We start from the raw sequence: 72089 nt of genomic DNA, 5'->3' as shown, positions 1-72089 counted from the left end.
TAGGCTCAGAGCAGGGAGTTCTGCTCTATATAAGCAATTCTGGAGAGTGATCACAGATCTCTGTGGGTACAACCCCAATTAACTTCATTGGGAGCAGGCAAATCGTGAATTCTGGTGTGGACTCCATACACAAGTGATTCTAGCTGGACAGGTTCTTCCAAATATTGGGCAGCCTCCTGACATCCACTTCTCTCAACTCAGTTTTGGCTGTTATTGGAGAAATGTGTTAATGGGTGTGCTCATAATGTTGCCAACATGTCCAGCTCAAGTTGCCAGGATAAAGTGAGGCAGAAATTTTATATAGAACCTCCTGCTATATTGATCCTCCCACCATGGAGGGGCCACATGAGGGTAGCAGAGACATTTAATATATATAATAAAATATATAGTCTGGGAGTGCAATCCAGCTTCATCAGAAGTTTCTGGTTTAAAGCAGCTGTTAGATAGGGCTGCTGCCCTGTGTTGACCTGAATTTGATCAGTTAGTTGTTATGGCTCACCACTGATTGCATCTGACCAGAAGATTTATAGGTTCTTATCCAATTCAGACTGCAAGAACTCAGAGTTCTATATCGGGAGAGGATTCTCGGGATGATTGGCAAGAACACATACACTGAGGACAATACCAAATTGATAAAATCTTTATTGAAATTAACATAAAAATAAGAAATGCAATGAAACTTTTAACTGCAAAACAGTACAAGAATTCCAAAACTCGTGATGGTACCATTTCTATTATAAGTACCTTAACCTAACATACTCACACTCTTTCTTGAGGACCTGGTAATAGGAGAGGAAGGACCAGCCTCACTCCTGGCATGCCTGATTACATGATGGTATTGGCTTTCCCAATGGTTAGGAATGTTGAGTAGTCATACTATACTGCACAAGCTGAGCTGATAGCGTGATAGAAGATGGTCTCTAGAGACCAGGAGAACTGGAAAAAACACTCCAAGAAACCGAAGCTTCCGGAGTTTGAAGAGCTTAGAACTTAGCAGAGCTTAGAAGAGCTCTCTTACAAGATATTTTATAGGATCCTGACCTATGTAATTCAGGCCCAACCTACTATCCCCAAATCTTATTTCTGTACCCTAAGAAATGTATGGGTACCCTTCTCCTATAGGTTAGTGGATTATGGCACTTTCTAAATATATTAATATGGATTATCTCATTCCAAAACTGCCAACCTAGGCTCTCTTGATGACCTCCAAGTTGTGGTGTACCCTGCAGTTACCGACTGGTTGTAGATGCCGGATAAACCTGTGATGTGAATAGTTCCTCCCTTTGGTTCTGCAAAGTTCAGGGACCATTCTTATCTGTGCCAAAGGTTGCCAACTTTTATGCTGACATATTTATAACTAATTATACTTTTTGCTACATAGCAGATCTTACAGGCTGGTAGGCTTCTTGCATTTCAGCAAAAATTATTATTAGGAAACACATGTCTCTACACATCCTAAATTCCAGGGAATTAATACTGATAAAATAGAAGAATAAAATGGATTAATTTCAGAAAAAGAAACATATTAATTGATGCTGGCTGGATTAGTAGGATCTAATAGCTAGCAAAATAATCCTATGGGCTACACCTGCCTTAATTCTAAATAGCTGTAAATAAAAAAGTTGAAGAGGAGCTGAGGTTTAAAGTTCATGGGCATCCCCCCCACCCCCAAATGACCCATTTTGTACAAAAATGTGATGCCATTTAGAAAACCCCAAACTTTAGAAAGTCTAGAGATAACAGTTTAGGGATTTAGGCTGTGTCATCTTGGCCACAAAATGTGTGGTTTTTTGCAATGCAAGGGGTCTCTGAAGTTAGTTGTCTTACTGTAAATTCCTAGTGGGGAGAAGGCACTGGTAGTTTTTACTTCAGTATGAGGACAATACTCAAGCACTCCTCCATGCCACCAACTGGGGTTGACCTTGACTAGCGAGTAGCTACATCAAGGTAAATATAACAAGCCCTGATCCTCAGAGGTATATGGGCATTTAACTCCCATTGAAACTTATGGGAGTTAACTAAGGGTATGTCTACACTACGAAATTAGGTCGAATTTATAGAAGTCGGTTTTTTAGAAATCGTTTTTATATATTCGAGTGTGTGTGTGTCCCCACAGAAAATGCTTTAAGTGCATTAACTCGGCAGAGTGCTTCCACAGTACCGAGGCAAGCGTCGACTTCCGGAGCGTTGCACTGTGGGTGGCTATCCCACAGTTCCCACAGTCTCCGCTGCCCATTGGAATTCTGGGTTGAGATCCCAATGCCTGATGGGGCTAAAACATTGTCACGGGTGGTTCTGAGTACATATCGTCAGGCCCCCGTTCCCTCCCTCCCTCCATGAAAGCAGCAGCAGACAATCGTTTCGCGCCTTTTTTCTTGAGTTACCTGTGCAGACGCCATACCATGGCAAGCATGGAGCCTGTCACCGTATGTCTCCTGGATGCTGGCAGACGTGGTACTGCATTGCTACACAGCAGCAGCAACCCCTTGCTTTGTGGCAGCAGACGGTGCAGTACGACCGGTAGCCGTCATTGTCATGTCCAAGGTGCTCCTGGCCACATCGGCCAGGAGCGCCTGGGCAGACATAGGTGCAGGGACTACATTAGAAGTGACTTGACCAGGTCATTCTCTTTCGTCCTGCAGTCAGTCCTATTGAACCATCTTATGGTGAGCAGGCAGGTGATACGGATTGCTAGCAGTCCTATTGTACCATCTTCTGCCGAGCAGCTATGAGATGTGGATGGCTTGCAGTCCTTCTGCACCGTCTGCTGCCAGCCAAAGATGTAAAAGATAGATGGAGTGGATCACAACAAGAAATAGACCAGATTTGTTTTGTACTCATTTGCTTTCCCCCCCACGGCGTCTAGGGGACTCATTCCTCTAGGTCACACTGCAGTCACTCACAGAGAAGGTGCAGTGAGATAAATCTAGCCATGTATCAATCAGAGGCCAGACCAACCTGCTTGTTCCAATGAGAACAATTACTTAGGTGCACCATTTCTTATTGGAACCCTCTGTGAAGTCCTGCCTGAAATACTCCTTGATGTAAAGCCACCCCCTTTGTTGATTTTAATTCCCTGTAAGCCAACCCTGTAAGCCATGTCATCAGTCACCCCTCCCTCCATCAGAGCAACGGCAGTCAATCGTTCCGCACCTTTTTTCTGTGCGGACGCCATACCAAGACAAGCATGGAGGCCGCTCAGCTCACTTTGGCAATTAGGAGCATATTAAACACCACACGCATTATCCAGAAGTATATGCAGCACCAGAACCTGGCAGAGTGATACCGGGCGAGGAGGCGATGTCAGCACGGTCACTTGAGTGATCAGGACATGGACACAGATTTCCCTGAAAGCATGGGCCCTGCCAATGCATGCATCATGGTGCTAATGGGGCAGGTTCATGCGGTGGAACGCCGATTCTGGGCTCAGGAAACAAGCACAGACTGGTGGGACCGCATAGTGTTGCAGGTCTGGGACGATTCCCAGTGGCTGCGAAACTTTCGCATGCGTAAGGGCACTTTCATGGAACTTTGACTTGCTTTCCCCTGCCCTGAGGCGCATGAATACCAAGGTGAGAGCAGCCCTCACAGTTGAGAAGCAAGTGGCGATAGCCCTGTGGAAGCTTGCAACGCCAGACAGCAACCAGTCAGTTGGGAATCAATTTGGAGTGGGCAAATCTACTGTGGGGGCTGCTGTGATGCAAGTAGCCCATGCAATCAAAGATCTGCTGATATCAAGGGTAGTGACCCTAGGAAATGTGCAGGTCATAGTGGATGGCTTTGCTGCAATGGGATTCCCTAACTGTGGTGGGGCCATAGTTGGAACCCATATCCCTATCTTGGCACCGGAGCACCAAGCCAGCGAGTACATAAACCACAAGGGGTACTTTTCAATAGTGCTGCAAGCTCTGGTGGATCACAAGGGACGTTTCATCAACATGGGATGGCCGGGAAAGGTACATGACGCTCACATCTTCAGGAACTCTGGTCTGTTTCAAAAGCTGCAGGAAGGGACTGTATTCCCAGACCAGAAAATAGCTGTGGGGGATGTTGAAATGCCTATAACTATCCTTGGGGACCCAGCCTACCCCTTAATGCCATGGCTCATGAAGCTGTACACAGGCAGCCTGGACAGTAGTCAAGAGCTGTTCAACTCCAGGCTGAGCAAGTGCAGAATGGTGGTAGAATGTGCATTTGGACATTTAAAGGCGCGCTGGCGCAGTTTACTGACTCACTTAGACCTCAGCAAAACCAATATTCCCACTGTTATTACTGCTTGCTGTGTGCTCCACACTATCTGTGAGAGTAAGGGGGAGACGTTTATGGCGGGGTGGGAGGTTGAGGCAAATTGCCTGGCTGCTGGTTACACGCAGCCAAACACCAGGGCGGTTAGAAGAGCACAGGAGGGCACGGTCCGCATCAGAGAAGCTTTGAAAACCAGTTTCATGACTGGCCAGGCTACGCTGTGAAAGTTCTCTTTGTTTCTCCTTGATGAAACCCCCCCCACTCCTTGGTTCACTCTACTTCCTTGTAAGCTAACCACCCTCCTCTCCTCCCTTCAATCACCGCTTGCAGAGGCAACAAAGTCATTGTTGCTTCACATTCATGCATTCTTTATTCATTCATACAAATAGGGGGATGACTACCAAGGTAGCCGAGGAGGGAAGAAAAATGCCACACAGCACTTTAAAAGTTTACAACTTTAAAATTTATTGAATGCCAGCCTTCTGTTTTTTGGGCAATCCTCTGTGGTGGAGTGGCTAGTTGGCCGGAGGCCCCCCCCCCACCGTGTTCTTGGGTGTCTGGGGGAGGAGGCTATGGAACTTGGGGAGGGGGAGGAGAGTGGTTGGTTACACAGGGGCTGTAGTGGCAGTCTGTGCTCCAGCTCCCTTTGCTGCAGCTCAGCCATACATTGGAGCATATTGGTTTGATCCTCCAGCAGCCTCAGCATTAACTCCTTCCTCCTCTCATCATGCTGCCGCCACATTTGAGCTTCAGCCCTCTCTTCAGCCCGCCACTTACTCTCTTCAGCCCACCACCTCTCCTGCCAGTCATTTTGTGCTTTCCTGCACTCTGACATTATTTGCCTCCACGCATTCATCTGTGCTCTGTCAGTGTGGGAGGACAGCATGAGCTCAGAACATTTCATCACAAGTGCGGTTTTTTTTTTTCCTAATCTTCACTAGCCTCTGGGAAGGAGAAGATCCTGTGATCATTGAAACACATGCAGCTGGTGGAAAAAAACAAAGGGACAGCAGTATTTAAAGACACATTTTATAAAACAACGGCTACACTCTTTCACAGTAAACATTGTTGCTAACATTACATACATAGCACATGCTTTCGTTACAAGGTCGCATTTTGCCTCCCCCCACCGCATGGCTACCCCTTCAACCCTCCCTGTGGCTAAACAGCGGGGAACATTTCTGTTCAGCCACAGGCAAACAGCCCAGCAGGAATGGGCTCCTCTGAGTGTCCCCTGAAGAAAAGCACCCTATTTCAACCAGGTGACCATCAATGATATCTCACTCTCCTGAGGATAACACAGAGAGATACAGAACGGATGTTGTTTGAACGCCAGCAAACATACACTGCAATGCTTTGTTCTACAATGATTCCTGAGTACGTGCTACTGGCCTGGAGTGGTAAAGTGTCCTACCACGGAGGACACAATAAGGCTGCCCTCCCCAGAAACCTTTTGCAAAGGCTTTGGGAGTACATCCAGGAGAGCTGCGAATGCCAGGGCAAAGTAATCCTTTCACATGCTTGCTTTTAAACCATGTATAGTATTTTAAAAGGTACACTCACCGGAGGTCCCTTCTCCGCCTGCCAGGTACAGGAGGCAGCCTTGGGTGGGTTCGGGGGTGTCAAGGTTCCTCCCCCACTCTGAACTCTAGGGTACAGATGTGGGGACCTGCATGAAAAACCTCCTAAGCTTATCTTTACCAGCTTAGGTCAAAACTTCCCCAAGGTACAAAATATTCCACCTGTTGTCCTTGGACTGGCTGCTACCACCACCAAACTAATACTGGTTACTGGGAAAGAGCTGTTTGGACGCGTCTTTCCCCCCAAAATACTTCCCAAAACCTTGCACCCCACTTCCTGGACAAGGTTTGGTAAAAAGCCTCACCAATTTGCCTAGGTGACTACAGACCCAGACCCTTGGATCTTAAGAACAATGAACAATCCTCCCAACACTTGCACCCCCCCCCCTTTCCTGGGAAATGTTGGATAAAAAGCCTCACCAATTTGCATAGGTGACCACAGACCCAAACCCTTGGATCTGAGAACAATGAAAAAGCATTCAGTTTTTTACAAGAAGACTTTTAATAAAAAATAGAAGTCAACAGAAATAAAGAAATCCCCCCTGTAAAATCAGGATGGTAGATATCTTACAGGGTAATTAGATTCAAAAACATAGAGAACCCCTCTAGGCAAAACCTTAAGTTACAAAAAAGATACACAGACAGAAATAGCTATTCTATTCAGCACAATTCTTTTCTCAGCCATTTAAAGAAATCATAATCTAACACATACCTAGCTAGATTACTTACTAAAAGTTCTAAGACTCCATTCCTGGTCTATCCCCGGTAAAGACCAGCATATAGACAGACACATAGACCCTTTGTTTCTCTCCCTCCTCCCAGCTTTTGAAAGTATCTTGTCTCCTCATTGGTCATTTTGGTCAGGTGCCAGCGAGGTTACCTTTAGCTTCTTAACCCTTTACAGGTGAGAGGAGCTTTCCCCTGGCCAGGAGGGATTTCAAAGGGGTTTACCCTTCCCTTTATATTTATGACAGGGGGGTACTGGGTCCAGGGTGAGAAACAGTTCCTGGCTGTTCGGAAAACCGGTTTCTCCGCTTGCTTGCTGTGAGCTATCTTCTTTGTCCCCAAAACCTGCTTCCGTGTTGCCTCCATCTCCATTGAAGGAGTCAAACAACACGGCTGGGGTAGTGGTGGCTGAATCCCCTAAAATGGCATGCAGCTCATCATAGAAGCAGCATGTTTGGGGCTCTGACCTGGAACGGCCATTCGCCTCTTTGGTTTTCTGGTAGGCTTGCCTCAGCTCCTTAAGCTCCTCAGCTCCACGGCACTGCTTCATGTCCCTGTTATGGCCTCTGTCCTTCATGCCCTGGGAGATTTTGACAAAGGTTTTGGCATTTCGAAAACTGAAACGGAGTTCTAATAGCACTGATTCTTCTCCCCATACAGCTATAAGATCCCATACCTCCCATTCAGTCCATGCTGGAGCTCTTTTGCGATTCTGGGACTCCATCATGGTCACCTCTGCTGATGAGCTCTGCATGGTTACCTGCAGCTTACCATGCTGGCCAAACAGGAAATGAGATTCAAAAGTTCACGGTTCTTTACCTGTCTACCTGGCCAGTGCATCTGAGTTGAGAGCGCTGTCCAGAGCGGTTACAATGGAGCACTCTGGGATAGCTCCCAGAGGCCAGTACCGTCGAATTGTGTCCACAGTACCCCAAATTCAACCCGGCAAGGCCGATTTAAGCGCTAATCCACTTCTCAGGGGTGGAGTAAGGAAATCGATTTTTAAGAGCCCTTTAAGTTGAAAAAATGGCTTCATCTTGTGGATGGGTGCAGGTTTACATCGAGTTAATGCTGTTAAATTAAAGTCCTAAAGTCCTAGTGTAGACCAGGGCTAAATACCTGGGCCTAGAGTACCTCATCTCCAGTAGGCTCTTTCATAATTAGCTATCTCACCATAAAAACAGATCCTTTTTGGGCATTGCCTCTCTGCCATATAACTCTGACTCACCCTCCCCACCCCCTTTACAATGCCCACACCAATTTAGTTTGTTCTCAGAACAATATTTGCATAAGCAAAAGTGCAAATAACAAATGAGTAGGAAATGGTTGAACGTTGACCCCTGGAATAAGACCTGGGATTTTTATAATCTAGTCATCTGCTATATTGACTTGCAAATTTTACCCAAAGTCAGTGTTAAATCTGAGTGGGCAATGGGGTGGAAGTGAGGAGCTGGAGTTCACCTGCTCTAGTATGTTGTAGCAATGCGACGACTCACCGGTGCAGCACCGGCTGGTCGTCCTGGGAATTAGCTCTTCCAGCCTCCAGGACCCCAGTGCTCCTTACCTTGGGGTTCTGCCCTCAGCAGTAACCCACAATCTGGGTCTCCCCTCCCAGGGGAACCCCCAATCCTCTAAACCCATCTTGCCTCAGTGGCTACTGCCAGTCATCATCCAGCCCCCTTTCCCTTGAGCCGATTGCAGTCAGTAATGGCCACTCATCACCTGCAAGGGGGTAGGACCACCTGACTCTGCCTAATCCCAGGCTGCACCTCTGCAACCCCAGTACCTGTGTAGGCCTTCATCAAGGCCTACAGCCTGGGGGTTTACCAGGCAGGAGCTCCCTAGCTCCCCTTTACCCTTCCCCAGCACTGCTCCACATAAGGTACCAAGCTCTCAGACAGCTAGCCATTCCCACTCCACGGCTAGAGTTAGACACCTTCAGCTCCTTGACCCCAGGCCTCTTATAAGGGCCAGCTGGGCCCTGATTGAGCTGGTCACACCTGTGGTCAGCTACTCACTCAGCTTTTCCCAGCCACAGCCCTCTCCAGAGCTGCCTTTAACCCCTTCAGGGCTGGAGCGGGGTGGTCACCCCACTACACATGTCTACATGGCAATTTAAAACCTGCTGCTGGCCTGGGCCAGCTGACTTGGGGACTTAGGGCTCAGGCTAAGGGGCTGTTTAATTGTGGCATAGATGTTTGTACTTGGGCTGAATCCCAGGCTCTAGGACCCTGCGAGGTGGGAGGGTCCCAGAGCTTGGGCTGGAGCTGCAGGCCAAACATCTACATGGCAATTAAACAGCCCCTGAGCCCTAAGAGCCCAAGTCAGCTGGTATGGGCCAGCCACAGGTGTCTAATTGCAATGTAGACATACCCATAGTTTCAGTTAAACTCAGATGAATCAGCCTTAATAAAACCAGGATTTACTTTGCTAACTTGCCTCTGGACTCTTGCTTCAGCCCAAGAGAGCTCTTGGCAGTGGTTCCAATGACCACTGCGAATCCCAGGCTGTGAGATCATTGGCACAGCGTTGTTTCCTCCACAGTTTAAACAGCAGAATTGGTATTCTACCCAAGGTGGCGCATTTCAGGTTACATCCTGCTGGATGGCGTTTTGAGAATTCTGCTGCTGAATTATGTTCATTTTTGTATGTTCATAATGTGAATTATATCACGGGGGAAGCCCCTACGCTGTCTGCAAAGGCCTCACTTGATACTTCCTGCTGTGAGGAGGGGTGTGTGTGTGTGTGTGTCATAAATATAAAGGGAAGGGTAAACCCCTTTGAAATCCTTCCTGGCCAGGGGAAAGCTCCTCTCACCTGTAAAGGGTTAAGAAGCTAAAGGTAACCTCGCTGGCACCTGACCAAAATGACCAATGAGGAGACAAGATACTTTCAAAAGCTGGGAGGAGGGAGAGAAACAAAGGGTCTATGTGTCTGTCTATATGCTGGTCTTTACCGGGGATAGACCAGGAATGGAGTCTTAGAACTTTTAGTAAGTAATCTAGCTAGGTATGTGTTAGATTATGATTTCTTTAAATGGCTGAGAAAAGAATTGTGCTGAATAGAATAGCTATTTCTGTCTGTGTATCTTTTTTGTAACTTAAGGTTTTGCCTAGAGGGGTTCTCTATGTTTTTGAATCTAATTACCCTGTAAGATATCTACCATCCTGATTTTACAGGGGGGATTTCTTTATTTCTGTTGACTTCTATTTTTTATTAAAAGTCTTCTTGTAAAAAACTGAATGCTTTTTCATTGTTCTCAGATCCAAGGGTTTGGGTCTGTGGTCACCTATGCAAATTGGTGAGGCTTTTTATCCAACATTTCCCAGGAAAGGGGGGGGGGTGCAAGTGTTGGGAGGATTGTTCATTGTTCTTAAGATCCAAGGGTCTGGGTCTGTAGTCACCTAGGCAAATTGGTGAGGCTTTTTACCAAACCTTGTCCAGGAAGTGGGGTGCAAGGTTTTGGGAAGTATTTTGGGGGGAAAGACGCGTCCAAACAGCTCTTCCCCAGTAACCAGTATTAGTTTGGTGGTGGTAGCAGCCAGTCCAAGGACAACGGGTGGAATATTTTGTACCTTGGGGAAGTTTTGACCTAAGCTGGTAAAGATAAGCTTAGGAGGTTTTTCATGCAGGTCCCCACATCTGTACCCTAGAGTTCAGAGTGGGGGAGGAACCTTGACAGCGTGTGTGTGTGTGTGTTTGTATGTAGAGTGATGGGGAAGGGTAGGAGACTTGGCTGCACATTCTCTAATCACCAGCTGGAGTAGATAGCCTGGTACACACAGGGCAGGGTAAGATGCTCTGTGGAAAAGGATGACTCAGCTCAGTCCTCACCCAGCAGGAGCAGGCCAAGAACTGTGAGTCTCCAAGCCTCAATTTGTACTCCAACCTGCTCCTTTGGCAGTCAGCTATAGGCTGCCCCTCACTTGGGGCAGATATATAAAGTTATATCTAGCCCTTAGAATTATTCAGGCAATTCTCTTCCTCCTCCTCCCGTACACTCTCTTCCTTGCTCTCATGGAAGGTTAATGCTTTCCGTGATTGTTTAGACAAATTCTTGTAAGGATGCCAGTAACTCTCTTCTTGTCTCTTGTAATTACTGTCCTATCGTTATCCTTGAGAAAGACCATCTGTTCCTGTTCCATCACCAGTCATCTTCCCATCTTCTTGCTGTATCAGTTTCCCTGGAGAACAACTCTAATCGTGCTGATGGTGTATTTCCTAAGGTCTCCTGGAAGTTGTCTCTCATTCTTGCATAGTTCGTTATGTTCAATCACATCAAAGTGGGTGGATGGTCAGGTGGCTAACGAACTAGCCTGCGACTCAGGAAATCTCTGTTCAGTTCTTGGATTTGCCCCATGCTTTCTGTGTGACCTTGGGCAAGAAGCTTTGGCTGGCATTTTCACAGAAATCTAAGGGAGTTAGGTGCGTGCTGCTGAAAGTCAATTGGTGTCGGGTGTCAAATGCCCTTAGGCAGCTTTGAAAATCTCAGCCCTCATCTCTTTGTGCCTCAATTTCCATCTCTAGAATGGGAATAACAATATTTCTTTGTCTTTGTGGCAGGGACTGCTTCTTACCTTGTATGTATACGGGCTTTGCACAATGATACCTCTAGGCACCACTGCAGTACAATAACCAGAATCTCACTGGTGTTGCCTTCTTCCTCTTATGTTATTTCCTTCAGTTTCTCCAAACATAGGTGATTTAACCAGAAACAAAATTAGGTATGGAGAGAGGTCAGAGGCAAAGTGGGTTACAGTGTTTCTCTTTAATTTCTGAAGACCACGTTTCAAATCATGCCAGATCACTAGTAGAACTGAGCGAGAAAGTTTAATCTGCACATCTGCTGACTGCACAGTCACATTATCGCAAAATCACCACACAATCTGGCAGAGAGAAAGTCTGCTCAGGAGAGGCACTGGCTGAGAATAGCAGACCTGGATGCTGTAGCAAAGGATTGAGGTGCACCAGCATTAGAGAGGTGTTTCCAGGCATGGGGTGTTGTGGGTCAAGATTGTGCTGTGTAGGTGGTTTGGAAGAGCAGAAAATGCTGCCGAGTGGCATTCTGAGGTGCATTGGCAGAGTTCTGTGAAGGGGTATAGCTAGAATCGGTGCATTGTGTATCTGGATTAAGGAGGCTGAATTGCGTGGTGAGGGTGAGAACTGAAACGGGAGGCTTTGCGAGCGAGGTGGATTAACAGAGCCATGGGGGTCCTAGGGACTGCAATAGCTGCGCTTTTGCAAGTCAATGCATTGACAAAGCTGCATGTGGGAAGCTTCTACAATGCTTGCCCACACAACACTATGCTTAGCGCTATTAGTCTCTTGCTTTTAATCAACAGCAAATTAATCCCTGGGGTTCTGTTCTCTTGCCGCAGGATACAAGTAACTTTCACTTAAAGTCAATAGAAGTTACTTATACCCTGCAGCAGAAGAATTAGGCCCCAGAAACTTGAGAGACAGAGAAATGAGATTTATCCTCCATGTTGCAGATTTAACTGCAGCTAGGGCCTGTCACTCAATATAATTCAAAAATAAGTGTACGTTTATATAAAAAAATCACATTTTATTAGAGGGGAAAATGCAATACATTTTCTGTCAAAGCTTCCAGCAGCCAAAGATGAAAAGGATCATCATGAAAATCATTGGTATGGAGATAGATTTTCATCTTGCACTAGCAGGAGGCTCATTCATATTTTTAAGGAATCACATAACATTTAAATGATCTGTAAAGGGTAAACATCAAAACTCATTTTTCAGTGTCGATCGTGCCAACATCAAGGGCCAATCTTCAATGCACTACTAAGCAGAGGAGGTGCACGCCGCACAATGCTGAGAACAAACAATGCTGGTTCAGACTCATTCTGCTTCTTAGAGCTCATTTCCATACCAACTTTACATCCATGCAAAGAGCATTTATTGTTTGTTCATATCAGAGATCGTTCTGCTTAGAACTCCTGTAAAACTCTTTTTCTGTCCTTTTATCAAAATTGTCTATAAAATATATCCTTATCCCTTTTCAATAATTTATCATGAGCCTTTATATGTATATTTGCCCTTTTTCAGATGAGTCAAGGACACAAAGCAACTGCACACTGGCAATGTGACCTCCCTTGTCAGACTCAGGTCTGTTTTTAATTGGCCCACTCTAGCTTTGCTTATTGGGGATTGTGTGTTGATTCACAACAGAACTCTTTGTGGTCTAGAAAAGAGATGTGCTGAGGTGGCAGTGTTTGTGTTTGGATGTGGTCTGGATTAGTTTTTGCTCAGGGCTCAAGCTTTGAGGCTATCTTGTGGTTTGGGTTTAGATTCAAAATGGCGGACATCTCACAAGCTCAGCCAATGGGAAATCTCATGAGATTTTATGGAGATATCACTGGGTGTGAGGATACAAGATCTCGTGGCCATGGACAGCACAAAGACAGCCCCACTAATCATACTGGGCCTCCAACACAATCTGCTGCAAGAAACTGGCAGCCCGTTTGTGGAACTGAGCAGGAATTGAGAGGACTGCTCTCATTCCTCCCAGGCAGATCTCAAAAGCTGTGAGGGGCAACTGCTGCTCTGCCCTGAGAGCACCTGCCTCATGGGAACCAACATCCTTCCTGCTGGTTCCATTCCCCAAGAGAGCCAGAACTGAGGTTTCCGCAGATTTTTGGTAGATTCCAGTCAGTAAACTGACAAAAATATCCGACAAATGTCAGATAAAAATGATACTTTGCCCTTCTATAGCACTTTGTGAGGATGCCAAAGTATTTTGCAGACATTGATACAGCCTCTCAACAACCTGGGAGCAATACTATCCTTAGTGTACCGATAAAGAAACTGAGGCAACAAACAGGAAAGCGCCTGGCTCAAGCCCATGCAGCAAGTCAGTGCCAGAGCTTGGAATAGAATCCATGGGCCCAGTGACCAGTTCTGTTTGACATGCACAGGAATTTGGGGTAGAGGGAAAAGGTGGCTTTATGCTACTTTGCCATCTACCATAGTTTCTGTCTGGTCTCAAACACAAGTTATAGTAGCAATCAGGCAACTACACCTTTCATCATGGCCTCCATCAGCCCCATGGCCATTCCAGCAGCTTCAAACAGCTGGAATGCAGCAATGCTCCAGGCACAGCCTCTTCACGAGAGACTCCCCGGGGGTGGGATAGAGCTGGCTCTACTGGCTCCATGCCACCTGGGGAAGCCCTGGACACAGAGGTTTATTTCCCATTGGTGAGTTCTGTCTGGTTTACTGCCTCTTTACACAGGAGGGGCATAAAGGGGGTGAAGCAGGACTGACCATCAGACCCCTTATCTCCTGGCTCTCGCTCTCCTGTGCTTGAACCTCAAGACCTCCCTTCCTCCTTTCGTTAATTTAATTTCATCCAAGAACTCATTTCATTCTGTCCTTTTGTACAAGTGTCTGTTTGCCCATCTGTAAGTCTTTGATAAAACCTTCATGGGCTTTTAACAATCCTTCTGTTCCACTTCCTACATTTTTCCGTCTCTCTCCTCCCACTCAAGAAGCTCCTAGTTTATTGCTTTATAAGACGATTGGTTTCTGCAAATGAATACTTTTTAAAGATGTCCGAGCTATCAGAACCTTTCTAACGACTCCAAGGCTGGAAATAAAATCTACATCTGAAGTCACAGAAGTAAGTTTAAGTAGCATTTAAGGTTTAAAGCCACGTCGGAGTCAGTGAGGAATGTTTAAGTGTTCAGAAGTTAAGAGGCTCGCTGAGTCTGAAAAATGGAAATAAAATGTTCCTGGCAGTTACGGATGAATGACTCTCTAGATGTTTGTCCCCTTTTGGAAGCATTTCAAGGTTGCACTAGTGCTACATGGACATCAGAACATCCAGTAACTGATTTTGTGAATGTTGAAGGCAAGGGATCCCTGCAGAGCAGTCTGCAGAAGCTTCTGGAATGAGCTGACACAGCAAAAGAAACTCCTACATCAGGGTGTGTGGAAGACTGATAGCAGCAACTAGGACATGGGTGCTCCAGCCTGGTAGTCAGTGTGATGTTCAGGAAGCCAAGGCCAATGAGCAGGTCAGGAGCCAGCATCCGACAGGAAAGAGGACCCAAGTTGAGGTTCAGTGCTGAGCCGGAAACCAAAGAGCCGTAGCCCAGGGTTGGAGCTGAAGCAGTCAGAAACTAGTGCAACAAGGTTCATGGGCCAGAACAAGGCTGAGGACACAGTTGAAGTCAGGAACTGAGGACAAGGAAGGGAGTCGGGTAGCTTAGTGGCTCTCAACCTTTCTAGATGACTGTACCCCTTTCAGGAGCCTGATTTGTCTCATGTACCCCCAAGTTTCACCTCACTGAAACTACTTGCTTACATAATCTGACATAAAAATACAGAAGTGTCACAGCACACTGTTACTGAAAAATTGCTTACTTTCTCATTTCTACCATATAATTATAAAATAAATCGATCGGAATATAAATATTGTACTTCCATTTTAGTGTATAGCATATAGAGCAGTATAAACAAGTCATTGTCTGTATGAAATTTTAGTTTGTACTGACTTCACTAGTGCTTTTTATGTAGCCTGTTCTAAAACTAGGCAAACATCTAGAGGAGTTGATGTACCCACTGGAAGACCTCTGCATACCCCCATAGGTACATGTACCCCTGGTTGAGAACCACTGAGGTAGCTGATGGCAGGGTCTGTAGCAGCAGCAAGCCAGCATCCACCTTGTGGTATGGAAAACTTCCTGCATCTCTTTCTGGCTTAAATAGTGTACCCAGCCCAATCAGGGACTCCCAAGCACCTCCAATCAGCTCTTAGAGACGGTACCCTTTAGTGGAGCATAAAGCCTTAGGGTTTCTACTTCTCCAGTCACTAATAGAGCACTGGGAGAAAAGCCTGAAATGTGACACAAGAGCAGCCTAAAGGCTCAGAAACTAGAAGGCAAGTGAAAGGAACCCCAAATGTATTTTGTTTTTGGTTTTAAAACCATGGTGTTTTTTTTTTTAATCTCATGATTTTGGGGTTCCTAATCTGTGCTTTTTTGAATAATTGGGGTTGGCAGTAGTAGGAATATAGAGAGAGATGAGATCTGGTGAGATAAGCTCAGGTCTGGGGTCTCCCAAGTCCTAATCGCAGCCCTGATACTGACTCACAGTGTGACCTTGATCAAGTCATTTCACTTGTCCCAGCTTCCCCCTTGATGAAACTGAGAGATGTGATGGGTGGACCAATGCCACACTGAACCAGGGCAAGAAGGTGTTAATGGTCTGCCCTGAACACAAGGACAGAAACCAATCCCACCTTGCAACACCTGCCAGCACTATCAAATCTAGACGGAAGGACCTGCAGCCAGAAGGAAGGTCCCAGCTTCAGATCCTTGGAGGGGGGATCTTGGCTGTGAGACAGAGGATTGTTGTGTTAAAAAGTGGGCGTGTCTCAGGCCCAACAAGGGATAGGATATTAATCTTAGAAATGCAGGGCTGGAAGGGACCTGGACTAGATGACCTCTCCAGTCCCTGCACTGAAGCAGGACCAGGTGAAGCTAGATCATCCCCAATCGGTGTTTGTCCAACCTGTGCTTTAAAACCTCCAGTGATGGGGATTCCACAACCTCCTCTGGAAACCTGTTCCAGAGATTAACTACCCTTAGTGTTTAAAAGATTTTTCTAATATCAAACCTATATCTCTCTTGCTGTAGAGTAACCCCATTACTTCTTGTCCTACCTCCAGTGGATATGGAGAACAATTGTTCTCCATCCTCTTTAGCATTGATCGCCATTCTTAGCATATTTTAAGACAATTATCCAGTCCCCCCCATAGTCTTCTTTTCTCAGAACATGTCCAGTTTTTGTGTTTAACCTTTCCTCATAGGTCAGGTTTTCTAAACCCTTGATTATTTTTGTTGCTGTACTGTAGATTCTCTCCAATTTGTCAACATCTTCCCTGAAGTGTGGGGCACATAACTGGACACAATATGCCAACTGAAACCTCATCAGTGCTGAGTAGAGAGGGACAATTATCTCCTGTGTCTTACATGTGACACTCCTGTTAATAAATTCCAAAATATTAGCCTTTTCTACAACTGCATCATACTGTTGACTCTCATTCTATTTGTGATCCACTATAACCCCCAGGTCCTTTTCAGCAGTATTACTGTCTAACCACTTATTCCCCATTTTGTAGTTCTGATTTTTTTTCCTTCCTAAATTAAGATTAAATTCAAGAGAGACAAGTGCAAAGTACTTGTTGATTTCAGACCAGTTCTCCAAGTTGTCAAGTTTTGTTCTCCCAAGTGCTTGCAACCCTCCCAGCTTGTGTCCTGCAAGTTTTAGAAGTATACACTCCATTCCATTATCCAAATCACAAATGAAAATATTCAATAGTACCAGACCCAGAATTGACCCCTGCTGGATCCCACTAGATACACCTTCCCATTTGACAATGAACCATTGATAACCACTCCTTGAGAACGGTCTTTCAACCAGTTGTGCACCCGTTTGTTCTAGAAATGCCTCATCCACCTCCTTTTCCTGGTTCAACGTTAAACAGTTAAGGGTGATCTGAGGCTGTGTGTCAAGTTATTTCTGGCTCACTCCCATTGCAACAACCACTATTACAATCTTTTTAACCTTTTATTAAAGATCAGGGGATGAAAAAGCATTTGAAATGTAAAGGATTTAAGTTAGGCTTTTATTTCAGCAAACTTGCACCTGCCCACCTCCCAGGATTCTAATAAGGCCTCACTACAAAATCCAGTCCTGTTGTCTTTAAAACAAGACCAACACAGATGAGTTGATAAATGCAAAGTAATGCACGTTGAAAAACATAATCCCAACTATACATACAAAACGATGGGGTCTAAATTAGCTGTTACCCCTCAAGAAAGAGATCTTGGAGTCACTGTGGATAGTTCTCTTGAAACATCCACTCAATGTGCAGTGGCCTCAAAAAGGCAAACAGACTGTTGGGAATCATTAAGAAAGGGATAGATTATAAAACAGGAAATATCATATTGCTTCTATAGAAATCCATGGTATGCCCACATCTTGAATACTGCATGCAGATCTGGTTGTCCCATCTCAAAAAAGATATATTGGAATTGGAAAAGGTACAGAAAAGGGCAACAAAAATGATTAGGGGTATGGAACAACTTCCATACGAGGACAGATTAAAAAGACTGGGACTGTTCAGCTTGGAAAAGAGACGACCAAGGGGGGATCTGATAGAGGTCTATAAATTCATGACTGGTGTGGAGAAAGAAAATAAAGAAGTGTTATTTACTCCTTCTCATAACTGAAGAACCAGGTGTCACCCAATGAAATTAATAGGCAGTAGGTTTAAAACAAACATAAGGAAGGACTTCATCACACATTGTGCTGTCAACCTGTGAAACTTGTTGCCAGGGGATGTTATGAAGGCCAAAAATATAACTGGGTTTTTTAAAGAATTGGTCCATCAATGGGTATTCGCCAGGATGGGCACGGACGCAATCCCATGCTCTGGGTGTCCCTCGCATCTGACAGCCAGAAGCTGGGATCGGACGACAGGGATGGATCACTCCATAACTGCCCTGTTCCGTTCATTCCCTTTGAAGCACCTGCTATTGGCTACTGTCAGAAGACAGGATACTGGGCTAGATGGACCATTGGTCTGATCCAATATATATATTATATATATGGATATAAACTGGCCACTAGGAAATTTAGATTAGAAATTAGACGAAGGTTTCTAACCATCAGAGGAGTGAAGTTTTGGAATAGCCTTCCGAGGGAAGTAGTGGGGGCAAAAGATCTATCTTGCTTTAAGATTAAACTCGATAAGTTTATGGAGGAGATGGTATGATGGGATAACATGGTTTTGGTAATTAAATATTCATGGTAAATAGGCCCAATGGCCTGTGATGGGTTTTTAGATGGGGTAAGATCCAAGTTACCCGGGAAAGAATTTTCTGTAGTATCTGGCTGATGAATCTTGCCCATATGCTCAGGGTTTAGCTGATCGCCATATTTGGGGTCGGGAAGGAATTTTCCTCCAGGGCAGATTGGAAGGCCCTGGAGGTTTTTCGCCTTCCTCTGTAGCATGGGGCACGGGTCACTTGCTGGAGGATTCTCTGCTCCTTGAGGTCTTCAAACTACAATTTGAGGACTTCAATAGCACAGATATAGGTGTGAGGTCTTTTTTAGGAGTGGTGGGTGAAATTCTGTGGCCTGCATTGTGCAGGAGGTCAGACTAGATGATCATAATGGTCCCTTCTGGCCTAAATATCTATGAATCTATGAATCCAATATGACCATTCGTATGCTCTTAAGAGAGGAGAGAAAAGAACAGGAAAACGAGAAAAGGCCATGTCCCTCTGTGATACTGACATTTGCTTGAGAAATGTGGGCCCAGCTCATGATCTGATCAGTCACTTTGAGAGCTGGTTGTGTAGCTGCCTTTCTGGTCATGGGCTCACAGCAGGCTTGCAAAAGATGGACTGGTCTTGCTGGCTCAGCCAGAAAGTTATTACAAGGAAGGCAAAAGGGGAGAGAAAGGAAAATATGGTGGGGGAGGAAAGTGACACATGAGAAAGAGTGTGACAGCAGAACCCCAAGGCTCACTTCCCAGGTGATGCTCAGGATTTAGCAGAAGCTGGTGGTGGCGATGTCCTTTGCTCCTTCTCTCTGGGCCAGTTTGGTCAAGTTGCCTTCCAAAATCAGCACAATGAAGGCCAAGCATGTCATGGTGGATCCCCAGGTCCTAGAAGACCGTGGGGGTAGAAGCCATGATGGTAAAGCTCACGCCTGCCTGTCCGTGTCCCCCCCCTTTCCCTTAGTGACTCCCAAATACACAATATCCAGGAAGGGGCATCAGCATCATCCATATTTCCTCCTATTTCTAGATTTGCTCAGGGTGTTTCCACTTCAATCCATGACTCTACCTGCAGTCTTGCAGACCCCTATGCTGCTACTTGTAACCTGACCAATCCAGTCTGTTCCAGTCTATTTGTCCCCCAGCTGTTGCTGACTTTTACAACTGATTTTATGTAACAGGCTAATTTGGACCTTTGTTACTTGAAACAACAAAGGGTCCAGCTTCATTGTAGTTGGGAGATGTAATTCCCAGATTGGGTAGATATACATGTGCTAGCACCTAAAAATAGCAGCATGGCAGCAGTGGTTCTGGCTGGCTGCCAGAGAATGCACCTTGGGGGTTGGACAGGGTTGTATTTGGGTGGCTAGCCTTTGCCGATGCCCATGCCGCAACACCTCCACTGCTATTTTTAGGCACTAACCAAATCAAAGCTAGTGCTGTTCATCTACTCGAGGCGGGAATTACACCTCCCTGATGCCGCATAGATGGACCCTTAGAGTACAGGCATCTGCACAACAGGACCTACTGTGTGAGCTGAGCAACCCTTATCTAGGAACCCTAGGAGCAACCAAGTGTGGGGAGAAGACTTGCACTGGATCTGTCGTCTTCTTTGCATAAGTTGAACCCCAGGAAGGGGCTGTGTTTTGGCTCTGCTCCAAAACACTGAGTCAGCAGTGTGCCCTTGTTGCCAAGAAGGTCAATGGCATTTTGGGATGTATAAGTAGGGGCATAGCGAGCAGATCGAGGGACGTGATCGTTCCCCTCTATTCGACATTGGTGAGGCCTCATCTGGAGTACTGTGTCCAGTTTTGGGCCCCACACTTCAAGAAGGATGTGGATAAATTGGAGAGAGTCCAGCGAAGGGCAACAAAAATGATTAGGGGACTGGAACACATGAGTTATGAGGAGAGGCTGAGGGAGCTGGGATTGTTTAGCCTGCAGAAGAGAAGAATGAGGGGGGATTTGATAGCTGCTTTCAACTACCTGAAAGGGGGTTCCAAAGAGGATGGCTCTAGACTGTTCTCAATGGTAGCAGATGACAGAACGAGGAGTAATGGTCTCAAGTTGCAGTGGGGGAGGTTTAGATTGGATATTAGGAAAAACTTTTTCACTAAGAGGGTGGTGAAACACTGGAATGCGTTACCTAGGGAGGTGGTAGAATCTCCTTCCTTAGAGGTTTTTAAGGTCAGGCTTGACAAAGCCCTGGCTGGGATGATTTAACTGGGAATTGGTCCTGCTTTGAGCAGGGGGTTGGACTAGATGACCTTCTGGGGTCCCTTCCAACCCTGATATTCTATGATTCTATGACTTTTCTACCTTAAAGGGTGATCTGAGGATTAAATCATATTTGTAAACTTCTTTGAAGAAGGAAAGTGCTGAATAATAATTAAGTTTCATTTCATGAAGCCATCCATATAAATAAAGATATAAACAAATGTTACTGAAAAGGCCACAGAAATCCTGTAACTCTATGTTCAAGTTTCTAATGTGGGGATAGGTTTCAGAGTGGTAGCCGGGTTAGTCTGTATCAGCAAAAACAACGAGGAGTCCTTGTGGCACCTTGGAGACTAACAAATGTATATGGACATAAGCTTTCATGGGCTAAAACCCACTTCATCAGATGCATGGAGTGGAAAATACAGAGGCAGATATTAATACACAGCACATGAAAAGATGGGAGTTGCCTTACCAAGTGGGGGGGCGGTGAGTGCTAATGAACCAATTCAATTAAGGTGGAAGTGGGCTATTCTCAACTGTTGAAGGGATGAATACCATTGAGGGGGGGAATGCTTTTGTAGTGCTAATGAGGCCAATGTAATCAAGGTGGTCCATTTCAAACAGTTGACAAGAATGTGTGAGTATCAGAAGGGGGAAATTAGTTTTTGTAGTGACCCATCCATTCCCAGTCTTTATTCAGGCCTAATTTGATGGTGTCCAGTTTGCAAATTAATTCCAGTTCTGCAGTTTCTTGTTGGAATCTGTTTTTGAGGGTTTTTTATTGACGAATTGCCACTTTTAAGTCTGTTATTGAGTGTTTAGGGAGACTGAAGTGTTCTCCTACTGGTTTTTGAATGTTATAATTCTTGATGTCAGATTTCGTCCATTTATTCTTTTGCATAGAGACTGTCCAGTTTGGCCAATGTACACACCACACAACAAAAACACTAACCCAGGAATCAATCCCTGCAACAGACCCCATTGCCAACTCTGTCTGCATACCTATTCAAGGGACACCATCATAGGACCTAACCACATCAGCCACACTATCAGAGGCTCGTTCACCTGCACATCTACCAATGTGATATATGCCATCATGTGCCAGCAATGCCCCTCTGCCATGTACATTGGCCCTTTCTCATGTGTCACTTTCCTCTACTGTGGAGTAAGCATTTGAGCGGGTGGGATGGTTTAAAGCTATGATTAGTTAGGTGCTGGAGTAGCTTCCTTGCTCATAAGGGGCGAAGCTATCAGTGAATCATGCAGGTTGCCCTTAAGGAGTGGCACCATGTGCTTTCTACTACCACACACATGCTCATATATTCTGCTGATGCCACATATTGTAGAAAACATTTTTTACAGTTCGGAAAGTTTCCCTAGCATGTGGCCTAGGTAGCTGTGTACAGGTCCCAACGTGGCAGAGGAGTTTATACTAACACATTTTCAAAAAATCTAAACATTTTATGGAAAACTTACTTAAAAAATCATGTCACAGTTTTAAGGTCCAATATCTCAAGTTGCCAGGGCTAGAAATGGATGCCGGATATCACTGGAGAGCCTAGGAAACCAGTTCTGCACAGAAGAGAGCTCTAAGAGATTTTGGAGCTCTAAGGGTTGTAACTTGTAAGTAGCTCAGTGGCCCAAATTTAATCTGCATATATTTACATAAACATCGTATTAGTTAGCATTTCCCCTGCTCATATGTTTCTATAATTGCCAGACATTTTACTAAACTAAAGCCATCTCTTCTTGTTTTCTTTTCCCTTTCTTAATTTCCACCTGTCACTTTCCTCCTCCCTTGCGCTATATTGATGACATCTTCATCATCTGGACCCATGGAAAAGAAGCCCTTGAGGAATTCCACCATGATTTCAACAACTTCCATCCCACCATCAACCTCAGCCTGGTCCAGTCCACACAAGAGATCCACTTCCTGGACACTACAGTGCTAATAAACAATGGTCACATAAACACTACCCTATACCGGAAACCTACTGACCGCTATTCCTACCTACATGCCTCCAGCTTTCACCCTGACCACACCACACGATCCATCGTCTACAGCCAAGCTCTGCGATACAACCGCATTTGCTCCAACCCCTCAGACAGAGACAAACACCTACAAGATCTCTGTCAAGCTTTCTTACAACTACGATACCCACCTGCGGAAGTGAAGAAACAGATTGATAGAGCCAGAAGAGTTCCCAGAAGTTACCTACTACAGGACAGGCCTAACAAAGAAAATAACAGACCGCCACTAGCCGTCACCTTCAGCCCCCAACTAAAACCCCTCCAACGCATTATTAAGAATCTACAACCTATCCTAAAGGATGACCCAACACTGTCACAAATCTTGGGAGACAGGCCAGTCCTTGCCTACAGACAGCCCCGCAACTTGAAGCAAATACTCACCAACAACCACATACCACACAACAGAACCACTAACCCAGGAACTTATCCTTGCAACAAAGCCCGCTGCCAACTGTGCCCACATATCTATTCAGGGGACACCATCACAGGGCCTAATAACATCAGCCACACTATCAGAGGCTCGTTCACCTGCACATCCACCAATGTGATATATGCCATCATGTGCCAGCAATGCCCCTCTGCCATTTACATTGGTCAAACTGGACAGTCTCTACGTAAAAGAATAAATGGACACAAATCAGATGTCAAGAATTATAACATTCATAAACCAGTCGGAGAACACTTCAATCTCTCTGGTCACGCAATCACAGACATGAAGGTCGCTATCTTAAAACAAAAAAACTTCAAATCCAGACTCCAGCAAGAAACTGCTGAATTGGAATTCATTTGCAAATTGGATACTATTAATTTAGGCTTAAATAGAGACTGGGAGTGGCTAAGTCATTATGCAAGGTAGCCTATTTCCCCTTGTTTTTTCCTCCCCCCCCCCCCAGACGTTCTGGTTAAACTTGGATTTAAACTTGGAGAGTGGTCAGTTTGGATGAGTTATTGCCAGCAGGAGAGTGAGTTTGTGTGTGTGGTTTTTGGAGGGGGGTGAGGGGGTGAGAGAACCTGGATTTGTGCAGGAAATGGCCCACCTTGATTATCATGCACATTGTGTAGAGAGTTGTCACTTTGGATGGGCTATTACCAGCAGGAGAGTGAGTTTGTGGGGGGGTGGAGGGTGAGAAAACCTGGATTTGTGCTGGAAATGGCCCAACTTGATGATCACTTTAGATAAGCTATTACCAGCAGGACAGTGGGATGGGAGGAGGTATTGTTTCATGATCTCTGTGTGTATATAAAGTCTGCTGCAGTATCCACGGTATGCATCCGATGAAGTGAGCTGTAGCTCACGAAAGCTCATGCTCAAATAAATTGTTTAGTCTCTAAGGTGCCACAAGTACTCCTTTTTTTTTTTCCTCCTCCCGTATCTACTCTTTCCCTTCCATTATGTTTTCTTCATCTTTTTCTGTTCCTCTCATCTCCATGCCCGATCCCTTATTACCGGGCTAGCATAGACAAGACATGTAAGATATGGTGGCTGTGGGGTAGCTGCTCAGGGAGTTAGGTTGTAAGAAATTAGCCCTGGGAGAGATGGATGTAAAATAGTTAAAGTAGGGTGGAGGAGTTGCATTGTATGTAAGAGAGTGGTATGATTGTTCAGAGCTCCAGTATGAAACTGGAGAAAAGCCTGTCGAGAGTCTTTGGGTTAAGTTTAAAGGTGAGAGCAACAAGGGTGATGTCGTGGTGGGCGTGTCCTATAGATGATGAGGAGGCTTTTTTCGGACAACTAACTGAAGTTTCCAGATCACAGGCCCTGGTTCTAATGGGGGACTTCAATCACCCTGACATCTGCTGGGAGAGCAATACAGCAGTGCACAGACAATCCAGGAAGTTTTTGGAGAGTGTTGGGGACAACTTCCTGGTACAAGTGCTGGAGGAACCAACTAGGGGCCATGCTCCTCTTGACCTGCTGTTTACAAATGGGGAAGAACTGGTAGGGGAAGTAGAAGTGGGTGGCAACCTAGGCAGCAGTGATCATGAGATGACCATCTGGTTGGTCATACTCCGTCTCAAACAGTATCCATGCAGTGCCCATGCATTGGGGGGGTGAGCGCTGCCTAATCAGAGTGCTATGACCTGCAACTAGAGATGACTTGGCCACATTTGGTTGGTCACACTCCACCTTGGGCAGTGTCCATGCATTGGGTATGTGAGTGCTGCCTAATTAGAGTCGTAGACACCTTGTCTACCTGGGAGCTCTTCTGATCTTCCAGCTGTTCAACCAGCCCATTCATCCCACAAGCATTCCAGGAGGGAGGGAGAGGGGGAAAGCCTCTTCACAGGTATTCAAAGAGGGAGAGGAGACAAAAGGAGAGGTGGGGGAAAGTGTAACAGACCTTTTGAGCATACAGATTTTACATAGCATAGTCATAGAGAGCATGCAGATCACTGCTGCTCCTACAACATTGGAGAAGACCATCCTAACTGGTTCTAAGATGGAGCCTAATACATTTATGACTGGGCTGATATTATGGGGTTGCCTGTGCTAGCAGGGGGCTGGACAAGATGACCCACGAGGGCCCTTCCAATCCTATGTCCTATAAACACTATAAAGCTGATTCCCCATGGCATTTCCACCTGCATTTTGCAAATCCAGTAGATCCTGATAACCCCGAACAAGCATGTGGATGCTTATGCAAACCAAACGTTCAGCGCTATGTTCATTGTACCCTACAGCTGCTTAACCTGTTTCTCTGAACACAGCAGTTGCAGTCCAAGCAGAGATCAAAAGCCTGTGGGGATCAGTGCACCTTTAATTAATGTCAATTTCATGGAAAATACAGTGTAACAAAAAAAACCTGCTAAGAGTTGAGGATCTCTTCTTTTAATCACATGCATCAAGATTTATTGAGACATCCGAGTTGAATTACTGGACCACTGAGAGACTATCACACATCTACAGATTTTTATGTATTGGGTAATGTATTTCTGATGGAATTTTGAGACTAAAAAGAACAATGTCATTAGCCATGGATTCTTCAGAACACAACTGCTTTCACCTAAAGAGGAAAAAATGGAGGTATATTTAAAAAATAATGAAAATAGATATTTGTATCAACAATCAACGAGGATCACGTTTGTGTGTTAAACAACCACCTTGAAATTGGCCTGCCTCAAAGGACTAAGCAATTGCAAGCTACCTTAGCATGAATGATTTATGACATTCATGAACTTGGCAACTACATCAGATTTCCTAAACCTGGCAGCAAACACTGCCTGCATATTAAGTGAAGATTTATGATTTATAAAACTCACCTCATTATGCGGAGGTACATGAATTGTCTTATGTGCACAGTCTATAACTCCCTGGACAGATGAAAAGGCAGCTATGTCACACAATTTATGCATTCTTGCTGCTGAAGTTTGGGAGGAAAAAAAACAGACAAAAATCACCAGTTCTCAGAAGAATATCTTAAAACTACCTATTTCAACACAAAATGATTAAATGGCTAAAATTGAACAGTATCTCAGAGGAGGGGGGAAAACCACAGAGGTTAATGGCTAAGGTCACTTGAACCACTGTACTAAACTATGGCCACATTTTGAAAGGCACAGTAATAGACAGCATCCTAAATGACTCCCTGGAAATAACAAGAGCTTTGTCAGTCTAATTCTCTTTATTTTCTGCCCACTTTTGTGTGCCTTGTGCTATTTTTCATCAGCAAACTCAGCCGGATTCCAGACTTGGTGACATGATCTTCTAAGAAGACTGCGTACAGGGAACCTTTCATGCCATTAATTCAAAGTGGCTATAAAAGAGAACATTGTACTTAAAGCAACATGTAATTAACCCATGGAACTCACTTCCACAGGTTGTTGTTGAAGCAAATAACTCCAGCTTGCTTTAAAAATGGATTTTGCTCATCTTGAGCAAGACTAGAGTAGTGACGTTAACGAGGTTGAAAATTCGAAGGGTTACCAAGGAAGCAGTAAGGGCCAGTGGGGAGAACCCTGGAGTAGAAGTCAGGACAATATATTTTATGCCACTGATTTGCTGGGAGACCCTTGATGAGTCAGAGTCTCGTGTCTTGGTTTCTCATCTGTAAAGATGGAGATAATGCTACTAACCCATTAGCAATGTGAGTGCTAAGAATTGCTATTTAAGAATTCTCTGGGTGTAAGTCGATTGCTGGCTGGGCTCAAAAATAAATCTATCAACCTCCTCCTAGCTGCACAAGTAGCCAAGTGTAGATGGATTTTCACCTCCCTCTGAAGCACCTGCTATAGGCCACTGCCCAAAGCAGAACAGCTGACTAGCTGAACAGTTGGGGTATTCAGGTCTGGCGACTCCCATGTTTGCCCCTAGGCTAGTGTCCATTGGTCTAAAGCAGGCCAAGGGGGTTACACAGACTACAGCACCGCATGAGGTGAAGGAAAACTATTGGAAGGAGAAAAGTTCTGCTGCCTGCCCCAAGTTAGATGGCCACACAACCAGAGGCAGATGCACTTGAACAGCTGCCACCTCTGTCCACACTGTGCGTTTTCTGTACCTCAGACACAGCTGGTCTTGCCTACATTGGAGGTGACTATTCTGGATGCTTGAGGCATCTGACTCAGAAACAGCAGCAAGGTGTTAATGACAGGAGGAGCTGAGGGGAAGAATGTGAACTCCTTCCCCTCCCTTTTGTCCTTGCTGGAGCCATTCTCTTGGATTTAAGCAATTCGATCTGAGACGCAGTTCAGTGCACAATCTTGGTGCAGGACTCCAATGCCGCTGAAGCCAGTAGTGAATGTTAACTACACCCAGGGATTTCAGTTATTCCGAACCTACCGAAAAGAGGTGAACTTGCACAGATACACCCACAGAGAACTGGGGGGGAGTTGGCGGTCTGAACAGGCTGAATCCTTAGCTCATCCTCAGCAGAACACGGAGACTCTGAGTTAGTGTCCCAACTTACCCACTCCGCAGGTGCTGGCTTTATTGGTAACTGAAAAACAATCACACAACCTACACAGCAGCTTGGCAGCTCTTTGGGTTTCCCTCTAGTGCCTCCTCTGTCACCCTCCTAAGAGCCATACTGAGACTTCTGCCTCCTGGGTGAGCTGTTTGGACCCCCACTGCCAGCATCACTCAGCCGTAGTTACCCTGAATCTCAGTGCAGGAGTTAGCATGAGCCTGGGGTGACTCTAGCACGGGGCCATGCTAGCCTGTTACAGGGAAGTTTTTCTATTTGTGTTTCGGTGAAGCAGCAGCCCCTGTGCATGCAGGGCTGTGGTGGGGAGTGAGGGCATGGCTGACTTTCTCCCTCTTCGCTACATGATGTCACAAATGGGGCTCATTAAACTCCACAAGCTGCCTGTTTGTGCCTTAGGCCCTGCCCAATGTTCCCTCTAATTTTTGACAGGCCAGGTGCACAAAAAATTTCTTCTCTGCAAATTGTTGTGATTCTATGCAAATTTTTGTGTGTGTGGTGTTTTGCCGTGTGCGCGGGGTTTAGGATCTGTGTGCGCGTATACATGCACACAGCTTAGAGGGAACAGTGGGGCCCCTGCCCTCCCATGCTGGGAGATCCAGGCACTTCAGGGAGATCCAGAGACTTGCTGTGCTCCCTTGAGTTGTTGCAGCTATTTCCATCCCCTCTCAAGGGGTGCAGCACTCACTCCCCTCTGAGGGGCAGCTAGATTTCCTGGCACACGCTGGCGAGGCAGGGCCAGGATTCCTGCTGCACTGAGATGGCCAGCACCACTCGCCTCCCTCAGCCATGGCACTTGGGTGAGACTATGCTTGTAATCAGCTCTGCGAAGCAATGCAAGACGTGGACATCATTTTGTTTGCTCCCTCTCATCCCTGGTACCCACATAGGCACAGGGCACCATATAGCCCCTAGCAGGTGCCCATGGAGCATGATCAGTTGCAATTTTTCAAACCCTTTTAACTTCTTTAATAGCTTTCCTCCACCAAAAAAAAAAGTAAAAAAAAAAGTAAAAAAAAAAAAAAAGTAGGGCCCAATCCTGTGAGGTGCTGAGCTGGAAGTGTTCAGCATGTCAGAGGATCAGGCTGTGAGTGTCCTCAGCTTCCCCTGAAATCGGTGGGAGTTGAGGGTTCTCACTGACTTGGCAGGACTGGCAGCACTGGCTCATATCTGTGATCTAGAATCATGCCACAAATTCCCACCAGCCTCAGTGGGAGTTTTGCGTGAGTAAGGCGTGGAGAACACTGCTCTTAGCTGGGCATGACAGCTCCGCAGGTAGGAGGTGCCATGTAGCACATCTGAATATTGTGGTGGTCTGGTGTTTATGAAAAAACACTTCACTATTGATTTTTCTGGGACACAAAATTCAATAGAAGAGGATCTGAAATTCTGATCTCTTTTTCTTCCCCACCCTCTCAGCACCAGAGTGGCTGAAAATGCGTGTTTGTTCTTTTTATGCCTACACCAGTTTTTTTCCCCCATTCTAAATTTAAACCTTCCCTTTCAATGTACATGCATCTGTCACAAGGCTGAGCTCACTATAAACTGCCATAATCATCTGCATCAATTGCAAAAACAAGCAGTTCAATACCAGGACTAGGTGTGTCATTCGCAGGCTGACTCACTATGTCACTCAGTGTGTCCAGGCAGCAATCATCCTGGCTTGACACACTCAAGTGGATCATTCCAGCCAGTTTGAAGTATAAATTCAAATTGGCTGGGGTAAAACTGTTCAGATACCATGGTAATGGGCACAGTGTAAGAACCTGAACAGAATAATAAATAATAATAGCAATATAGCATTTTTCACCAGCAGATCTCAAAGTACTTTACAAAAGAGCTCAGAATCATTATTCCCCTTTTACATGCGGGGAAACTGGGGCACGGTGGCAAAGGGACTGGCCCACTAGTGCTGCCAGATGGACAGAAAACTGGACAAAGGTGCAACCAAAGAGTACTGATCAAGGGCACAGACTTGAGAGGGTGGGGGAAGTGCCCCATGGATTACTGCAGGGGTTGGTGTTCGGTCAGGATTCATTTGGAACAAAGAGTAAACAGCCCACTGTGTTCATGATGGGACACTGGGGCATGTTTCAAACACTGGTGAGAACAACAAAGCCAGACAGGTTAGAAGTATGGGCAGAAAATAAGAGAATGAGATGCAGCACAGAGAAATAAATGCAGGCTAGAAATAAATGCCTCACCTCTGGGAGAGAACCATTCAAACCACATTTAATCCCAGGGCAAACTGTGGAGAGTAGCAAGGCCGAGTGAGAGCCAGGCATGATCCAGGACAGCAATTAGATCTGAGCTAGGAATGGCATATGGCAGTGGTTCTCAAACTTTTTTTTTCACGGACCACTTGAAAATTGCTGAGGGTCTCGGCAGACCACTTAATGATCTTTCCAAATGTTGTTTGTACCATTAGCTAACTGTTGTAAAGCGCTTTGGATAAAAGCGCTATATAAAAAAAACTTAATTAATAAACATTTTTTGTCCTACAAATAAAAGCACACAACTCATATTTTAATATCAGTAGTCTTACCTTTCTAAAGTGATGGATGTGCCCTCTCTCCCCTGCTGCAGCAGCCCCCGAGCTGGAGCTGGGAAGAAGGGGGGTCACTCCCTCTCTCCTCCACCTCAGCAGCCCCCGAGCTTGGTTTGGGAAGGAGCGGGGTCTTTCCCCCACCACAGCAGCCACAGAGCTGAGGCTGGGAAGGAGGGCTGTCTCTCTCAGGCAGCTGCAGCCGTGGAGCTCGGAAAAGTCGCCTCTTTCTCTGGCTGCCGCAGCCCTGCACATCCCAAATTCCCCCCACCCCCTCCCACCTACCCTCTATTCCCCCCAAGGCCTCCACCTCCCCTTATATGTGCATCTTCTCCAGAGTCCAGGCACCTAATTAGTGGAGCCACGTCTGCATGGCTCCACTAATTAGGTGGGTGGCCCTTCATTTTCTCATGTGCGGCCGCCCACGCACGCACCTTAGAGGGAACTATCCGTGAACCACCTGAATGGAGCTCGCAGACCACTGGTGGTCCATGAACCACAGTTTGAGAACCTCTGGCATATGGCAATTGGAAACGCTAATGCGATTTTTGGGCATACACGGAAGCCTCAAGTTACAGAGCAGGGAGCTGATATTGCTGCTCCATGAGGGCTCTGTCTGACAAGGTGCAGAGCCCTGTGCAGCCTTTGGTTTCCTGGCAGTAGATGAATTTTACAGGGTTTTTATGGGGCCTTAATATTGATTTATCAGCATCATCTTCCTTGGCTACTGTCAGCTTTTTACACGGCAGAACATGCCATGTACAGTAGCACAAACCTTCTGACAAACGTATATTCATTCTGAGCAGCACACACTGGAGGTGTCAGCGAGATGGCCATGTGGGCCTGTACTATAGCAATGCCAGCAGCAATAGTTGTGCCAGTGGGGGAACATGGGCCCAATCCTAACCCCACTGAAGTCAGTGGCAGAACTCCTCTGGGTTCCAGTGCACTGGGGTTCAGAGCTGTTGTCTTACTCATCCGCTTCAAAACATGAGCTCATGTTTCCATAACAATGACAGTGCTCTCGGGGAGCCAGCCAAGTCCCAGGCTATTTAGGGCTTTATGGATGCTAACTGAATGGCATCCAGAAGCAGACTGAGCCAATGAAGAGCACCTGTGTTTTGTGCTCATGTACTCGTGCCAGCCTCCCCACCTTAAAAAGGCACATGACTGAAGTTTCCACATATGCGCCAATCATAGGCCATTGCAGGAATCCAGCCATGGATCTGGGGAATGCAGGAGCAACAATCTATCCACTTTGGGTATTTATCTGGCCCCCATTATCATAGAATATCAGGGTTGGAAGGGACCTCAAGAGATCATCTAGTCCAACCCCCTGTAAAAATTGTGAAGTGCTCAGAAACTAATGTACTTCTCTTCACACCACACCATGAAACAGAGCAGTGCTGGTATCCCCATTGTACAGATGGGGAACTGAGGCACAGAGAGGCTAAGTGATTTGCCCGAGGTCACCCAGGAGGTTTGTGGCAGAGCAGATAACTGAACCCAGATTAATATACAGCAGAGTAGTGCTCCAAGCTCTGCATCATCCCTCCGCTGATTTGTAAAGCCCCAAGACTACAAATCATTGACAAAGGGATTGATGTGCCTTCTCATTGGAGGGAGACCTCATAGGCTACATGGATTTCTGCAGTTACACTTGTAACAAAAACTATCCACTTACAGGATCTAGATGGGCTCGTACTTCTATTTTATTTCTACCTCCACTGTAGCTCATGTTCTATGCGTTAGTTTTAGTTGTAGTAGTTTATGACTCTCACAGGATATTGATTCTTTATTATGCCAGGTAAATATTTCCTGAATTAAGTTAAATTCCTCATTCTCAGAATCCCTGATAATATTTGCTGAGCGTTTTGTAAGACCAATAATAATATTGGACCTCGCCACTGTGTAGGTATCAACTCACCCAAGTGCTCACTACTGGGTCAAGAAGGACATGTCTCCAGAAGAAGTCATCTTTGTTGCTTAAAAGAGGTAAAGCAATTCCATGGATGTACCCTTGCCTTGCCAGGGTCAGTTCCTTAGTGGAGAGCGGAGAACACTTCTAGTCCAGGCCTAGGTCTTTCCTTTCCTGGAGCTGTCTGGTTGGTTTCTCCCACTCCAAGAGGATCTGATTCCACTACCTTTATTCACTGAGCCGTGCCATACTTCTCAGGTGACCCCACTGATTTTGATAGAACCCCTTGCAGAGTACAGCGGTACACAGCAAGAATAAAGGTAGCAGGGTTTTGGCTCAAAGCAGACAGATTGGTTTTGGGGGAAAATATAGACCTAAGTATAGTCTGTCTTTTGCATAGGGAGACCTAGTCAGGCTCTCCCACTGGGGAGGTTTGTTGATTGAGCCTTGTCCTCCCTCCTCAGGGAAATCACCCAACTCACAAGCACCTGTATTTCCTTGAAGGATGACCCACCCACCATCTCTGATGCCTGACTTCTCTTTTGTGTCCTATCCAGATATTAACTCCGACTGGACTGTCCTCTTTCCACGCTTGACCCTTCAGGATGCCTTGCATGATGGATTTAGGTACTTGGGCCAGATCCTTAGTCATTGTAAATCGGTGTAATTCCCTTGAAGTCAAGGGAGCTATGCTGCTTTAGACCAGCTGAAGATTTGGTCTTCGTCTCCAGCACAGACCACTAACCTCTTTGTGCCTTGGCTTTGCATGGGCTTTGAACCAGCCACAAATATTTACTTTCGATTAAATGTGCTGTTGCATGGACTTCATGTTCCACTTTAAATGTAAAACAAATTGTGGCTTAATTGTAAATCTTACCCATTCAGAGCTCTCACCTGTAGACTGATGGACTCAGGCTAGGTTGGCCCCATCCTTTACCTGTGTCTTCTTTAACCTGATCATGTAAACAGCTAGCCTTCTTTGAACATGGCTCTTTGTACAGAGACCAACCTTCACTGAGCTGAACTAGGCTTTCTGGAACCTCCCTCTGTCAGTGGTTTTCTTTTTTTATCTGTGAAAAGCTTCAGATCAGGGAAACAATCGACAGAATGTATAATGGGGAGGCTCTCATTTGTAACATGCTAATTGCCTTCATTATTCTGATGCCTGGGGGTGCCTCACATACCTATCACAACAGCTGTGATTGTGCAAGGGTGAAATGCAGTTTGCTGCTTCCCACTGTGGCCTGCATCTTTAGCACCAGTGACAAGTCACTGATACTTAAACAGTAGGAAGGATTTTTCTGTGAGCTGCTAACAGACTCTAAAGCAGCTGTGGATTTTTGTCTACTTGTTCTGTTGTTTCCATATGACTTTCTAGTCTCCCTTTAGGCCATGATCAAGTAATAAAATTCACATCCACACACCCTGGTGATTGTCGATGAGAACCCAAGCTGCACTAGATTCTAGTATCAGTAGTGCTGGTATAAATGTGGAGAAACTCTTGAAGTCAATGGGGTTACCTAAGTGATGAGCATGGTACAATTGTCTCCCTTCTATGTGCTGAACACCTATCCCCAATCAATTTATACAGCCACTCCTGTTGTCCACCAAATAACTTCTGAAGACTCCCATCCCCTGTGATGCCCATGGTAAAGTGCCTAATGATAATGGCTAGACAAGTGTTCTGTCAGTGATTCCTTAACCTTTCTTACTCCCTTAACAATGATGAACATACTACCTGTGAAACCCCCACTTATATGTCACCTGGATCTTCTCAACTCTTCTCCCTGCCACCTCTTGGTCGTTTTCTACACACACTTGTTGTGCCTTGTCTCTGTTCAGGCCCTGATCCAGCAAACTACTCAAGCACATTGCAGTGGGGTGTGACTCACCACTGCAGTGCCTCCTGCTGGACATACTGGGAATTAGCTCTCATTTCACCGGAGCACTTTCATCTAGTGGTGTCTCACCCGTCATCACTCTTGCCTCTACCTCTAGGACCCATGTTGCTCCCCAGACCACAGTGTTCTCTTCTGGACTCAGCCCTCACCCCCCTTCCAGGGGACTCAACAGTCCTAGTCCAGCCACTTGCCTTGGTGGCTGTGACACTCTGTATCTCAGGGGAACATGCTGCACCCCCATGTTCATCCTTATAATATGATTGTGTGGTATCCAATGCAAAGTTTGTCATGTCGGGTGTCTTAGGAAGGCTCATGATGCACTGAGCATTGATGTTATAGTAATGTTATAGGTTGTAATTTCATGTATTTAGTTATGAGGTTTAAAATGTGTCCTCGTGGCTTAAAACAAGCCCAGGCAAAACTCTCCAGGAACAGAGGGCCAGTTCACACCTCATCAGGTCATATATGGGACAAACCCAGCCCAGCCTCACAGGAACAAAGGACACTGGCCTAGGCAGCAACAAAGTGAGTCACCCCCCTTCCCTTGGTCAGTCAGGGACTACAATGAGGTAATGCCCACCTGACCCTGAAGGGTCAGGGGTGGACAAAGCCAAGAGAGAAGAAAGAACATGATAAAAGGGAGAGACATTTGCCATGCTCTTCCTCTCTCCTCCACCTCCATCTATAGACATCATCACCAAGCAACTGAAGCACTGATTAAAGGAGAGAGCCTGGCTGAAGGGCAACCAGCCAGCCTGTGGTGAGAAGCACGTAAGTTCGTAAAGGCAATCAAAGCTTAGAATGCCCATTGCTTTTATTTCATTTGACCAAATCCAACTTCTTGTGCTTTGACTTAAAATCTATCTTTGTAGTTAATAAATTTATTTATTTGTTCTACCTGGAGCACTGTGTTTGGTTTGAAGCATGTCAGAGACTCCCCTTGGGATAACAAGCCTGGTGCCTATCAATTTCTTTGTTAAATTGACAAACCCCTATAAGCTTGCAGTGTCCAGCAGGCAAAACTGGACACTGCAAGACAGAGATTCTGAGGGTTTTCTGGGACTGGAGATATTGGCTAGCGTCATTCAGTTGAACAATCCAAGCAGCTTACATGCCAGAGGCTATACATGAACAGCCCAGGAGTGGGGTTTCTCACAGCAGAGCAGGGTAAGGCTGGCTCCTAGAGTCAAGGATTGGATGACCTCGCGATCACCGGTCCAGATAACACCAGGGGAATGTCACAGTGGCAAACTGCAATCCATGTATTGGCTACTCACCTCCATGAGAAGGGGGGACAGAAGAAGCAGGGGGAGACTGAGGCCCATCTGCTACTCCAGGTCATGGCCCAGGGACCCTATAGCCAGCAGCCACATACAGCCCCTTCTCCTACTCCACTGCCTGTTTCCCTGGGCCACTTCCCCACAGCCCTAGCACTTTCTCCTCCCTTGTATCAGGACCTCAGGCTGGAGCTCCCTCTTGCTTCCCTGGCCCTGGCCACCACTGCTCTGTCCATGCTGCTATCTCTCTCAATTCTCCTACAGGGCAGCTAGTCATCCTCATTCTCCCTTACCCTCCAGGAAGAGACTACCTTTGATTGATCTGCTCAGCAGCCCCTCTTATATGGGCCAGCCTGGCCCTGATTGGCCGCTCCACTAAGCCTTCTCCCTATTGGCTGGCTCAGTAAGCCCTCTTCCAATTGGTTGGGTTCTGCACAGCCTCCCCAAGGCTGTTTTAACCCTTCTTCTGCCTGTGTGGGGCAGTCACCCCACATAGGGTGACCAGATGTCCCGATTTTTGGGCCTTTTTCTTATATAGGCACCTATTACCCCTTACCCCTGTCCCAAGTTTTCACACTTGCTATCTGGTCACCCTAGCCCCACCACACATGCTTAACTTTAAGCACAAGAATATTCCCATTGACTTGAATATCTGTTGCTTATTATGGGCCTGTACACTGTAACAATAACACAGAATTTGGCTCCTAATATTCTCCATTTGGGCCCTTGAATCCTAGATATAGCTTGGCTCCTTGTTATGTTTGATCAGGCAGTGCCTTTTCTGTTGGACCTCATTTCAGGGTGTAGGAAAGCAGTTGGGCTGCAGCTGACTCCAAAGGCTGCTCTTCAAGACCCTTTCGTAGTAGGACACATCAGCGGTGCATATACAACATACACCTAGGAGCCAGAGAGCAGCAACTGCCTTAGAGTCACTGCAGACAGGAACTAATTACTGTGGAGAAGCTAATGCACAGCTCCCTGCAGAACTTGTCACATTTGTCTACAGATTTAAGTTGCCTTGGCAATGACAGATGTTTTATAACATATTCATTTAACTGAAGATTGCATGTAACCTTTTTGCACGCTGCCAGTTACAGAGAAATCTGCTTAAGACAACTGTGGGTTGAACTAACAAGACGTTTTCCCAAACAAATTGAAACTGACTTAAACAGTATAAAAAATCAGTTAGGACCCAATGCTGTCCCCACTGAAGTCAATAAAAGTTTTGCTATTAACTTCCATAGGAGCAGGACACAACCCTGTGGCAGAATATTTTTGTAGAGTCTCTCCCTTCTTTGCACTAGCCGACTGGATCATTTCAAGGCTAGAACGCTGAGTGGCTCTGGAATAATTTGGTCCTGAAATGTTGTGAAGTGTCTTCACTAACCATGCCAACTAACATAAAATGGGTTAATTATATCTGCACACACTACTCCCTCTGACCATTTCAATTGCACTGCATTGCGGGTAACCATCCCACAGTTCCCTGCACAGCTCCTTTAAGAGGGGTTTGTGAGAGAACCTAATGTGGGTCCAGAAAGGTATTCTGGGAGACTGAGTCAATGTCACAGAATCCTCAGGGAGTCACATCAATGTATATGATGATGAAACGCACCCTACTGGCCCTCTTCTCTTCCTCATAGCCCCTCCTCACACCAGCACCCTTCCCTAGAAAGGCTCAGATCCAGGAAACTGCAAATATAGGACCCAATCCTGCAAGGCTCTGAGCATCCTCCATACCCTAAGAACTCAATGGGAGTTGAGAGCACTGGGCATCTTTCAAGAGTTGCTCGGCATCTTGCAGGATGGGGTCAGAGTGACTGAGTGGTGAGGGGAATGCCACATTGTCTGTCAGGAAGTGACTGTTTCATCTATTTTGCTACCTTGTGGGGAGGACAAAAGTTAATAGGCGTCACAGCACAAGAGTGTTTTAAGGAGGTACTTGGAGGAGGAGAGATGGATAGGATCCATGGCAGACAAGGTCAGGGAAGGAATTGCATAGACAAAGATTCGGCAGGAGAATGGACCAGGTCTGAGAAGGAACTGCATGGAAGGAGGGTTGGAAATAAGAACAGGGCAAGGAAAGAAAAGAGGCATTTAGAGGCGCATCAGGAGTGCAAAGGGGGGTGTAAAAAGACGGGGGAAAGAGGTGGGGAACCAAGTAAATTAATTCAGGGCATATTGAATTAACACAAAAGATCTTGCCCTTAGTGTGGTGAAAGGTGGACGTGTGACATTTCAACAATGGTTCTTTAGATCATCCACTGGGCCTTGAGTCCAGCAGCATCTCAGGGCCCACGCAAGGCCACATCTGGAAATTGTAAATAGGGGCACTGACTTTTCAGGAGTATGCTCCCTGGCTAAAATCAACTAAAGATTCTGAAATATTAAACCACCAACATTCCAAGGGCACTGTACGCAGAGCTGCTGCAGGACACTTCAGTCTCTTACCCCTGCAGTGACATGGAGGAAATGTTTAGGCTCTGAGTTCAGCTACTCAAGAGAGCTGCTTTCTTCATTTGTTATTACAACATCCTTGTTGAGTACTGAATTGAACTGGCTGCTGCTTTGTTGATAGCAGCCTGTACAGTTAGTGCAACTGAGCCAAGAATTAGAGGCTCATTTTTGGCAGGATTGGATAGACAGTCTTTCTATCACTGACTCTGTAAATGAAAAGAAAACGAGGGATTGTTGCAGACAATGCTTCAGGACAGTTCCCACTGAGAACACTTTTGCTTTAACTGCAACCTTGCCAATACTTGCACGTTCTTTGTCAATAATTTGAATTAAGTAGACTTTCTCATACTGCTCATCATTCACAAGAAGAGTCTGAAAGAGATGTTTCAGAGTAGCAGCTGTGTTAGTCTGTATCCGTAAAAAGGAGTACTTGTGGCATCTTAGAGACTAACAAATTTATTAGAGTATAAGCTTTCATGAGCTACAGCTCCCTTCATCGGATGCATACAGTGGAAAATATAGTGGAGAGATTTTATATACACAGAGAACATGAAACAATGGGGGTTAACATACAGACTGTAACAAGAGTGATCAGGAAAGGTGAGCTATTACCAGCAGGAGAGCTGGGGGGGGGACCTTTTGTAGTGATAATCAAGGTGGGCCATAAAGTGAGCTGTAGCTCACGAAAGCTTATGCTCTAATAAATGTGTTAGTCTCTAAGGTGCCACAAAACCTCCTTTTCTTTTTTCTGAAAGCAATGTAACTTTAGCATGGCAGTCTGCTGCCCCTGTCTGGTAATATGAGAGAGCAGCACCAACAGACACACTTACATGGGTATATTGTTTGTACTCCCAGCTCATTTATCTATTTATCTGAACCCCTCCCCCTGATAGATTCAGATCCAACAGAATAGGGTTTCAATAGCTGAAAATTGTTCCCTGCCTTTCTGGCTGTGATGATCAGCTTCCAAACGTGCCCGAAGATAGTGTTTGTTTCCTTAGAGAGACTAAAACAAAAGCTTTTAGCGTCGTGTGAACTGCACTTGTTCATATCTACTATGTGCTAATGGGAAAGCCTGTGCAAAAATATGGGGTAACAAAATTGGGGTAACAAAATGCACAAGTGGCAGAATTGGAAGTGGAAATAAACGGTTAAGAGCAGAACTGGGAGTCAGAACCTCTGGGTCCCATGGTGGGTTCCAACACTGACTCGCTACTTGACCCAGGGCAATCAGATGAGCCAAAATTTTGAAAAGTAGACAGTGATTTTGTGTCTCTCACTTTTGGGTGCCCAGCCTGAGACATCTTGGGCCCGATTTTCAGAACACTGAGCTACTAGAATCTCCATTGACTCAAGTTGGGCTCAGCAGCTCAGAAAAGCAGGCCCCAAGGGGCTGAGGTTGGGCGAGGGTCACTTTTGAAAACGCTGATGTGAAACACAGAGCACGCTGCACCCGTGTGCAGCGGCAGGGCAGGTTAACAGGATTGCCATGCCATAACTGCTGCAGCACGAGGAGAGACCCCTCTTATGGGCAGTGTGGCCCAGGGAGCAGCCTTAGGGGCTCCATAGGCCATGCTGCCCATGGGCATGCCACGCTGGGCCAGGCAGGCCAGTGCCCATAAGGCCAGTGTCCTGCATGGAGCAAAAGGGGTGGGGGGCAGGCAAGAGGAACCCATCCTGCTGTGGGGGCAGGCGTGACCGTGTGTCACACCCCTGTACTGCCAGCAGCGAGTGGGGAGCCGAGCCGCCTATGCCTGCGCGGGAAGGCTGTGCCCGCGGAACTACATCTCCTCCCCTCGGGCTCTCCCCCGCAAGACCCTTGTCCCCCTGGGGCTGGTTTCGCACACCACTGGCAGCTCAAGTAGCAGAACCCCACCAGCCCCCGCTGGGAGCAGAGGACACGTGGTCCCTCGGCAGCCTTCCGACTGCGCATGCTCAGTAAGGTCGTCGGAAACAGCCACCTTCCGGCTCATCTGCGCATGGGCTGTACCGACCTCCCTGAGCAGACAGCGCACGCGCTCTTGAAGCGTAGTGTGCAGTCGCCCTGACGCAAGGCCGCTGCAATTTCCCAGTGTTTCATCTCGTCCGACCTTGAGTACGCCGTGCCTGTCAGGACCCCAGCTGTCCGGCACAGTGCCTGTGTGGAACTCCCCCAGGGTGCCAGCGCTTCACAGGAGGCTTGTCGGCCGCAGCGCGGGATCGGGTAGCGCGCGCGGGAAGGTGCCGCGCGGGGTTGCCGCGTAGTCTCCACTGCGGCGCGTGGCGCTAAGGCGTTGGTGCGGGGTCAGGCCTTTGTAGTCGCCAGCCCCGTCCGGGTGAGCTGACCCCGGCCCACGTGGGTGGAGGTTTCCAGAAGAGCCGCTGCGCAGGCCGCACTCTCCTCTCCGCGTGAGAGTCTCCGGCCCCACCGCACCCGGACCATGCTGAGCGCCAGCCGCACCGCCGCCCGCCTCCACCTGCTGCCCCGCCGGGGCACCGCTCCTAGCCCCGGCCTCGCTCAGGTGCGGGGCCGGGCCCCGTGGGGGGGCTGGTGCGGGGGGCCCCGCGCGTTACCTGGGGGAAGTGGGAAGCGAGGGGGGCGGCACCCTCCTCGTGGTGCGGGGTGCCCGAGGGTGGGGGCGGGGTGTAAGGCGCCCTCCGGGGGTCATGGCTGGGCTCTGCCGGCGACTTGCGCGGTGGGGCCCCGAGACAGAGGGAGGGGATGCCTAGGTTGGTGGAGGCCCTGGTGCTGGTAGCCCCGTGCTGAGCTCCGGGGCGAGTCCAGGGCCCGTATCCTGCGGGGTTGTGTAACTCTCCAGCTTGGATCGCTGCCTGTCCCGAGGCCACCTGGAGCAAGTCCTGTAATCTCGGCCTCGTTCCCTGTCCGTCCTGGCGGCCTTGTACTGCTGGGGGATGAGTTCATGGGTCCCTTAGGTGCTGAGATGTTCGTGATGAGGGAGCACCGGAGGAGTGGGGCGGCTGGAGATGGGAAGGGCTCTTCTGGAATCTGGGCGTTTAAAATGGATTTAACTGTAAGAGCAGGAGAGTTCTGATTTTAACACCCAGACTGATGAATGGGAGTACCTAATAAAGATGGTTCAGCACAGAGTCATTGGCGTTTAGGGGGCGGGGGCTCTTCCTTTGACCTTCATTGTCGGCATGTGTTGACAGAGTTTAGTGCCAGAGTTCAGCTCTACTACTGTGTGGTTTTCAGCTAATCTCTTACTAAGCACATGTTTTAGGAACTGTTTTTAAAAGTAAAAAGCTTTGTATCTTCTTTGTCCCTCAAAAATTAAAAAAAAGTAGAGAATCTTTAGTTAAGGAGCATTTGTTAGTTGATATTGCTGACAGGCAAGAGATTTTCAAGGTAACTTGGTGGATTTGAAACTGAAAGACCCCCTTTGGTTTTAGTGGGAGTTGTATCTGGCCCTGTAATGAGAATCTTAAATGGCTAAGAATTTCTACTTTTCTCTGGTAAATAAATATTATGCCCATTTTACAGATGAGGCAACTGAAGGGCAAATGGTTAAGCAGTTCAAGGATAATGGGGATCATATTGGGGTGGATATTCAAGGATAATGGGGATCAATGCTGAACAGCAGCCTAGTTTCTGAGCTCCTTGATCTGTGTACAGAGAGATACTCTGTCAAGATCTCAGGATGATTTACAGTGGCACAGCTATGGTGCAGCAGCTGTACTGCAGTAGCACCATGGTGTAGATACTTGCCTCATTGATGAAAGTGGTTTTTCTGCCAATATAGTTAATTCCCCTCTCCAAGAGGTGATCGGTAGGCCAACAGAAGAATCTTTCAGTTGACCTAGCCATGTCTACATCAGGTATTAGGTCACTCTAACAGCAGTGCTCAGGGTGTGACATTAGTTACATAATGTAGCTGGATTCAGCCTCCGGCCTCTCCTCTTTTTGCTTCCTGCCTCTCCTCTTCTCACTCATCCCCAGGTCAAAGTGTATGCTAAGCAGGAGGGGCTTGTATTCTCCAAAGTATTAACAAAGCAGTATTCTCTTCTTATGATGGGGTTCTGTTTGTACTAAGCTGTTACGTGAGGTTACACACACACAAACACTGAAGTTTTTGTTCAGCATCTCTTAAACCTACTCGAAAGAATGAAACTCTGAAGCAATGTGGTCTAGTCTACCCTTTGAGGAAATTTCAAGAAACTTGGTTAATGTTTATTTGCTGCTGGTTGCTAAAGAGGCTAAAAAATTCAGTTTTACTTGTTGCAGCATTTGCAACAAGTTTAACTTGTGCATGTTCATAACAAGAATCTTCTATACCAGCAACTTGCTCAGCTTGGATAATATGGGTCTTAGTGTTCACATTTCATATAAACAACAAATAATAAAACTTAAGGTAAATGTTCTGTGGCTGTATAATATAACAAAATATTTTCTTGAGTCCTTGGTTAGTTTTCAGTTAAGTAAAAGGAATTTTGAAGATTAAACACACAGCTAATGTGGTGGTAGAGATGTATCACATTTTTATTATTTTTAAGGTAGCACAGCTACAGATCCTTTTAAATACTGGATGTGAGGTAATCTTACCCAAAATAAGATGCAAGAAACCTCTGATTGCTGTAATATCCTGACTTTATTTTATAGGCAGTCTGGAATACTCTCAGTCAAGATGTTCTCAGAACAGTATCAAGTAGGAAGTATGCGTAAGTATGTCTCCTCTTCCCTCCTCCCCGCCCCCCTTTTTTGAGAGCGAGGAAAAGATTGAACTGTAAGAAAAACAAATAACTGTGTAATAGTCTTGATACTTAAATTGACTCCAGCTTCATAATCTGAAATCCTTGGTCAGATGTGTGTATGGTTAATTAAGGAGAAACAAAAAGTCCTCTACTGGCGCAGCATTTCATAGATAATCAGATACTAAGTATGGTAACAAATTTCCAGCTACACACAAAGTTTTTAGACCTAATAAAATTCCAAACAAACCTATTTATTGGAATGCAAAGAAGATACTTAATAAAACCTTTTTAACATCATTTAATCCATCAATTAGTTCCATAGATCCCAATTAAACTTCTTTTGAAGCAAAAACATTTGTTTTGTGGGCATAACCAATACACACACCACTTCTCTCCCATCCAATATAAAGTAATAGAGGAAAATTGTGTATTAAAATTTGCAAAACTTGGTGCTTTCTCAAGACTGACTCTGTCTCCTTCTTTGTTTCCCTCGCTTTTTCAGGAAACAGTTAGAACTCTGTATCCCTGAAAAGTTTATTCTATTTAGGAATCCCCCTTACTTATGAAATCAGAACATTACATGGGTGTGACAGATTACTATCTGCTAATCCTGATGTATCATCAGCATTATCTTCTGTTATTGTGTTGGAGAGGGTTCCACAGCTCTGCAGATCAGTTTACTTTCATTTTTTTTCTTGGAAGTGGTTTGTGCTCCCTCACAATATATTCTGCAGATTTTCTTAATTTATTAATCCAAGGTAAAAAATAAACCCAAAGATTCTGGTCTGTTATCTTTTTTTCATCAAGTTATATAGTTGATGTAACTCCTTTAGTACTGGAACCAAAAAGTTATGGAAGTGAGGTACCTCGGGTGGGAGGGGTTTGAGGTGAAACCCTAGAGGAAAAGCTCACACCTGGGGCTATCGCCTATCTTTGCTCACTGCATGTCTAATAAATTGGTGTAATTGCAACTGAAGGCAAGTTTTCTCAAGTAAACTAAGGAAAAAGGATATTCAACCTCTCCCAAAAGCAGAGCCTCCCTGTAAATCATTTCAGTCAGAAATATCACCCATCATGTTACCCCACAGTCAAGGCTTAAAAATGTTAGCATGTCTTTTTTCAGAAAGAAAGTTAGCTGTAGCTCTAAATACCCCAGGATCAGAGGACCTCAACAGGGCCTTAGTTCATCCTCTTTATCTATAGATTTTCACTTTTCCATTCTGAAAATTGCCTTCTAAACTAATGTGAGCACTTTTTATAGTCTCTCTCCTCCAGGCAGCTGCTTTCAAGCAGGTGTGACTATTAACGTCTGAATTATTAGATACAAATGAGAGGCTCTGACTACAAAAATCCTGGATTTCTGTATTAACTCTTCATAAATGTACTATAGCTTTTATGCTTGCTATATGAATGAATAAATCTGTTACAGATTTTCCAGGTTAGCATGCAGGGAATAGGCTTTTCATGGGAATTTGTAATCAAAACTGTGTGTAGGGGAACTATTGCAAGTGTCAGATAAAAAGCTACTGCCGGTAATTCTGATCAGTTTAACCTTTTTTTAGGGTTGTCGATTAATCGCAGTTAACTCATACTATTAACTCAAAAATTAATCACGATTAATCACAGTTTTAATTGCACTGTTTAATAAATTTCAATTGATATGCTGTTTAATATTTTGGATGTTTTTCTACATTTTCATATATATTCTGTGTTGTAATTGAAATCAATGTGTATATTATATTTAATTACAAATATTTGCACTGTAAAAATGATAAACAAAAGAAATAGTATTTCAGACTGCACTACAAAATGGTATGAGGTGAACCTTCTCCTGAATGTAGATGTAGATTTTTGTTTTTTTGTTACATGACTGCATTCAAAAATAAAACAATATAAAACTTCAGAGCCTACAAGTCTACTCAGTCCTACTTCTTGTTCAGCCAATCTCGAAAATAAGCAAGTTTGTTTACATTTAAGGGAGATAACGCTGCCCACTTCTTATTTACAATGTCACCTGAAAGTGAGAACAGCCATTTGCATGGCACTTTTGTAGCCGGCATCGCAAGGTATTTACGTGCCAGATGTGCTTCGGCCACCCTTCCAGAGGATGTGCTTCCATGCTGATGATGCTTGTTAAAAAAATAAGCGTTAATTAAATTTCTGACTGAACTCCTTGGGGCAGAATTGTATGTCCCCTGCTCTGTTTTACTTGCATTCTGCCATATATTTCCTGTTATAGCACTCTTGGATAATGACCCAGCACATGTTCTTCATTTTAAGAACACGTTCACTGCAGATTTGACAAAACACAAAGAAGGTACGAATGTGAGATTTCTAAAGATAGCTACAGCAGTTGACTCAAGGTTTAAGAATCAGAAATGCATTCCAAAATCTAAGAGACGAGGTGTGGAGCTTGCTTTCAGAAGTCTTAAAAGAGCAACAATCCGATATGGAAACTACAGAACCTGAACCACCAAAAAAGAAAATCAACTTTCTGCTGGTGACACCTGACTCAGATAATGATAATGAACATGCACTGGGTTGGATTGTTATCGAGCAGAACCCGTCATCAGCATGGACGCATTTTCTTTTGGAATGGTGGTTGAAGCATGAAGGGATGACGTATGAATCTTTAGCGCATCTGGCACGTAAATATCTTGGGATGCCAGCTACAACAGTGCCATGAGAACGCCTGTTGTTACTTTCAGGTAACATAAACAAGAAGCTGGCAGCATTATCTCCTGCAAATGTAAACAAATGTATGTCTGAGCGACTGGCTGAATGGGCTTGCGGGCTTTAAAATTTTACATTGTTTTATTTTTGAATGCAGGTTTTTTGTACGTAATTCTACATTTGTAAATTCAACTTTCATGATAAAGAGATTGCATTACAGTACTTAGGTGAATTGAAAAATGCTATTTTGTTTATAGTGCAAATACTGGTAATAAAAATAAAGTGAGCACTGTACACTTCGTATTCTGTGTTGTAATTGAAGTTAATATATTTGAAAATGTAGAAAACATCCAAAAATATTTAAATATTCAATATATTCAGCAATATTCTATTGTTTAACAGTGTGATGAATCACGATGAATTTTTTTTAATCGCTTGACAGCCTTGCTTATTTTAGATTTACTCCCTCTCCCCAAGTGGAATTAGGCCTTTCATATGAAAGACTTGATGTTTAGGGATGTTAGAACTGATTTGACATCAGTATTTGAAGGACCACATTCACAAATAGCATACAGACTCTTAAGTATTTAAAGCGTGATGCTAGCCAATAAAAAGTCCAGGGGATTTCACAGTGGAACATCGAAAACGAGTAAGAATTTAGACACAACGTATGCCTGGAATGACCAAATCTAATACAGAACCACAATTTGCTGATACTAAGTTGATTTCCAACATAGGCTCGGTTGTTCTCCAATTTCCTCTATTACTCTAGAGTGGAAAATGGATTTGCTTCCCCAACTGCAGGTAGAATCTGGTTGAAAGGTAATTCCTCCGCTCCCCACATCATCTTGCTGGGAGAGAAAGCTTTTTGGTTGTTTCACTGGTTGCATCCTCCTTTAGCAGTAACCCTAACATTTTGTTTTAAATATATTTTGCAGCTCAGAAGCAGTCAAAGGTGCTGTTATTGGTATTGATTTGGGCACAACTAACTCCTGTGTGGCAGTTATGGAAGGAAAACAAGCAAAGGTGAGTAACTACTAGTGTATAACAATTTATCTAAGGGAGGGAATCAGTGCTGCCGCTTTTGCAGGTGGTTTTCCTGCGTTATAGACTCTCACCATTTTTACGTAGGTGCTGGAAAACGCCGAAGGTGCCAGAACTACCCCATCTGTTGTAGCATTTACAGCTGATGGTGAACGATTGGTTGGGATGCCAGCTAAACGACAGGCTGTAACTAACCCACAGAATACATTCTATGCTACCAAACGTCTCATTGGACGGCGCTATGATGATTCTGAAGTACAGAAAGATATGTGAGTAAAACTAATTAACGTTATTCCCCAGTTCTGGAAAGAGAATTTGCAGAGTGCAGCATGCCCATGCATGGCCTAAAACAAAGTGCTGTTTCTACATGGTGGGACATGGTACTCGGTGCATAGAATCCCATGTTTGCTCATATTCCTCAAAAGTTTAGCCTGTGTTTCACTGCATTTATTAATGATGCTTTTTAAGCTTTTTAGGGGCGGACTTGTAATTGGTTCTTGACAATGCAATATAGCTGGTGCTGTCTGCATTGGCAGGAGGAATGGATCAAATGACAAAGTGCTGACTGTACTTTGTACTGTACAGAACCCTGAGAGCCCCTGCCCTGAGGGTTTCCTGCATCTTACTTCTGATTGAGTCCGCGTTGTATAGAACACTGCACACGTAATATTCACTGAATTTTAAGGAAGGTTATAGTTTCTACATAATGTCTGTCATATAAAAGTTCTGAGCAGATGCCTTGTGATTGGAATACTGAATAGCTGTTACCTTTCATGAGAGGGAGAAGAACAGTAATTTAATGGCCACTTCTCTCTGGATTGCAATTCAGTTCTAGTGGCTTGTCCTACTCGAAAGCTATTTTCCTCACTTTAGTAAACTCTCATAATACAAAAACATTTAATGAAAAGGAAAGCAGCATGCCTGCAATTTATTAAGGAAAATACTTTCTATCTAGTGCATAAAGTAACCTGTGGAATTTATTGTCACAGGATATTGGAGGCCAAGAGTTATGGGATTCAAAATATGGTTAGATATTGAAGTGGATGAGAAATATAAGCCAACCACTAGCTGATGGGGGGGCTTAACCTACACCTCTGGAAAAGATTTCTATTATCTCTTAATTTTCCACCATTGGGTTTCTTGCATCTACCTCTGAATCAGCTGATGATGGCCACTGTCAGAGGATGGCTTCTGGACTACGTGGACCACTTGTTTGATCTTGTTTAACATCAATTAAAGTTTGCATAATTGCATTCATGGCACAGTTTACACTGGGATTCTTAAATGAAACTGTTCAGGTTCAGTGCTCATTGGTTTTATTGTGTGCCCAGAAATTCTTATGTGTTTATAACTTAATGTAGATCCTTAATCTCAGCACTTTCTGCAAAATACTGCAGAAAGTTGGGTGTACCTGAGTCTATAAACTGAATCTTCTGCAGGTGTTTTATGCAAAATTACTCTGTCCAACACAGATTAGTGTGAAAGTTTTTAAACATTCTGTTTTTTTGAAGGTATAGGCCTTACGTTATTTTGGACTTAAGCAAGTGAGAGGTTCTGATAGTTATTTTTACAGCACTCCGAAAACACTGTCTTTGCCCCAGAGAGCTTACAAGTCTACTGTGTAACAAAAAAACCAAACAAACGAGTTGACATGCATATAAGAAAAAACAAAGGAGCTGGGGGATGTGAAAGGACAGGTTACAGTGAGACTGTGTTGCTGGATTAGAGTAATGTGCACACAGATTGGGTTCTAATCATAACTTCTGTAGCAACGGCACATTTTAGGTCTTGTGTAAGTGATAAAAACTGAGTGTTCTGGTAGGTACTCAGAGAAGAGCAATGGGGGAAGAGTGGCTGAAAGGAAAAGTGGGGAGGACAGCAGTAAGGAACTTAATGGGCAGCGAGATTGGGCTGCGTAGCTGAACGGTTGCAATGCTAGAAGGGTAGAGTGAAAGGAGAGCAGCCACCAACTGCAGTGCAGCAAATGAGGGCTCCAGAGTCCATATTTCAGAGTTGAGTGAAGAGTGGTGTCAGGAGGCTGACAGCCTGTATAGGGCCCTTCGGGAGGGAGCAAATTGGACGACCCTGAGCTTACTCAGGGTTCTTACCTGTAACTGATGCCAGGATACATCAGAGCTGAATCAAACTCATTGGTATTGACCTTTTCCAAGAAATGCAAAGATCCTGGATGAAAACCATTGCAAATAGTATTGTCAGATGCCTCCCTTACATCTGAGGCTGTTAGGGGAAGGTTTACTGTAGGATCTCTCCCTTTAAAACCAAGGTGTCACTATGTTTTGCCAATTTCAGATTAACCAGCAATACCAGCTGTGTATTCACCGTAGGGCTTAGACTCATGGTCCCTTCTGGCCTTTTAGTCTATCATGATGATCTAGTCTGACCTTCTGTATGTTGCAGGCCACAGACCATCGGCCACCCACTCCCTGTAATAGACCCCAGCCTCTGGCTGAGTTACTGAAGTCTTCAAATCATGATTTAAAGTCTTGTGTGATGCATTCAGTGTTATCTAGAGAAACTTTACACAATGTGAAATTCTTGTGTTTCAGTAAAAATGTTCCTTTTAAAATTGTCCGTGCCTCTAATGGTGATGCCTGGGTAGAAGCGCATGGGAAGCTGTATTCTCCAAGCCAAATTGGTGCCTTTGTATTAATGAAGATGAAGGAGACTGCAGGTTGGTACAGCAAGGTGTTTACCTTGTTTAACTTGTTTGAGCACAAGTTTAACCATGGTATTGGTACTAGGTGTCTGATAAATATATTGAGCATACTACAGCCCTAATAAAAACTTCCTTCTAGAACCCTTCTAAACCATGGCCTGAGTTACATCAGATTGTGTAGGGATAAGGTAGTAGGCTATGTTTTACCCTCAGGGAGAGTGAAGGACCCTTAATTTTGTTCTGACCAAGTCAGGGTATTTGACAGAGTTACAGCTTCAGGCAAAGCTTTATCTTGATTGCTCTTATTCGAAGTCTCAATTTGCAGAGTCTTGAAATACGTGTTTCAAACAAAATGTCAGTCATGTCTGCTGGCTGTGAAGTAGTGCACACTCCTTCCTCCTCCCAGGATCCTGTACATGCTTATTCATCTCTTCCAGATAACCGTGCATATTGTGAAACTTGCCATTTACAAACTCCTAATACTTGCCTCCTTTGGCATAGCGGCTGCTGTCACAAATACCTACTAGCCTTTGGTCTATACAGCAACTATTTGACTTCCTATTCAGACAGGGTTCGGTCCTCTGCCTAGCTAGCTGTAACATGTCAGCTTCCTAAATCTGCTGCTTTTCTACACGTGGAGTTAAGCTCTGCCCAGTTGCATTATGTGGCTAGTAGACTGATGGGAATGATGATGGGTGGGTTGGTTCTTACATGGCTAGTTGATATCCATCATCAAGAGAAGAAATGTTAAAGGGACCTCATGTTGTGAAGTACTTCTCCCTAGCTAGTGGTGGCTGTGGAGCTCTGCCAGGCCGATGGCCCACAGAGCTGGAGATTCTTTCCCCTTCCATGCCTACTGTGACCTCAAGGAAATCCCCCAACTACAATAGGGTGGGGTAGTTTGACATTTAGTTTTGGAGCTCTCACTGCTCCTCACCTGCTGTCTGGGTTGGAGAGTACTTGTGCACCCCAATATCAAGTGATGACAAGTAAGACTGCACGTGGGTGTTGACTATACATAGATTATTCGGCCTTGCAGTAGCTACCAAGGCCTAGCAGGGATGGAAGGACAGGCCTAGAAGACTGAGTTGCAGTGTACAGCAGGGTAGAGATTGCCTGCAGATTCTGGAAATGGCAGTCTTTAGTGTTGTGCAGCAGGCCAACCCATATCCCAGATAGGCCAGTCACCGCAAAAGCTGTAAACTAGATTGGCTAGAAATGCTGTAAGGATATTAAAGCAAATAAAGTACTGTGACGTCTCTGGGATGGGTAGTGTGCATCCAAATATTTGAACAGGTTTGTTGTGTTTAGTGATGACTTTCGACTTCCAATATTAATTGAAAGAGAACAGCAAGTTGTGATATTGAATAGGGATGTGCCAGAAAACTAGGAGCTTTTCTGATTAACCATAAATTACATTTTTATTTGCCAACGTTAATCTGCAGTATATCCTCCTGCTGTGGAAAATACTTATAGTGGACAAACAAATCATACAAATGATAGCCAATGGGTAAGCAGTCTGTTGACCAAATATAAGACATTCCAAAGTAAAGGAATAGCCTCAGGATTGTTTTTTACTCCCTATAAAAGCAAAGTCTGCAAATGTTATATGTGAATTCACACTAACCAGTTTTGTCTGATCACTAGTGGAAAGCATAGAAATGTCTTGAGGTGACTGCTATTCTAAGAGGTCACAAGCTCTTCTATACTGTGACCCCCATGTTAAAAATGGAAAAAAGCTTTGGGACCCTCTCCCATCTCTCCATAAAAGGAGGGAAGTCACAAAGCCCAGATTGAGGACCCCTATTCTGTTTATAGCTAAGGGAGTATAAACAATGTACCAACGATTTAGAGTGGGTCTGAAGTTGTTGTTAACTACAATAACTTGCTGTTTTTTCTTTTCCAGAAAACTACCTGGGACACTCAGCAAAGAACGCTGTCATCACTGTCCCTGCTTACTTCAATGATTCTCAGAGGCAGGTAGGGTCACAAGCTCCTGTGTTTCCTGTGTGTGTAAGCAGAGATTTTAACTTCTCTCACTGGTCAACTTTCTTCTCTTTTCCAGGCTACTAAAGATGCTGGGCAGATTTCTGGACTCAACGTCCTGAGGGTGATTAATGAACCAACTGCTGCTGCCCTGGCTTATGGTCTAGACAAGTCTGAAGACAAAGTGTAAATGTCTGCTAGTAATCCCCATCCCTCTTAGCCAGAGCACTTTAGGGTTCTGTTTTGTAAATAATTTAAGACTTTGTGTTTCTTAAAATCCTAGTTCAGACTTAATTGCTCAACTAATCACACAGTAATCTGTTTTATGCAGTTGCTCTCAGAGCTTTATTCCATTCTTAGCAGTTTTAAAAAAAAAACCAAAAAACGAATCTTAGATGTTCATTCCAAAACTGCATCTTAAATTAGTTAGCAGTAGTTCCACAGCAGCACAACTGCACACCTCTAAATTAAGCGCACACAACCGTGGTTAGTAATAACAGTTTCTTAGTGTGGTTCTTCAAGATGATTGAGTTGAGAGGTTTGTTATATTTAAGCTTAAATGTGGCATAAAAATCTCTATCCAGGTTCTGGTTTACTGGCATGTAGGCGACAAGATCTCTTCCCTGGAAAGCATTTGTTTCCTGATGTACCTGTTAAGAAATTTATTTTTATTATCCTCTGCATGTCAGTATTACCATAACAATTTTGCTGTGATAGATCTTACAAACTGTAAATTCATGTTGAAGAGAATTTTTCTTAGTTTATAGTGCTGTGTAAGCATTCTCTGCTTCCCCTAGCCTTTCCCAAAAACTGTCTGATAACTCTGAAATGCTGGGGCTTTAGCGCCATACCTTAATTTGCCTTATGACTTTATGGGAGGCAAACCACAAATGTTCTCTCTTTTTAATACAAATGTTCTCTCTTTTTAATACAAATGTTAAGGCTGATTGAACTGCAATATCCAGTTCCAAACTTTCTAGTTTGGTCAGTGGTAGGCACAGAGCATTGGTAAATAAGAAGTTCCCCTGGAGAGGCCTTCCCTAGTAAGGCAGGTAGTAGAAATGACCAAGGTTACATAATGGCAAAATCATGTAGTCCATGTGCACCCAGAACTCTCATTTGAAGTCAGAAATTCCAGATGTGCATGGAATGGGCTGATTATGTCAGCTTGGTGACTCCCTCTTTAGAGAAGGCTTCTTTAGGGGAAACTTACTATTCATCAGTACTCCAGGAGATGAAATAATTGAATAGTACAGTAAACCAGGTGCTGAAATTACATAGTGGGCGTGATCCTGCATTCCTTGTGCACCACAAGCTCTCAGTTTAAATAGGAGTCAGATGTCTTCAAATGGGGACTTTTGGTGTGTAAGGAATGCAGGATCAGGCCCACTATCAGCCTTCATCTTTGTAGACAATAGCCTATGCATGCAATGTAAAGGTTCACATGACTGTCCGCACCTCTGTCTCATGAGTTTGAAAGTGTTCAAGCCAAAAAACTTTGTCTTTAAAGGGTGTTGACATATAGTCTCTCTGTTTTCTGTCTTAGTATTGCAGTGTATGACTTGGGTGGTGGCACTTTTGATATTTCTATTTTGGAAATTCAGAAGGGAGTCTTTGAGGTGAAATCTACCAATGGTGACACTTTCTTGGGTGGTGAAGATTTTGACCAGGCCTTGCTGCAGCATATTGTCAAGGAATTCAAGAGAGAGGTAAATGAGATCTGTTTGCACAGATAACATGCCATGTGTAATTTTGATTGTGTTACTGAGAATGCTTTGAAAACCAATTCTCAAAGCTAGGGAATCTCAAATTACTTCAGAAGGATGAGGATCCTCTTCTGTATTGGTATGTTTTGAGTTTTAGTTGACTATTAACCTAAATGCTAAAAGTGTAGGGTATTAAAATTACTTGGATTGCTCTTTAGTATTCTGACTCATATTTTAGTATTCTGCCTCATATTTGTCAAAAAATAAATACGAATTAAAGAGCGGACATCTCACAGGAGTCTAAGTCAAACAGAATAGCAAGACTTCTGTTCCTTTGACACTGTCTCTATGGGGTTGTCCTACAGATAATTCACCCCCCTTTCATATTACAAGGGAATTGGCCGCATAAATCCATCAGTGCTGCATGATGCTACTGCCTAATAGATGGAGCACAAGGGTGGCAGCTGGAAAATTTGTGCAGTTTAATTATAACTCAGTCATTGATCCAGTGTTACCTTCAGCAAGGTACGGTGTCTGCTCCAATACTTCTAATCGTTAATGGATATATCACTACAAAACTACTTCACTTGGTGGTTAGGGCTAATGTATGTGAAATACACGTATTTATCATTATGGTTACAAGCGTGGGGGATAAGCAGACAAAGCACTAGGACTCAAATTCTAATTTTTGCAGATGTCTTTCTAGTACAGTGGGGCAGGGGTGACCTACAGCAAATATCAGCTGCAGGCTTCTGGGTTTCTGGAGACTGACAGGTTTTTTTGTTAACACACATTTCTTATTGGTTAGACGGGCATTGACCTGACTAAAGACAACATGGCTCTTCAGAGAGTGAGAGAAGCGTCAGAAAAAGCCAAATGTGAGCTCTCTTCATCTGTGCAGGTGAGATGACTGTACAATAAAGTGCATTAGTTGGCCACTTTGATATGTCACTTCACACATTTTATTTAACAGGTAAAAGACCAGCCAAATGCGAAGGCAGTAATTTGGGTTGATAAAACAAACTTGAGTATGTGCAAAGGACATCATGGGGGAAATGCTTTGATAAGCTAGTATTGGTATTAACAATCTGAGAGAAAACTGAACATCTGTTAGGTGATGCAAGGTAATTGCTTGAGGCTTAGGACAACAGCGGCAGTTTCTGCCTCTGGGATAGGAATATTAATCCTGTTAGCTTTGACCCCAAAATATGTCCTCTCTCTCCTGTAGGAATATCTGACCTTGTTCTCATGTCTGAATCATAGAATCATAGAATATCAGGGTTGGAAGGGACCCCAGAAGGTCATCTAGTCCAACCCCCTGCTCAAAGCAGGACCAATTCCCAGTTAAATCATCCCAGCCAGGGCTTTGTCAAGCCTGACCTTAAAAACCTCTAAGGAAGGAGATTCTACCACCTCCCTAGGTAACGCATTCCAGTGTCTGCATGCTACTTATTCCAGAACTCTGGAGGGCCTCAAGGAATTGAATTGCTGATAATCCTGCTTCTGATACATTCTGGCTTTACTTCTAGCTATTCAAAATCTTACAGTTTTAAATGTAACCACTGACTGAACCATTTATTTGCATAATGAAGAAAATCTGTTTTTTAAAAAAACTACTCTTTTAAAAGCTGCACACAAGGGAGTTAGTCATGAGACACTGAGAGCAGATTCCAAGGATCGCTTCCCCCACCCTCTGCTTCACCTATCAGATGCTTCCAGACCCCTCTCTTTATCCGTTGCTAATGATTAATTATTTTTCATTGAAGGGAGCAGTCTCATTTAAATGTTGTTGAAGTCAACTAGACAGTGTCTGAGTTCGAGTCTTTGTTTCCAATTTCCAGGATTTGAATAGTGTTAAGAACTGTTATTTCTGAGTGGGAGTTTTCTTTGGCAAAGTGGGGAGATCACAGGAAGCATGGTCCTTAGGTCAGTCACAATGGATACATAGTTCTGACAAGGGCATAACAGATTCTGGTTTGCCAGCTCACCGGAGAAAGAAAATACACTACATTAGAAAATACACTCCATTCTGCCAGAAAATGCTTCTGTACTGCACCAGTAAGAGTTAAATAAGGAAGAGCCTTCAGGAAAGTCTTCTGATATGACTTTATTGACTTTGCTATTTAAGAGGAGAGAGCTTGGCTTTAGTCTATAACAAGGGACCCGTTCTGATTTTGCAAACTTTCTCCATCAAGTTCGTGTGTGTTGAGGCATTAATGTTTTGCAGTGATTTGTAGTGTCAGCATGACTCAGCACTTTTGCTGCTGTTTTGCTGTGCCTCACTTCAAATTAGTGCAGTGGACTTATAAGCAGGGACACTGGATTTTAAACCTCTTGCATAAATAGAGAAAATGAGCATTTTAAATTGTAATGCCTGGTGCTTAACTTTAAATGGAAATCATTGTTTTAAAATGTTCAATTGGCTTTGTTCTCAAGCATAAATGTTATAAAATAGAGATTGTTTGGTTTGTGAGGAAACAGTTTGTTGTTGCTGAATGTTTAACCCCAGCGGAGTAGGCTGTCTTGTATTAAAAAAAAAAACCACATTAGAAATGAGGGGTATCTGGTGAATTTTTCTATACTCTCTTAACAGAAAATATGCATGTGCTCTATCTTGCAGGGTTTTGTCACTTTCTTCTACTTCGATTTTTTTTTAACCTCTGTGATGTGAAATGTGAAGCTCTTGATAAAAAACTTTGCATGTAATAAGGTGCTAGTGGGTTTTTGTTTCTAGACTCCCATTCCTGTGTGTTTACACATGTTGGTTACAGCAAACAATTCACAGCTCTGCAAAGTTACTGTGAACAGGGCCTGACTCAGCTTTATAAAATTTAAAAAGGTAAATGTACAGTAAAGTTCCACCACTGAAGAAACTGGGTAGAATACATGAGATTTGTCTTAACCATAGAGATTCTGTGGTTGCACTTAATGTTAAGTTTCTGTTTAGATGTAGTTTATAATTTAACTGATTAACCATTTATTAAAATGTCAATCGTTAGATTTTTAAAGTCTAATGGGTCAATGGATTGCTTATAGCCATGGTTATAAACATCTAACATAAGCAGATCATGTCTGTAACCTGCTTATAATATTAATAATTTATCCTTTATAAGCCATTTGTAACTGGAACCTTAATATAAAAGGTGACCAGCCTCCTTAAACTGAGGCAATAGGGGATGGGGTAAAGATATACAGAAATCTTAAAATATGTGTAAAAACTCAGTATGTTTTTCAAAAGAGTCCTAAAGGTATTCTTACAGAAACCTGTTGGCTTCATCTGTAAGTGATCAGTTATCTGTTGAACTGTGACAACACTGAAAGCCACATATAGTTGCTTGTCTTGATTCCCTGCTTCTAATAACCAGTGAATTCTTGTTTTGCAGACGGACATTAACTTGCCCTACCTTACTATGGATGCTTCTGGACCAAAGCACTTGAACATGAAGCTGAGTCGTTCCCAGTTTGAGGGGATTGTAGCAGATCTGATCAGGAGGACAGTAGCACCTTGCCAAAAAGCCATGCAGGATGCTGAAGTCAGCAAGAGCGACATTGGTGAAGTCATTCTGGTTGGTGGCATGAGCAGAATGCCTAAGGTATGGCATGTTCCTGTGTGACACACACCACTTAACACCTTTGTCCAAGGATTGAGTCACTTTTATTTGTGTTGCACAAAAGCATTTTAAAGGGGACCTAAGTCCTAATTCCAGAAACTTTGGCGATGCTGTAGGTGAAGGGCTGTCTATATAGTCAGCAGGATGAGTGGGTAGGGGGGACATGATCAGGCATGCCAGTCATGTGACTAGAATTTCTACTCCCTCCTTTGGTTGGTGTTTGATCCATGGGTCTGTCTGGAAGATACTGCTGATGGAGTTAACCTTCCCAAGACCAGTGAGAGTTGGCAGGAGTTACAAATTTCTGTTCCTGGCTCCTGCTGCCTGATGTGGACTGAACACAAGCAGTGCTGTTGAGATTTAAGAATTTAAGGCTTTCTCTCTAGCCTGCGAGAACAGCTGTGTGGTCAGTATGCTGCTGCCAGACTTGTGACTTCTGTGGAATTCACCCCCTCTTGTCAACTTAGCTTTGCCATCTAGGGATCTTGTAGGTTCACTGTTCTGGCTGTCAGCGAAGTCATTCTGTCACCTGCTGTTAATGCATAATTGGGTATGTGTTTGCTCCCTGGCATAAGCGATGACATGTTTCACTGGCCTTATGCTCTTAGCACTGGCTACCTAGATATACTTGACTCTTGTATACTGTGGTGATAAGCACCAGCAGGTGACTTAGACTTGCTTTGCTGACATGCAAAGTCTTGAACATTTAGGACCCACCTGGTGTTGATTTAGTGTTCTCAGATTCCAAGCTCCAAAAAGAACTGTTCAGTTCCCATGAAGTCAGTGGGGAACATGCTTGTGCAAGGGTGTCCTCAAGAATGTGGACTGTGCTGCTACTGGAGGTCTCTTAGGGTGCATCTACACAGCCAAAAAAAAAAAGACCCATGGCAGTGAGTCTCAGAGCCCGGATCAACTGACATGGGCTTGTGCTGCAGGGCTAAAAATAGCAGTGTAGAGACGCAGTGTGGAGCCCAGGCCCCGAAATCCAGTGGGTGGCGGGGAGATCTCAGAGACCAGGCTCCAACCCAAGGCCAAATGTCTATACTGCGATTTTTAGCCTTGCAGCACCAGCCCAAGTCAGTTTACCTTTGCTCTGAGACTCGCTGCCATGGGTTTGTTTGTTGTGTAGATGTACCCTCAGTTATTCACTCCCAGTCTGTGGAGAACAGTAAAGACTGCTTTACTCTGTAGGTGCTGTGGTACTCTTCAGATGTTATCACCATCTTACTGTGACTGACAGCCATCCAGGATTCAGAGTACCCTGGTGGGAAGAGTCTGCCTGGGAGTGATTACTTCAAAGCGCTGGCTACACAGCTGCTTTCAGAGCACTAGCAGGAGCCCCACTAACCCAAGTCTGTTGATGAGGGCTGGGAGGCTGCTCCTGCAGGTGCTCAAATGCTGTGTAGACATACTCTGAGGTTTCAATGACTGTAAGGTTTGCAGGATAGAAGTCACTAAAAGCTACTGTCCTGGCCAAAGTCCAGTGATTGCATCCTCCCTTACTAAGGTCCCTGCAGTTTAAACTGGGCATAATATTTTCCTAGCCTTCTGTCTGAGTCTCTTATGTAGTGTTATACACTGTGACTTTATTTCCATGGTGGGGGAAGCCCTTCCTGAAATACTGAGAATCCTTTGGGAGTGGAAGACACTACTTAAATGTCAGTATCCTATTTATACCTTTCTAGCACCATGTGGCCTTGCAAGGTTACATAACGCTTCCCTGACTACTCTCACTCAAAGCTTTAACTGCAGGCTGAGTTGAGCACAGCCATACCGAAATCTGCACCTGTGTATTGCACACAGTAATGTAGCTTTCTCCCTCTTGTACTGCATCTTGCCCAGTTCACACCACTGCTGGGTGGTTCACACCATCCCATTCACACCACTGCTGGGGTGGAATTTGACATTACTTGAAACTGCTCTCACACAGCCAGTGCTCCAGGAAACGTCAGGTCTGTGATCAGAAGTAATACTTCCCCTTGTACTGTAAAACATGCCCTCTAGGGGGAAGATTTCCAGTTAATTATATGGTCTTCCTGTGTGTTTCACTGTATCAAGGGAGTGTTCATGGGCAGATGAGCTGGAGTAGTGCTCACAGCTCCCCAGGAGCTCAGTGCTCGCTTGTCCAGAAAATGGCTGCTCCACAAACGCAGCTTGGGATGCAGAGGAGCTGTGAGCATCAGCTAAAATCTCAGTGGTGAAGGTGGGCCCCTTGGAGTGGAATTGAGAGCCGTGTAGGGTGTTTCAAACACCCAGCTGAGTTTCTGTCCTGATACTTCAGCCATGGATCTGATAAATTCATCAGCATATTGTTCTGAAAAGGTGGAGCGCAAAGTATCTTCTGAAACACCACATTAAGTAGGGGCTGGAGACATTGTTGCCCTTCATATGGCTTCATTTATTCTTTAATACACTAAACAAGATTAGGTGTGTCCTCTCCTTTCTGTGGATTTTCTAGCCTGCCCCATGGTTCTGTGCTTGCTATTGCATTTCAGTCCCCGGAGCTGGTCCCGGCACTGGGGAGAATAAGCCTGGAATATGCTGACTTGTGCCCAGCTGGGATAAGTGATCCCTGTTCTGCTCGAGCAGAATGTTGCTGCGTTATTGCTGTGTGGTGAGCTAGGGGTCAGTGTAGGTGGGAGTATTGAACTCGCAGGGGGCTAGTGTTCTCCATTCCCCTCCTTGGGTCACTCACTGCTGGCTATCTGGGTTGGAAACAGTATTCCAGGGGAGGGGGCTATCTGTCTTTTGGCCTCCTAGGTGATGTAGGTGTAGGGCAAATATGGGTGCACCTGAATCCACTCAGCTGGGTGCTAGGAGGAGCAAATTGAGGGATGCGGGGAGTAGGAGCCAGTCATGGGCCTGAAGCTTAGTCTCATACGTCACTGGATGGCAGAAGTAGTAGGGGTAGGGGGAAGGGAACGGCAAAAGTGTCAGCTGGTTGGAGGGCAGATAATGAGGGGTTCCTTCCTCATATACATTTTTTATTATGCCATGGGGTGGGCTGTGGCAGCAAGGCTGTGATAACAGGAGTTCCCTACATGTCGGCTGTGTTCTGTACTCATTCAGGTGCAGCAGACTGTGCAGGATCTGTTTGGCCGTTCTCCTAGCAAAGCAGTTAATCCCGATGAAGCTGTTGCTATTGGTGCCGCTATTCAAGGTGGCGTGTTAGCTGGTGATGTCACCGATGTGCTGCTGCTGGATGTGACTCCTTTGTCCTTGGGAATTGAGACGCTGGGAGGTGTCTTCACTAAGCTTATCAACAGGAACACGACAATTCCAACCAAGAAGAGCCAGGTGAGGTTAAACATCGTGGCAACTGTCTGCTTCTAATGGAGTTCCTGGGCTGTTGTCTTAGGGACAGCACAATAGCAGGCATTGGGTGCCCCATGTTCTATTTCTGCCCCTTCCCTGTATTTAAGTCCCATGGGGACACTGTGACCAGTGTGCTTTTTCTCCCTATCCATGTTTCCCAGGAGGGTCAAAGTCATGCCACTCAGTGCTTTCCTCATAGCCCAGCCGACGAAACTGAACAGCTTAACAGTTTCACTCTGCTGCCTGTGGTAGCATGACTGGAGGAGCACTATGTGCAGAGGTAGCAGCATGGGCATGATCCTACGGTTGGGGAGGGAGAAGGTGGGACACCCAATATGGGGAATAGGTAAAGGGCGTTTGGAATTGAACACACCGTGAAGGTCCAGCTGGCTTAATAGTGGTAGCATTTCTGGGCTCAGGGCTAAGATGAGTTCTCACTACAGCAAGGGCTGGGAGCCCTGTTAAGGCAGCCCTCTGCCCCAGAGAGAGAGGATATGCCTTGTGTTGCTCTCTGACAACCATCTGAGGCTGAAGGCTTCTTCAGCTAGCTAATGACGGTCACTGCAATATGCAGCTATTGGGGAAGAGAGCAGGGAATCCCAGATGAGTCTCTTCTCCTTTCCACACCCAAAAACCTAGACAGAATTCAAGTGGAAGGAGAGGCTGAAATCCAACACAAAATGAGGCCAATTAGTGAGTAACTCTTCTTTGTCGGGGTGGAGGTAGCTTTCAACCCAATAAACTCAACTTCCCTCCCCCCTCTTTAGAAGCATGAGGTGAGAAATCTCTTGAGCTTTTTGTCTTGGGACAGAACCAGGCCATGTGTCTGTGCTATGATGTTACTGTCAGCACATCATTCTGAAGAGAACTAGTGCAGAGACTTAATATAACTGAGCACAATGCATGGCCAAAACTGCCCTTGCTGGTCTGGACTCATAGAGAATGCTCTCCCCATCTTGCAGGGATACTGAAAAGATTGGGCTCCAGTGCTCATTTTCTTGTTTCTCTCTGACTCCCAGACAAACACTTTGACTGCCTTTGTTGAAATCTCGCCTGCTAATCGTTATCTTTTTGCCTTAGAATCTTTACTGTATTAAAAAGCTTGTGAGGCATGGAGGGAAAATACACATTTAAAGTATTTCTTTATCCCTCCAGCCTAACTTCCAAGTTTTCATGCTGTTCCCTGTCCTTTAGTCCTTGTATAGTAAGTAGTTCAATTCAGGGGTTGTAAGCTGTCAAATATTCTGTTTCTCTCACCCTTCTACAGGTGTTTTCTACAGCAGCTGATGGGCAAACTCAAGTGGAGATTAAAGTATGCCAGGGTGAGAGAGAGATGGCTTCTGACAACAAGCTTCTTGGCCAGTTCACTTTGGTATGTTTGCACAAAATGTTCATAACCTTTAAACTACCTTTATGCAGTAAGTTCCAAGCCTCCCATTTTGTTTGGAACCTCCCCCCTTCCCTCCCTGCTTCTCTTGAAAGTGGGGACTTTAACAGAAGCCATTTGATTTTTACCTGCCCCACAAATGTAAAGCACAAAGTGATCCAGGCTCGTAAATCAGTAGGCCTTACTGACCGCCTGCCTTCAGTAGCCATACGCTCTTAGAGGCATTGATTTTTTTGGTACCCATGGAACTAGGATGTTAGATCCTGTTGCCAAATATAACTCAGTACTTAGATCCCATGTTGCTTCACAGTTGTCCCTGAGGCAGCCGGTAGCTGGCCCATCACCCACTCCCTTCAAGTCCCTTTGGAGCAGCCTAGATTGTGTTAGACAGCAGTTACCGTGCTTCAAGGGGTGATTGTGTATAGGACATAGCTGCTGCAGTTCAGTGTGGCTGAGTAGTTCACTCTCTTCATACATAATCAGCCTGTACAGGTATTTGTCCTCCTGATCCGTATGGATGCTTCTGATTTAATTTCAAGAGTGGTCATGTTGAATAGGGCTGTACTGTATCAGGACCGCCTGAAGCTAATACAGGTTCTTAAGAGGTTTCTTCTTGCTTGACATCTCTAATATTAAATCCAATTGCCGGAAGGAGCCTTCCGGTAAGGCAAGGGTTTGTATCTCCTGAAGCATGGTGAATCTCTCACCATTTAAACATGGTAGCCTCAAGCAGGGCCTGGCTCTCCCCAGAATAGACCCAAGTAATTAACTAAAGAAAATTGAACTTGTTACCGTGCATGGGACGGGGAAAGTGACTTACTGGCATTAAGTGTAAAACAGCATTTGCTCTTCTTATGACATTTATGGCAGCTTCCGGGTAGAAGTCTGCAGCTGCATTAAATTAGGTCTGTCCCATTAAGTCTATCAGATACCACTAAATTGTCACGACTTCTGACAAGCATATCCTGGGATCTGCTTTGAGGTTGTTTTAGTTGAATTGGCAGTTCACCAAGATAATATGCACAACACTGAAGGCTTCGATACCAAGCCCACATCTGTTGGGGAACTAATGGCTAAGCACTTCTGGTTTCCAGGTTGGAATTCCTCCAGCTCCACGGGGAGTGCCCCAGATTGAGGTCACGTTCGACATTGATGCTAATGGCATTGTTCACGTTTCAGCAAAGGATAAAGGGACAGGACGCGAACAGCAAAGTAAGTGCAGCTATCATTGTTGTGCATTCCCTTATAGTGAAGGGAAGGAAATTTATGGAATTATGCTTGGCTACTCGGTATGAACCTCTGAGTGTATGACCCCCAATAGTGTGCTAGATGTCTCAAATAGATGGGATCCCTGCTCCCCAAAAGCTTACAATCAGAGTCATACATAGCGCAGCAGGTAAGGGTGATAAGTAGGCAAATACGGGGAAGGGAGAAGTAGGACAATTTATATTTGTTACCAGTTATCCAGGAGGTATGGTATCCGCTCCAGTGTGTTAAACCTTGAGCACCAGGGATGGGCTGCTGGTGGCCACATCCAACCCACCAGATCATTTTATTTGGCCTGCCAGTAGGCAGCAGAGATGTAGCCACAAGTGAGCTGCGGTGCACCCAGCTGGCACCCTGATCTGAGCACCAGGCACTGTGCTTAAAGTGAGGGGAATCATGGGATACAGGGCAAACGGAGCCCAGGACTGGGAGCAGGAGCCCACACCTAATGGCCACCTAATGGCCCAATCATCTCTCCATCACGGAAGCAGGGGCCAGGCTCTACCCTTCACCACCAGTCTCTGGTTGCTTCCTTAACATTGGCTCCCACCTCCCACAGCCAATCTAATTGTGGCCAGGCCCTGAGTTGGGATGAACTCATTCCAATGGGGAGGCATATCTAGAGCTGGGAGTGTAATGGCAGAGCCCCTTCCTTGCGGCTGTGAGGGGCATTGGGACCTGGACTGGATCTCCCCCCAGTCTCTGCCTCCCCCATGGGCACAGACTTCACCCATGTGCCAGGCTCCCCATCAGCTCTGGTCTCCAGCTCTGTCCCAGGCCACCCAGCTCTGGTTGCATTCTCCCTACTGGCAGAGTGTGTGCCCTGCCTCTGGTGCTCTTGTCTCTCAGCTCTCAAACAGCCAACTAGTGGGAGGTGGTAATGAAGTGGGTGGTGTGGGGCACAGTCGGAGCCTGTGGTGATGCAGGAGTGGAGTGGTATGAGTCAGTGGCAGTGACTTCAGTAAAAAACTGCACCCTTCAATAACCTGGCTCATTAACATTTATTTCGGCATGGACCGCCAAAGGGCTTTAGTGGCTGTTGTGACCCTCATCTACTACCTTAAAGCTGCCCAACTTCCATTTAAAATGAGCCCTGTACACGAGCAGTCCATGTTGAGACTTTTCACTGGTGGGAAATAGGCTAGCTTTTAAGTCTTCTCTTCAGCAGATGAAATTGCATTGAAAGCAGCCTGACTCTTTCACTTCGTGAAATGCAGTGATGTAGGCAGAAGAGAAGTCCCCTGACAGTGACAGATGAGCAGCTGTAGGTCATGCTCCCTTGCACCTCCAAGAAGCTACCCACCCACAGAGGCACTTGGGGCAAAGACTTCTGTTTCTTGTTTTTTTTTGGTTGGGGAGAAAGGAAGGGGCTGAGCAGGGAGGTAAGTGACTGGGAACCCTGGACCAGGTAGGAGCTTGTTTCCACTGGTCTGCTGTGCTATGCACCTTGGCACACTGTCCATCTGTGAAACTAGTGTCATATGTTAATAGTCCTAGCAGCTTATTGTCTAGTCATGGGACAGCATCAGTGTGCCAAGCTGTGTTAGGGGGAGGAGGTTAATTAGCAAGACACCTGGCCAATGGCAAGCACCCATAGCATGAAGAGTGCATCTGATCAAACAAGCACAGTACTAAGAATGTACTAACCACTCTGCCACAAGAATTTTAAAACCCAGGTGCTTAAGGCATATTCCCCTGATAACCAGCTGATTCTGGTAGCCTAGAAACAACATCTTTAAACTGCAGGGAGTTTGGAGAGCTGAAGCGGTCACTGTGTTTATTTAATAACACAATCAAATATTAGAAGCAATATTGCCTCCACAATTACTGTTGTAACCATCAAGCACTGGTTTAGACCTCTATAACTTTGGCTTGGAGAACTTCTTTAGCCTGGATTGCTGGATTTCTACAAAGCTTGAAGAAAAATTGTCATTATTTGGCACTTACTTCCCTATGATGATTTGTTGACTTCCAGTGTGTTCTGCTTCATTCAAAAATGGCGTATTGCCTCTCCATTCCAGAGGTATGGAATTCCTTGAGGAATTTGCGGGTTATAGCTGAAGAAAACATAATTAGAAACTTGCTTTAATCATCTTGGTGAATATTTTTGGGCTCAGTCCTGCTGCTATTGACAACAAAAAACCACCTCATTGACACCAAATTCATTTGGAGCAGGAGCATGCACTGTTTGTCGCCTTGTATTAGCTGGTTGCAGGTGCCCAACAGGATATGGAGGACCAGGGTTCTTATACCAGCCTTTAGCTACCTGTAGCATATAACAAAGGTTGCAACCATGATCCCATTGTAAATCTCTGACTCATTTGAAATAGACTAGTATTGTTAGGCTTTTAGGGTTTAGGCTCACTGTCACCTAGAATACTCTGTGAAAAATTTTAAGTGCTTACTGAGGTGAAGACCTAAAATTGGTTCCCTTCCTGAAGTGTTGTAAAATGTCCAATGACATCTGTCCCTTGCTTTCCGATGAAATTGCATTACGCCACCCCACTTGAAATGTAGTTTGTAATGTTGCTCAAACAAGGCAGCTTTCACAGGGCAGCAGTAGGAAAAAATTAAGTTGCCTTTATTTGAAAGCTAGCTACAGTTCTGTCACTGAAGGAAATAGAGGGAGAGTGTGGCTGGAAACAGGCTTGTAGCCTGCTTCTGAATTGCTCTGGGCTGCTCTCCAAAAGTGAAAGGAAACTCCATGGCCTGATAAAGACTCCTCCTGCATTCCGAGCCAGAATGCCCCCTTGGCCTGAGGGCCATATACACAGGCTCACTTTCCACATGGAGTAACTGAAGAACAGTGTGAAGTGGCTTGCAGATGGTTACAAAGAGGGTATCTAGCACAGCTGGGAACAGAATCTTTATCTGAGTTGCCAGGCTATTGTCTTGTCCATTATACCAAACCTCTCCAAGTGCTGTTCTGTCCTTGTACTTTCTAGTAGGTCTCCCTAGATAGGCACACTAACTAGAATAATGCAGACTACTAGCAACCTTGTGAGAAACTGCAGCCATTCAGCATTCTGTTGCTTTCAAGGTGCACAAGGATTGCTCTCTGAGCCCAAGAGCTGAATGCTCTCATGAGAGCAGAGAAATGGTAAATGCGGCTCTAGGAAGGAAAGTCATTGGGGATCTGCACTTTTCTCTCATCAGATCTCTTAGTTTATGTTTATACTAAGCATTCTCAAGGCAATGCTTTTCAAACCATGGGTCATGACCCAGTACTGGGTCTTGGAATGTAAGGCACCGGGTCGCGGCAGCTCTGGTCAGTACTGCTGACCAGGCTGTTAAAAGTCCCGTCAGCCATGCTGCCCGGCTAAGGCAGGCTGTTCCAACTGCACTGCGCCCTGGAGGCGGCCAGCAGCATGTCCGGCTCTGTGGCAGGGGGGCCACGGGGCTCCATGTGCTGCCCCCGCCTTGAGCACCGGCTCCAAAGTCCCATTGGCCAGTTCCCGGCCAATGGAAGCTGTGGGGACGGGTAGTGCCTGTAGGTGAGAGCTGGTTGCACGGCTTCACCTAGGAGCCAGACCTGCTGCTGACCACTTCCGGGGGCACAGTGGTCCACAGTGCCAGGACAGCACCCGGCTGTGCCGCTGACCAGGAGCCTCCCAAGGTAAACCCGTGCCCACATCCCTTGCCCCAGCCCTGAGCCGCCCCAAATCCAGAGCCCTTTCCTGCACCCTAAACCCCTCATCCCTGGCCCCACCCCAGAGCCTACACCCCAGCCCAGAGCCTCATCCCCTGCCACAGCCCGGAGCCCCCCAAACTCAGAGCCCCCTCCTTCACCCAGAGCCCCGACCCCCTCCTGCACCCCAACCCCCTGCCACAGCCCAGAGCCCCCTCCATACCCCAAACCGCTCATCCCCACTCCCCATTGGGTCACGGGCATCAATAATTTTCTTCAACTGGGTCACCAGAAAAAAAGTTTGAAAATCCACTGCTCTAAGGAGTCACTATTGCACTGGCTCAAATACATGCCTTGTGCTAGCAGCTCATTAGTACAAGGAAACGATCCCTAGCAACATAACTTAGCTGGTGTGTCTGGAGCATTAATGTAGGAGCTCTCTTCACTGTAGGAGAAGAGATTAAAATACAAAGCAGCATTTTTTAATACTGTACTTTATTTTCTAACGCAGTCGTGATCCAGTCTTCTGGTGGCCTCAGCAAAGATGACATTGAGAACATGGTGAAGAATGCAGAGAAATATGCAGAGGAAGATAGGCGAAGAAAGGTAACTTGGTGGTGGTCGTTGTGGTCTCTTGTAATGGGTAGTTTACCAGCCAGTCAAAAATCTCCATTCCATATTATGAAACTGCACTCTACTCCGAGGACTTCTGGCTTGACATATAAAGGCCAGATTAAGAGATTGTAATCATTGTACTCGTGCCTATGTTTGCATGTGCAAGGAGTGCAATTGCCTTTGCAAATGGATTTTTAGATGCCTAGATTACCACTTGTCCCCCTATTACCAAATTTCTACATGCAGTTGGCTTTAACTGCAAGAAAATATAGGCATATAAATACCCAGCTTATTGGCCTCTGTTCAATAGCTGACCTTATATTTACAAACCAAGTATTTTAAAATTCTTTTCTAAAGAATTAAAGGGACATGGTTGTGCTATAAATAGACAAATTCCCCTACCTGTTACTAATATGTGAACTGAAATTTTAAAATCTGGTTGAATCTACTTTTCACCACGGATGCTGTTGAATGTTTACATTTAATTCGTCTTGGATAGTGAAGCTAGCCCTATCACTTTCACTTCCAGTTTCTCCTGGAGCAATGCAATGCTGCATCTTTAGTTGCAAACACAGCAGGGAGCTGTTTTCACTGAACTCATTGAAATAAGTTTTGTTGTGTGTGTTTTTTTTCTAAATTTTACAAAACCAAAATGTTGGTCCGAACCCCCATGACACGCACACCCTTCAATGGGCAGTTGCAGTGCACGTGTTAAAAGCCTGGTCTCCAGCATCTTGAGTGCCAGATCTCATCTGAGTCTTGGTATTTATGCCTTCCGTGCACATGAGATCACCATTCCCTCAAGGAATATCTGGTCACAGTCCACATCTCCTTAGTCAAAAAGGAGTGATGCTTTCTGCACTCAAGTGATCAATCTATAATATTTATAAGGTTAATGGTTAGGACTAATTGATTTAATGAGGGTAAACTATAATGAATTGCTCTACTAAATATAGAACATTGATTTAAGCAGCTGATACTGTAGGATATGGCACTAGCATATGCTTACAGACTGCGGAAATTCACACTGTAGATGCTTTACACTGTTCTCGTCTCTACAGAACTAGTGATCTTGTTTTGGCAACACTTTTAAATCTCTGATCCTCAGAAGGGTGAGGTTCTGGCATAGACCAAAGGATAGAATATTCGAGTAGCTTTCTGTGAAAGGAGCTGAATTTCCTTAGGAGGAGTTGTAGCTTTTTCTTCTCTGCTTCAGACCTCTGTTGAAACCCTAAGATTCTTGATCCCTTGGCATTTGGGAGTTACATGTGCAAAATACACTATTGAGAGGTGCCAGCTCCTTGCATAACTTGTTTTCATGTATTGTCTGTCGGGTAGACTTTGTGGATACATAGGGCTTGTGTAGAGTGCTCTGAACATTCCCACCCCATCTCCTTGTCTTGTCACTGTTTATGTTCCTAACCCACTGAACTAGTGTTGGTGGTTTCAGGTGCCCAGATGACAGCTATGAAATGCTGGAGACACACCCCTCCACAGATTGGGTGCACCACAGACAGCAGTACAAGCTTTCTTGTGCTGCCTGCTAACATGCTTAAACCGTGCTCTGGAGTGACCCACTCCTGGATGAGGGCAGTTCACTCTCCAGTTCCCATTTTTAACTCTTGGCCTCTGCAGGGTGTACCAGCTCAGGTGCTTTGGGTGGTGGTGGTTTCAGATTAGGTGCTGTGAACTTTGAACCACTGACGAGGACCAATAGAAAATAAAGGAGGTGGGTTTTTTTGTTTTTTGTTTTTGCTAACAACTCCATTGCACCTTGCAGCATTATTCTTGTGGGGCGTTTTCCTAAACGGGTGGAACATCCAGCCTTGCTCTGTCTGAGACTGCCAGCAGTGCAGTAGTTCATGCCGCCACGTGGATTAACGCACTTGAGCAATGGACCACATGGTTCATCTACCTGTAGTAAAGCAGCACTGCAGCAGGTCCCATGCTGGTTATCTTTGTAACCAGGAAAGCTAGTAGGTATTGCATTTCTTGACCAGAAAACCTGGTGTGCAAAAATAACCCACTTGTCAATTTGCCCAGGAACGTGTCGAAGCTGTCAACATGGCAGAAGGGATCATCCATGATACAGAATCCAAGATGGAGGAGTTTAAGGATCAGCTGCCAGCAGATGAGGTGGGTATTTTCTGATGCCTTTGTTAAAGGGGCCAGAGTTCCCTACAGTATCTGCCCTCTCAGGTAAAGAATGGGTTAGCATGTAACCTCTCAAGGATTCTTAACTGTTTAAAATAGCATGTGGCTGAAACTTGCTAGAGAAGTTGACTTTCAGAATACATGAAGGATTCTTAACAGTGGAAGGTAGGCACAGTCCTTGGCTGCTTTTTGTCCCACTCGTACAGTGGAGGTGATTGTCTGATTTCAGAGGGAATTTTTTCTTCAGACACTGAATGTACGAAACAAGTTTTCTTTGTCTGTAAGTTAATCAGCATTAAGTGAAGGCTTCCATTCTGTCCTGAGAGTCTCAGAGCAGTGGGTGAACTTGCAAATACAGAACCCAGGAACTTGGGAGCAGCTTAAATGGTTTTAAACTTAGTTTCCTTCCTTTACCTGTAGTGAGTCAGATGCTTAGTGTCAGAGGGGTTTTAATACTGTTCAGTGACTGCTTCATCGCTGCATTATTCTTCATTTCAAAAGCTATGTTTAAAACTGAGTTCACAAGCTGCAAAAGTATTAAAGCATCCACTTCAAACACAAAGAGTAATTTGGGGTTTTAGGAGGGGCTGAGGCTGGAGATTCTTGGCAAGTACCCTTGGATAAAGATTCAGTGGCTCTACCCAGATCACTGCTGGGCTTCTCTTTAAAACATGGGTGTGGAAACGCCAGGTGCTCGTGTAGCCCAGTGAGAGCGTAGAACTTGTTTTCTAGCCTAGCAGGGGCTGGGAAGGCAAGAGACTACATACTTAGCCTCTGAAGGGAAGTTGCGTGGGAAACATGTTTAACCCCATCATCAGCTTTGTGGGAGACTGGAGGGGCAGTGATAATGGGCACTGTAAGGAGCGTGGCCTGCTTGGAGCAGGGAAATCTGTTATACAAGGCTTCAAGAACATAGTATTCCTTCCAACCTGTGGGCCTAAAAGTAAAGGACTGACAGTGGCTGCCCACATTCTACCTCTAGACATGGCTGAGTGAGTGTCCCACGCCCTCACAGCTCTGTCAGTGCAGCTGTCCCACAGTAACCTCACATCGCCAATCCTGCCCTCTTGAGCGCACTCCCAGTCTGACAGAGAAGTGCCAGATTGTGTGGAAGGTTTGACAGATGGCAGTAGGGATGGGATGGGACTATATTGCTTTTGTTTGCATCCCCACTCCTCACACACACAACAAAGGGAGGAAACTCTTAGGGGCTTTGTGCATTGAACACTCTGCTTTGTGGCTCTTTCTGGTGGAGTTTTAAAGATGGGTAGATGAAGAGCAGCTTTTTCTGCTCCCCTTGATTCTGTGGTGGCAGTAGGTCACTCGAGGTATCAATGAGGCAAGCTTTCAGCCAAAGGGGGCAGTTCTGTCTCTGGGGCTTCTTCAATCCTTGGCTTCTCTGCTGAGACTGCAAACAAGGTGACCAGTTAGTGCAGCTGTAGTGTGTTCAGTGATGTGGATACATGCCCGCCGGGAACTGGACAAGCTACTAGGCACTGCAGACTTTTAATTTGAGACTTAAATCCACTTCTTTTGGCAAGAGCTGGGAGGGGGTTGTGGAAGTGAAGGGAAGGGCTCAGTTTTAATGAACTAAGTGCAATGTAACTATTGTTTGTAACTTGTTTACAGTGCAACAAACTGAGGGAGGAGATTGCTAAAATGAGAGAGCTGCTGGCTCGTAAAGATGCTGAAACAGGAGAAAACATCAGACAGGCTGCGTCCAGCCTGCAACAGGCGTCCCTTAAACTCTTTGAAATGGCATACAAAAAGGTGGGTGTGCAGGGCTTGTGGATCACACTGGTGCTTGTACAGGGAGAGGGAGCTGATCCAAATGAAGCCTTAGAGGATTGTCCGTGCCTGGGTAGCTCGAAGCCACAGGTCAACTCCCCTAAATGGCAGCTGTTGCACTAATGACATCTCCTCTGGCACAACGTCATGAGCTGTCCAGCCAATCACAGAAGTTCTGAAGTCTGACCTTCAATATTATGTAGCATTTTGTTTGTGCTGCTGATCTGTGCCACCGATTACGTATAACTTTTTAATGTAAAACTACCTTGTCGAAACAGTCATTACAAAGCTCTTGATTGGTGACAAGCAATACTTGAAACTCTTTTTATACATCAAGATAAATGGGCATCAGGCAAACCTCCTAGCAGAAGTATGAATGTAGATCTTTCAGTGAGCGTAGAAAGGATACTATGTCCAGATGTTCAAATGCAGTTATTAAAAACCACTAAAATGATGGCAAACATTATTTAAACTTCTGTGCATAGTCATTGGATGCTAGAGACTCATCATGGGCTTCCTGGCTGCTCTGTCTAAAATGGTCAGCTAGGGCCAGATTGTTAACAGTATTTAGGCCCTAATGAGATTTCAGAAGCACTGAGGTGCCTAACTCCCTTTGGTTTCAGTGGGTATTAGTCGCTTTTGAAATTCCCACTTGGTGCCTAAATACCTTCAATAATCTGGTCTTTAGACTTTGTCTTTCAATGTGAGAAGAATATTGTGATCAGTCTAGAAGAAATCTGGGCAGCTGCTTCCAAGCTATCGGGATATCTCTGTGGGAGTAGCGTTCTGTAACTAACAGATAGTGTCTTTCACAGATGGCATCAGAGAGAGAGGCTTCTGGTGGAAGTTCTGGGGACCAGAAGGAAGAGAAACAGTAGAATGTCACTCTTGCGCACAGACTGCAGCAGGAAGAGGGTGAAAATTCTGAAGCTTGGGAGCGAAGGGACCTTCCTGAGCAGGAATGGGCAGAATTCAGTCTTACTGTGTTTTTGCAGTATTCTATATATAATTTCTTTAATGTATAAATTTAGTGATGTGTCCACTAGATGAATCATCATTTCATGAAAGTTAATTCATGCTAGACAAAGTTCTAAATATTGAGCCCTGTGGTATTTTCAACTGAGCGGTTGGGGGATTCACTCATCATTTACTCCTAACATTTGACGAAGTGGTATACTTAATTTGTTTAAAGGTTTGAAACCATGTCACAAATTCTGGGGTGGGGATGGGAGTCCTTATGTATCCTCTTCGTGGAGCCAAGTGCTTGTGAACTGATTTGTAACAGGTCCTGGGTTCAGCAGTGGCAGGGCCAGCTACGTTGCTAGAGAACGTTAAATCTGCAGCTAGCTTAGTATCCTTGTACTGAAGGAGAATGGGTTACTTTAATTTGGCTGTAACTTAATTCCTTTTAAATAAGGCCACATTGAAGTTACATGCGTTGCTTGTCTAAGCTTTCTGCTCCATACCATGTCTGTTCTCTGCGTATAGTAAAACAACTTCCCTGATAATAAAATTGTTCTTACTGGATCTGTTCTGGATTTTTTTAAAATAAAAATGGAAAAGCGTCTAATTTCTCTTGAGGTTTTTGGCTAGTTGCATCCGGGTGAAGTGGCATTTGTTGGTAGACCCCCTGCTGGCACAAAGAATGTGAGCAAACTGGAAACCTGAACACCATACGTGTTTTTGAAACTAGCTTCATTGATGCTTTAGTCCTGGTTACATTCAGAAAAGTTCTTCCTGCTTTTCTCTTACTTAGTGCTTGCATGCTCTTCTTGGAACGTAGGAATTGTCCTGCTGGCTCAGACCAGTGCTTTATCTATTCAATATCCTGCTTGGAGGCAGGCATCACTGGCTCCAGAAGAAATTATGCATCATGGGGCTTTTTGCACTCATAGAAGTTTCTTCCAGGCCGTCAGTTG

At 45.0% G+C, this 72089-nt stretch overlaps 1 protein-coding gene and 1 non-coding gene across 2 annotated transcripts; both read left to right on the top strand.

Moving 5' to 3' along the window:
• The first annotated feature begins 39736 nt into the window (after positions 1-39736).
• HSPA9 (heat shock protein family A (Hsp70) member 9) lies at positions 39737-71697 on the top strand. The gene is made up of 17 exons (XM_073356002.2): positions 39737-40132; positions 42229-42287; positions 45932-46019; positions 46125-46306; positions 48605-48729; positions 50621-50694; positions 50780-50886; positions 52247-52409; positions 53215-53307; positions 55790-55999; positions 59087-59314; positions 60600-60704; positions 61814-61931; positions 66125-66219; positions 68272-68364; positions 70012-70152; positions 70986-71697. The coding sequence occupies exons 1-17, from the start codon at positions 40052-40054 to the stop codon at positions 71046-71048; spliced, it is 2025 nt and encodes a 674-aa protein (XP_073212103.1). The 5' UTR covers positions 39737-40051; the 3' UTR covers positions 71049-71697.
• LOC140916685 (small nucleolar RNA SNORD63) lies at positions 60161-60231 on the top strand. The gene has a single exon (XR_012160599.1). It is a non-coding gene; the product is annotated as a small nucleolar RNA SNORD63 (small nucleolar RNA).
• Positions 71698-72089: the final 392 nt, after the last annotated feature.

This window comes from Lepidochelys kempii, chromosome 8 (assembly GCF_965140285.1).
Source record: "Lepidochelys kempii isolate rLepKem1 chromosome 8, rLepKem1.hap1, whole genome shotgun sequence".
Classification (NCBI taxonomy): Eukaryota; Metazoa; Chordata; order Testudines; family Cheloniidae; genus Lepidochelys; species Lepidochelys kempii.
This window is presented reverse-complemented; position numbering and strand designations above follow the sequence as displayed.

Bases quoted from the DNA above. Each gene is read 5' to 3' on its own strand.
- HSPA9 (XM_073356002.2), top strand. From the start codon at position 40,052: ATGCTGAGCGCCAGCCGCACCGCCGCCCGCCTCCACCTGCTGCCCCGC. The intron at 42,288-45,931 runs GTAAGTATGTCT...TATATTTTGCAG, and splicing joins GTATCAAGTAGGAAGTATGC to CTCAGAAGCAGTCAAAGGTG. The intron at 61,932-66,124 runs GTAAGTGCAGCT...TTTCTAACGCAG, and splicing joins GACAGGACGCGAACAGCAAA to TCGTGATCCAGTCTTCTGGT.